Source organism: Homalodisca vitripennis, chromosome 1 (assembly GCF_021130785.1).
Source record: "Homalodisca vitripennis isolate AUS2020 chromosome 1, UT_GWSS_2.1, whole genome shotgun sequence".
NCBI lineage: Eukaryota > Metazoa > Arthropoda > Insecta > Hemiptera > Cicadellidae > Homalodisca > Homalodisca vitripennis.
In genome coordinates this window covers 188,622,058-188,694,146 of record NC_060207.1, presented here as the reverse complement: position 1 = coordinate 188,694,146, position 72,089 = coordinate 188,622,058, and the positions used below count along the sequence as shown (strand labels likewise).

Here is a 72,089-nt window from a genome sequence, read left to right as displayed (position 1 = left end):
TTGCATTGGATTAAAATGGTGTTATTAGCTATAATTTCAACTTAATGAAGATTGAAGATGTTAAGATTTTAATATTAAAACCACTATTGTAATATTTTATGGCTATAACTCCTGCACAAATAAATATATCTGAACACAGTTATCACATTTGTATTTCTGAGAATCGAAGGAGTCAAATCAAGAATATTCTGTCGTCAAACCTACATGACTATTTCATTCGTTTGGCGTATTAATGTCAAAAAAATCTATGTCGTATTTTTACAAGGCAAGAATGATAAAAGTTATGCGGCAAATTGCCTCCCGCTGTTACCCCTTCTCTGAAACTCACGAAGTATCTTTTGTCTTCGCTGCTCTTTAATGTATAAATACTGCAAGTTATGAAACAATCCTGTTCCAATTAATTATTTAACTGCTTCTTTTAACAAACTCTTTGAAAAAAGTATTCGAAAAACATGATTTTCTTTTTTCGCAGTAAGTTATCCGCTACAGGTTAAAATTGACTGTTTAATTATGCAGATATGAACGACAAGTTTTATGTCCTCAAACTGTTGGTTAGCATTTATAACAGGTAATATTGCTATTGAACAGGAATAAATACAAATCTAAATAAATATTGTACTACTTTTAACCTTTGCAATTGTACGTTAAAAGTGACGGACGGATTAGCTTCTCGTTGGCTATATAAAACTGGACTTATATCTGAGGGGTATTTACTCGCGTGGCATGTAGTGTTTGCTAGTAAGTATAACTATTTATGTGTTTAATTACGCCATCTCGAACGATAAACAGAAATTCGCCGAGTAAATTTTTACTGGCACCCTAGATTGAGTACATTTTAACTCACATTACCTATAAGTAGAATTTATTATACCGTGGCCAAATTGTATGCAATACAAGTAGGCTAGTCCAACTGTTATTACCTCTAATTGGATGCCAGAATTGAATGACGATATTGCTATGCTAAAAATGAAATAGTCATGTAGGTCTTGACGACAGGATGTCCTTGATTTGCCCCCTTCGATTCTTAGATCTTTCACCTCACTGTACGTGTCTACTGCTAAGATGATTAAATTAAAAGAGGTTTTCACCATCAATCCCCAGTTGGCAGATTTCATCGTCTTTGGCTCCTAGGCCAGAAAGAATTTTCACTTCCCCCTCCCTAAAAAGATGCTAAAAGAATAGATTCGTAATAAGAAAGATATCAATTTAATTTGAAACATTTAAATAGAAAATATTTAAAAAAATTTCTTAGTAACAGAATGGTTAGAAAACAATAACAACAATATCCACTACACCGAAAACAAAAACCCTCCTAGTGTACGGCCTGTAGGCTCAAGCCTAGTAGACCTATTGGTAAATTCCACCAATAATCACGCCAGAAAGCAATCTGCCTAATCAACGTGTTATTGAAGCTACTTTACACATTTAATTTGTCTTGTAGAAGTGCACCAAGATCTTGCTTGATGTTTACCGTTTCCCATGATAAGTATTAGGAATAAAATCGCATTGTCTACTGTAGACTATTCTTGTGTATACGATTTTAATTTAATTAAATGCATAGAGCAGCTGGTCGAACGGTACTGTGAGCAGGGTTCAAAGCGCGATATTCAGGCCAAACCTACAACCTACACAACAACCTACTGCATATAATGCAACACTAGCGCATTCTGTTTACTGGTCGTAGTAACCTTAGAGGGGCTTCTGTCTTTGGACTGTATTTAGTCCAAAGGGACGGACTTTGAATTTGTGTTAGAGATAGTATGGGGTTTAATTCGTAGTGGACCGATGTAGTTTCTATTATTACTGCCATTTAGTACTGCACCCACCTCCCCCCTCACTCTGTTTATTAAGTTCTCCACGCATATCTATAGTCTTTAGAGACTGCGCAGAGACAATTTTAAAGGATATGTCTTCTCTTAAAAGAAGCAACAAGACAATTGAATTTATCAAAAAAATCAATTTATAAAACAGAATGATATGAATGAATACAACAAAACAAGAAATAACGGCAAAACCTATGGTTGAATTAAAAGTAAAACAAACCTGACATGGGGAAGGTCGAGGCGGTTGTGTTGGGGACTCGGCCAATCAGTACGAAGCTGATCAGTAACTGGGCAACGGGGCTCCACCCTATTTTCTTCCAAATTTCTTCTGGCTCTGCAAAGCGCACGCGTTGTACCATTACCGAATATCGTGGTAAGTTGTGTTTTCTATACGTGGCCGTGCGTCTCTGATGTTAAGAATACAAATTGCAAACGATATGTTTACATATTTTTAGTGGCTATTTTAAATTGTCTTTGCACTTTACTAGTGCTGTACAGTAATTTTTTTATAAAAAAACAGTTTTGAAACGCCTATACCGACTATCGTTTCGGTTTTTTACTCTGTTAGTACATTAAAAACATATGAAATATTTGTTAGGCAGAAAGTAGCCCTACTTTAGCAAATTGAAAGTAAAGCTATTATTCTAGCTACCGTACAAAGTATACAAACGCGACTAAAAATACTTTTAATTATAGAAACGTTATTTTTTTAAAACTTCCGTTAAAAAGTAAAAAAATTTAAAGTTAAAAATACAATCCAAAAATCCTGACAGTTATTTTAGTTATTGAATTGTACCACTCACAATTTTAATGCTGAAGTAAGCAAGAAAGGATAAAAGTACTGTGAAGCTGTTTTGTTGAGAATCACGCATAGTATGGAAAAGTGTGAGATTTAATATTTCGGCAAGCAATAAACTCTGTAGTGAAAGATATTATTTTACTAACTTAAATATCACCCTTATGTTACTAAAACATTACAGCGCATTTCCTATGCTATAACCTAGGTGGATTCAAAGTGACTGAGCTCTAATACGATAAAGCAATTCTGCGACGGGTGCTGAAATAAGGTGAGAACAGATGCAAACGATGTGTTCGATGGGTCTGAGATGTCATAGTGCAGCAACAATTTACTGTTGAACCTAGGGTATTCCACTCCTGCTCAATATTAACCGCCCTAAGCTAAATATTTATTTTAATTTTAATTTTTGTATAATGACACAAATAAAAAATAACTCTTCTGGTTCAGAAGAAAGTGGATTTTATGTGTGACTATTATATTTAAATATGAATTGAACGTGCAATAAACGAATTAGAACAAAACAGGACACCACGAGCAGTGCGATTCAACGTTTAGTCCTAGTGACTACCATTGGTGGCACGGTGTGCCATTATTAGGAATACTGGTAACTGGTTCCAGGCATGACCCCCATGAATACGTTCGGGGTTGAATTGCCTTAAGTTTTTGTTTGTTGTTTTTAAGTGCAGTTATTTGTGTTAATTTTTACAACTTTGATGTTATATCTAATGATTCTTTTATTGCTGACATTTTAATGTGAGTTTTTACTGTGAAACTGTTCACTTATAAGCATCAACTGTAAGCAGACTACCGGTACATGTAGATGTTGTTGTGTCTAAGGTTAAAGGCCATCAACTGTAAGCAGACTACCGGTACGTGTAGATGTTGTTGTGTCTAAGGCTAAAGGCCATCAACTGTAAGCAGACTACCGGTACATGTAGATGTTGTTATGTCTAAGGCTAAAGGCCATCAACTGTAAGCAGACTACCGGTACATGTAGATGTTGTGTCTAAGGCTAAAGGCCGTCAACTGTAAGCAGACTACAGGTACATGTAGATGTTGTTGTGTCTAAGGCTAAAGGCCATCAACTGTAAGCAGACTACCGGTACATATAGATGTTGTTGTGTCTAAGGCTAAAGGCCGTCAACTGTAAGCAGACTACCGGTACATGTAGATGTTGTTGTGTCTAAGACTAAAGGCCATCAACTGTAAGCAGACTACCGGTACATGTAGATGTTGTTGTGTCTAAGGCTAAAAGCCATCAACCGTAAGCAGACTACCGGTACATGTAGATGTTGTTGTGTCTAAGGCTATAGGCCTCTTAAGTATCAAAATTTTCCTGCCGAATCCAAGCGCTCCCAATCTCTTAAACGGGATGCTCTTCTAATTAATAACTATGTTTCAAATTTATATTATTGGGCATTTGTCATTTAACTTAATTTTTAATTTATTCAGACGTGAAATGGTAATACTTGTACGTTTTGTTAACAAGAAAAGTAGATAGTCCTGTTCATCTATTAAAGTAGTTAAACATCGTCACTTACTTTTCCATAGCTACTATTTCATTCATTTCACTGATGATGATGGGAAGAATAAAGCTAAAAACAGTATTTTTATGATCAAACCCGAAAAGAATCAATATTATAAATAAAACTTAAAAAGAAGGTATTAAAGGAGACATTTTTTTTCCTTGAGGTAGAGAGGTTTGTTTAACAGTGTTTAATTAGGGTAGGGTAATATAAGCGGACCCGGTTTTTATATTGAAATTGCCAAACGGTATTACTTAATCGTAACCATCGATATAAACAATCGATGCTGATTAATTATTTTGAACTATTAACTTAAATAATCTATATCAACAGCTGTAAACACGTTCAAATAATACACGTAGAGTAATAATTCAATTTTAAACAAGTAATTTTAATTATTAAAAATAGCAGTCAATTTTATAAAACTACACGATATTGTTTTGAAAGATAATAAGACATGTTTTCGTGGCTTCAACATGTTAGATTCGTACCGAAAAATCCATTATGTGGAATTTGTGGGAAAGAAACAACTGTAACTGTGAGAGGAGCAAATATGGTCGTCTTCAGTTTTCCTAATTTTGGTTATAATAATTTGTTTGACCATTGTAAATATTAAATTCATATTTTAATTTAAAACATATGATTGTTATTGGGGACTATAGATACTTTGATATCGATTGATAGTCCATGATTTGAGATGCGAATATTAGGTATCGATGGTTATATTCTTCGATATAAAAAACCGGGTACGTTTATCGTATCCTACCCTTTAATTTAAAACTCATTTATATTTATTTATTTATATTATAGTATGTCCTTTGCTAAGCATAAAACATATGTATGTACGCTACAAGTAATATGTACGCAAGTCTGAATATTTATAAATGAATGGAGCTTACAGGAACGTTTGTGATAGACAAGTGTGGCCAGCGTGTTAGAGCTGTGCTTGAGGTCATATTTTCTATTTCGACAGCTTTTGTTGCATACATGAGTGGTGTCAGTCACACACATGGCTCATATACAGTGTACTGACAAGTTACCAACTAGACAATGAGTCTAAATCACTGTTAGGTTTATTAAGCCGAAATAATTATATGCAATTCAAATGTTTCTTGTGAAATATTTACCAACAATTAATAAACATTTTATACGATTATTTTTTAATTATTTTTCAGAAATTTACGGAAAAGCTGTTTAGTTTTAAATTCATATGCAAACATTTCAAAAGCAAAATTAGGTTTTTAGGTTTTCCTGATGGCAACTACAGGCCAACAATTTTCTTCGACTGTTAAAATGTTCTTTTCTGAATTATTTTTACCTTATATTATACATTTTTGCAAATGTTTTACAGTTAGAACAACTTAATTCACAAGAAGAAACATTCCATATAGTTTAAATCTTTATTTTCTTTAGCTGAAATGGTTTTTACAAACATTTAAAAATATGAGACCCATCTACAAATACACTTATGAAACTCATCGATAAAGAAGGTAAAACTGTTGGTGGAGTAATCAATATAATACCTACTTGTTTGCGCTATAAAATGTTATAAAATCTAAGATGGTACTTTCGGATATGCTGTTGACGAGAAATTCGGTAAATATTTAGAGTTCGGGTTGAACTTAAAACTTACCAAGTGCTCATTTTTTACTAAAAGAAACAAAAAACGCACCACTTTATTTTAGGCTTATACTAATCTACTTTTTAGCAAACACACGTTGAAAATTACAATTTTCCGTAAAACTCGATACACAACTCTGAAAGTTAGGATATTTACCTCATACATTTAGTGACGAGTCAGAAAATCAGTTAAAGTTATTCCAGATCTTATATTAGTATTATCAAATGATTGGCTAAAACAGATTAAATTGTATATACATTTTAAGCCGAAGAAACAAGTATAAGGAGGTTGGCCCATGAAATGGTTATGTGTCCCTTAGTCCAAATCCTAATCCTAATAATATTATAAATACGAAAGTGCCTTTGTTTGTTTGTTTTTCTCACTTGTCACTCTGATTTACGATAGCAATGGTTATGCATGTAAGGGAGAGAAGAAAATTCAGTGAAAGAAGAGCAAGCAAAGAGCTTAATACGTGCAAGGATCCGATGCGGATTGAATTAGAGAACATCGACTTTTAACACAGAATTTTTCCCACGTAGCGATGAAAATCGGGTAAAAGCACTTTCTTCCAGACACCGTATGGAAATATTACGTTATACTGCAGGTTTCCAGAGTGGAGTGGCAGAAGATTTTGGAGTGGACCGCTGGACAGTGTGTAAAAAACAACAAGTATGTGATGAATTGTAACATGCATAAGACTGAGAACTGAATTCACTTTCCTATTACAGTTCAAGAAATAAACAATGCAAAGTTATGTGGCAAACACGCTTTAATTTTCCAACTGTTATAGGAGCATTGGACTGAAACTATGTTAAAATAAAAAAAAAAAAACCATAGATGTTTGGAGATGAATATACATGCATATATATTTATGCATGCTATTTTTCCACTTTGTTAATGCTGGTGGAAAATGTATTGTCCGTGTTCCAGTGAAGGCTCACAACAATATAACAAATGCAATTCCTCTAAACAGCATGGATTATTTTATGAGAGGAATTTCAGATTTGCAAGTAACGCTGCTCCGTAGTGAAAAAGTATGATGTTCAATCTAGGTTTCTGGATTATGTCATTGTTGGAAATCAAGTGAAAGATTTGTTTTGTTGCAGCGAGGGGGTTGTCAAACAGCACAACAAACATTTCAATCTTGGGATGAAATTGATTATTCAGATTGGTCCATACACTCTTCTGCAGCAAGATATGAAATGGTACAACTGAAATATTGAACCTGGACTATTTCGTAAATAGCTAGTTACTGAAATTGTGCACTGCATAATTCCGGAGGAAACAACAGTTTTCAATTAGTTGCTATAATTATTACTATTTCTATTTAAAATCCAAACGAAATTCGTCATTAGGCTACATATAGCTGCACTATGCTTTATTCTGACTATATTCTGGGCTTAGCAAATTTTAGAAATTCAATCCCATCGTGCTTGAGTGGGACAAAGGATTCAAAATATTGTATAATTTCAAGTGAAACTGTTAACAATCAGAAATCACTGATTAATCAATGATGATCTTATTGTTACATTTTATACACCATATAGTTTACATGGATGACAAATTAATTCATCTGCAGATTGTAATTACTCCAGAAAACAGAGAATCCAATTTAGATGTTGTTTTAATCTAATTATATTATTCCCGAACACAGTGTGTACCTGTATGACGATAACTATCATTACAGTTGAATGGAAAGACAACAAGAGAGCAATTACTGCAACAATAAACACAACTCTGTACTGACTGAGTATCATTAGGCAGTCTGGGTAATCTCTTGGCAATCAATCTGAGCTTATTATACCCATTTGATATCACTGGGTGAGTGCAAATTTAATATTTCAATTTTGAAATTCATTGTCAGTATTAAAATTAAGTTGTTTCTGGAGGTTTTTGTAGTCTCGTGGTGCGGTATTTTTACTTAAGAGTAATCAGAAGTAGTATTTTCAAATTTTCCAGTTCTTTTTTCGTTTTAAACGATTGATCTACAAAGGCAATGTAAGATCTTGGGACAACCTAAACGTTTGATTATTGTCACTGGTAACAAAAGAGGGTGTCATCTTAACTTAACGTTCTAGTGAAAGAAAACAAATCAGAAAGTGGCATCTCCCGCATTCTAACGGCCTTTTAAAAAAACTAAGATCTATAAAAAAAAAAAACTATAAGTTAACACAATATAGAGAATTATTCTAACAACAAAATTCATTCCCAACTTTTGGATAATTTTTATTTTTATTTTTAATTTTACTTACGGAAAGGACAGTTTTGCTATCCGTCATTCCTTCTTTTGACCATTAGTATGCTCGAATTAATGCATAATAGACTAAATAAATTGAGAATTTAACAAATGTAGTTAATATTTCTCGTTTTAAACAATTTTGTAATTCATAATATTATTAAATTAATTATTTCACTTTGTTACATGACAACTAGACCTAATTGTTCATAAACATTTCTTATTCAGTACCGTAAACATTTAGATTTAGACCTGAAGAAGAGATCAGATTGCAGATCTCGAAACGTAGTGTTACTGATTTTTTTGTTTCACTAAACGATGGAAAATGCCCGAAAAAATCCTGTTTCCTTCATTTAGATTTACGTAATCATACGTGTTTAGAAAATTCTGGATACGGGATCAGTTTACATTATTATAAAGATCAAAACTTTACAATTTAAACATAGCACATGAAACTACAACATTACTGGCTATATGATAAAGGATTTTAACTTCCTCTGAGTCTTCCAAGATACTTTAAAGCCATATACAGTGTGTCCTCACCAATTATAGTTGCTCTACAGAGCAACTATAGTGGATCTGTAGTATACTAAAAAGTACTTGTGTTCGTCATTGCTGGTTGGATTACACTACTGATACAATATTATATAGTCTCTTTAAAATCGGGATTTTAAACTATTTTGGTAATAAAAACTCCGATAGTTTTATCTGGTTAAACTCTCTAACCGACATTTGTTAATGGGACCATAGGTAAGGGTTAAATAATGGTAATTTCAGCCTTTCTCACCATTTTGTACTTTTCAATCCATTTAAATTAGATATTTTAATGCCAATTGTACATAAAGAAATGGTAACGCAGTTAATAATGGCAATACAATAACTCTACGTTATTCTCGTGTTTCATAAAAGTTCAAGTTCATAAAAAATCAAACTAAACTGGTTCTTTAGTTTTTGCAAGATGATCGGTCAAACATCCATACATCCAAATGTTTACATTTATTTATAGTGTTATAAAGATTAGGTCCGAAATAGATCTTAAGTAAGCTACGAGTAAATCAAAGACAAGAGTTGATCGAAACTATCATTACAGATAACCTTAAAAGCACCACAATTACATAACGTAAATGAAACTGTATTTAGCTAATGATGAAGGAAACTTGGAGAGCGAGTTCATTGCTCGGTAACCAGCAACCAGACTATTGTTTCCAACTTTGAACAGCTTTGTTCCGTCAAATAGCTCTGCTTTATCTTTTGTTACGTACACCTCGGAATCTCTTTACGTTGAAGATATTAAGAGGATTGTTTGTTAGCAATGGTATTTAAACCACTCTCTCCTAAATGTTAGTCATTAAAGGTAAAACGTATATACATTACCTTATTTCTGAGGGGTTTACATGAAACAGTAGTTAAAGTACACTATAACAAATTTTATTGTAATATAGATATCAAATATCTCTTTTGTATCAAAATAAACAAACCCTATCACATTAATAAATACGTCACCATACCATGCACTCTCTTATGTACTACTATTGGATCCAGATTTTAAATGGACTTAATTGCCATCTAGAAACAAATAAAAAGAATAAAACACACCTGACGCCAAAAAGCGTTGTAGACGAGCTTTACATTGACAACTTGTGAGTGTTTTGAGCACGTCAGAAAGTGGAGCCCTTTATTAGTGCGTATTTGTATTAGTGTGTATTTGTATATAATTTATTCCTAAAGAGGAATGAATGCTGTACGCTAAAATGAAATGTGCGATGTAGTTTCTTGCAATGTGATCCATACTTTTTTGTATTTCATCGGGTTAGTTGACTACTAAGCTATTAAGAAGCAGTACCAACATTCATCACAAGTCAAGTTGATTGTTTTTCAAACAAACAATTCATATAGGCAATTACTTTTTCGGAATTGTATCAAGAGCTTAAAATACTTTAGATACGTACAGCAATGTAGTTGAATAAATAGCGTTGAGTTTGAATTATGGTGAATGAATTCATAGAGTCATTGCGCGCCTGCCACTCCGGCTACTACACTTGTGGGAATAGCACTTGAAGAATTCACGGGCTCTCTCAAAGCCCCGTGGGACTCCAGTTTCATGCCTAGCAGCGGTTATCAGCGAAGGAAACAGGAACATTTGCCATAGTTCACTGATACAAGAAATCATCGATCCTATTTCCTTCAGAATCCTACCATCACTAAAGAAAACTTTAAACAAAGGAGTGGCTGACTTTTTCTTCGGACTTCAGTTCTTAGTTGTTTGTGATGGAACTGTGTAACATGGTGTAGCGTGAATGGCTCAATTTAATTTTTGGTTGATTTCTAAAAATTATTTATCGTATTGGAACTTCAGGCTAACACTAAAACTAAAATTTTCATGGGAATCAGTTGAAATTTGTCTATTTGTGTTTTCATGTTTAATTGAAGTAAATGCACTTTTTACTATTTAAATTTTTTTTATTATATTGCTGTGTTGTTTGTAGTAGATGTATTCAATCGCTACAAATCATTGTTTCGTTTGATGTTGATTGATACTTGAGTAATGTAGCTAATCACCCCATGTACTCGAGTTTGATCCAACCGTGCAGAGAAATTAATTAGTGCGGTACACTTGATGTAATGAACGAGCTTAGTAGACAACTTATTACTCCAATAAGTAACTGTTTATCTCTGAGCTCACATGCACGTATTTAATAGTAAAGATAAAGCTAACATACTGTTTTCCGGTTCCTTATACGCATTTTCCTCATTTTGGTGTTATAGGCTACCTCTTTGTAAATTACAACCCTTTTGGAATGAGACAAGTAATGATTATAAGAAGAAATGAACATTTCGGAACCATTTCCGAATAATTTCATGTTAAAGTGGAGTAGAATCTTTAAATATATAAATCATATTTCACAGGGTTAATTTCGGTTTTTATTTCTGTATTTTATAAGAGTTCAGCAGGCAACAATGTTCACATAATCGGGTAGAACACTAATGTAATAAATAACACTGACGTAAAATATTTTGTTATAATTATCAAATTTATAAAAACCCAGAGAGAAAAACATACGAGTGAGTGAGGTTAAGTGTGGTAGTTACAAAAAAGGAATTAATAAGCAATTGGAAATAAGTGAACGCAATAAAATGAAATATATGTGGATAAATTCAATAAACAGAATATTAAAAATTTTAGATTATCCAGAAACAGCAACATTTGTATAAACACGCGATGTAGCGCAGACAGTAGCAGTTGGGACCGTCCCAGGACGCAGGAGATTGTTGACACACTGTTGTAATATTCTGTACTGACAAATCACAACGTGTTGTGTGGGAGAACAATTATATATCAGCAGCAGTAACATGTTTGCGCTATTGGTGGAGTGCATTCCAGCTATACAGTCACAACCCGTTTTAGATAGGGAATCATCCTGCTTCCTTCTTTGGTAGAAAACGAATTTTATCAGTTTATGTCTGATGGGTCTGGTTTCAAAAAAATTGTAACAAAGCTATACATCGATTGGTACAATCGAAAGAAATAATTGATGATTGGTTGAAACACAAATATCATTATAAATAGTGTGAAAAACAGAGAAAGCAATAGTTAGGGAGAAGAACGAGTTCATAGTTTGGTAACCAGACTATTGTTTCCAACTTTGAAAAACATTGGTCAGTCATCAGTTCATCTTTTATTATTTTGTTAATGTACACTTTGGAATATTTTTACGTTGAAGATATTAAGTGGGTTGTTTGTGAACAATGCAATTTAAACCACTGCCGCAGAAATGCTGGAAATTAAATTTAAAATAAACATAAAGTACTATAGCTTCTGAATGGTTAGCATATTGAAAAATGATTTGGCATATGTGCTAGTACTGGAAAAAATTATATTATAAACCAGTGCTTCGTATTATTGGAATTGAAGGAGTCAATGAATGATGGAAATTATGAAACAGCATTACTAATACTCGAGTGAGAAGCATGTAGACACAAAACAAAAAGTAATGATATAGTATTGTTACCCAATTGTAAGTAACTATCTCGTTACATCTGGTGATCTGTATATTCAAACTTGGTATCAACTTGGTTCAATATTGTGTGTTTGTGTTGGTATCTCCATTATTTAGTTTCTTGATTATAACGTTTTTAATATGATTTGGTTCGTGGTAGAGAACCAATTATGAAATCGGGATTTGGGAAAACCTTCGAGCTTACTACCACAGTCTGACAATGTACCACAACATCCGCTAAAAGATGTTTTTGTCAGTCTTATCAATAGGGTCTTGACGCATACGTATTTTCAGCTAAGTTAAAATCTTGTCTCTAATGTCCATAGCATTTTATTTGACTGATGAGTTCCTGATGAACAGCTAGAGTATATGTGTATGAAAATGTGTGAACGATACTGTTGTGGGACTGTTGCGGAATGAATGTACCGTATGTTATGTGACTATGTGTGTTTACTAGTTGATATGATAATTATTACATTACTATGGTTTGACTATTACTATATAATTTGTGGGAAAATGAAATAAAGCTATTATTATATGATTATTAGTTCAACCACATTTTCAACAATTTTGAGCGTTGATCTGCTTATAACTACATTATCATTATGTTTCTTCTTGCCCGGAACGGTATTTTCCGGTACGAGAGGAATTTGACGTAGATCGATTGTGCTTCTTTCTAAGATTGATTTGACTTACAAGTCTATGCTGAATAAAATTCCATGTGCGATTTGTTTGGTGACCGATTCTCACTATCAGTTTGTTTTAGTTAGACTTCATGTTTTACCCTTTCAGCACTGCCTCCAATAGTAGGTTGCATAGTAATATCAAGATAGTACAGACCAGATGTAACAATGTACCGCTTAATGTGTCCTGCTTGCTCTGGAAGTTGTTAGGAACAAAAGTGAAAGGATTGGTGGAACCCATAATGAAAAATTATAATTAAACCTGCTGCCAAAATAAATAAATTTCGTTTGTAATCTCTGCACCATAAACATTTTTATAACTCATACATGTAAATATTTGTAAATTGAATAATTTTAATTTACGTAAGCATTTTTGTCAGACTAAGGATAAATATATTAGTAACGTAACATGGAGTGGTGTATTTCTTCGTTACCAGCAAATATTATAGATACATTTCAAGGAAGTAATTATTATACATTGTCCATGATAATCAAGAAAGTTTACAATAAAACCTACGAGATTTAATTATGTAATTGGTTAATGTATCACTCCGTTGCTAGATAAGGCTTGATGGATTTCTGTCAACAATTATCTTATCAAGTTGCACCTAAATGCGTTGAAAATATAAGAATTTTGAAATTTCCTTGGCATTAAGTTATAGTATATTTTCTGGTTATCGCTTCCGCATCCCGCGCTGCAAAACACTGATAAGATAACATGGACAAATCTGTTGTTATAAAATAATCATTATCTCGTCGCTCAATTGTACTTGAATTTGTTATCTGGTACAGACTGATTTGTCTTTGTGTTTAAGATGAATTACATGCGTATCTAAGTACACTTCAATTTCCAGTAATGTAATTTTTGTATAAAAATTGACATTCTGGAACCTAAGTATAGACCACATGCGTTCTACAATCTAAATTGCATAACAATAATTAATTATAAACCTGTTTTCCTCAATATATTTGATCTTGATCACCCAGTTTATAGCTTTAGAACTTCGCAAATTTAAAATATGTTTTGCACAATCGTTATCTCAACGTTGTCTATGCACTTGAGAAGTGTTGAGATATAATCAGTGCCGTAGTTTAACAGTGATGCTTTCATACTATTAACTACAAAATTTTTAACATATTTGGCTAAAAACTATTTACTATAATCTATGCTTTTTATTTTTAGCTATTATCTATTTCTATTAGATGGTAATAAATGATTTAACTCACTTCAACAGATTTTGCCCAGCTTCATCACTGAGACTCTTCAGGTTGAAGCCGAACGAGTCAGTGAAGGACTTTCAGATTCCCTTCAATCGTTGGTGAGTGCAACTTGTGTTTATCATGATTTTTATTCTATCGTCTGAAATAATGAATTTAATTCTATAGTTGTAACGTATACTATATTTTACAGTGTCCGTTAATTAACGCATTGGTTAAATTCCATTATCTTTCCTCCAAACAGTTTTCTATGATATCTTACAATTTATAATAAAATTATAGACAATAAAATTCAGACTTAGAAAATGAGTTTTATTATTGTTTGAACAATACTAGTATAGGAATTATTTATAATGTTCAAATTGTTATACGAGATCGTGTCATAGTTTGATCTGTGCCGACACTAATGTCCTCAGCTGGTAGTGCAAGTTATTCCAACACCTTCGGCGTTTCTGACACTAACGGTGACACAAACACATACCTCGAGATCAGGGACGTACCCAGCAAGGGGTCCAAGGGGTCCGGAGCCCTCCCAAATTTTAATTTGTTTCAAATAATTGTATATTAAACGATTATTAATCAATTAAATTAATAATCAATATTATGAATTAATAAATGATTCAGTATTACTGATATATACTCTGAAAGATTGTTTTCAACAAAGATACGGGTGAAGAACTTTTTAAGGAGCAAAATGGGGCTTTACTTTCTGTCCACTCTTGCTTTAATACCTGCTCCGTAGCTATGCTGCCTGAGACAGTCACCACTACAGCTGGCCTCTGTGATTCTATTGTCTAGCACTATAATACCGCGTATTGATCATGAAAATCTCGTTTTTTACCGTCGGACCCCTAAAACAATCATAATTTTCCCCTACCGTTGTGCAATTTCAAACTGAATTAACCACAACAAATGTATTTAAATAGTAAATTCTAATTTTATCTACCTATATATGTATAATTTTAAAAGTATGCAAATAGTAATTTTTATCTTGTAAATAATAAAATAATTTAAATTTAGAAACTAGGTGTAGATAACGCGGATCAAAGAAAAAAAAACGAAGGAATTATAGTAAATTACACTATTATCACCGAATGTTATGAACTACATAATACTCGCACTTAAACGGGTTCTTTAGCTCTTCAGGTTCCTACTTAACCTTCTGATTTGTGATAACCCTCGAACCACTTGACATTTACAATCAACTTTACTATAAGATATACTGATATTCACCATAATACTTAAATATTAATACTGTATATCAGTAACGTACGAATATTAAAAACATGAGAAATAAAATACACTAGTTTTAAGAGGTAAAATTACGTAAAAATAGCTCAAATGTAGGTCATTATTAGTTGGTATGCATTGCATATTTGAGTTGTTACTATAAAATTATTAAGGGTGGAGAAACACTTAGTAGGCAAACAATATCTATTTTGTCTGCCGGAGGCATGTAAACAATTATTTTCTGTATGACTGTCTACTGATCTGTACGCAGAATATGTTGAGAATGAAATGAAACCTCAGCGTTAATAATAATTTTCAGCCTGTTATCACTTATAAAACAATAATATTTAGAAGATAAGTAATTATTTTGTTAGTAAAACTGTTGTTTTTTTATGTTGAAGTTTATGTTTCTTGATATCTATTGTTAATATTTATTAATGTTGTTTCTTTGATTAATGCTCATTAACTCTGTCGCTAAAGAGAAATTTATTGTTTTTAAAAAATAGTTCTGTTTATCGGTTATTTCAGGCCATTCAGTTACTTATATAAAATATAGGTAAATTTGAATCATCTAATGTGCTTTATGTTATCTATTATAACGTAGTAAATTAGCAGTATACACTTAGGTTATATGTAGTAAACGCAAACTTGTTACTGAAACATGAAACTAGACGATTGGCATTTGGCATAATACATAGTAATGTATGGTACACTATGGATGAAACAGTAGTGTGTAGATGTAATCATTACTAGCAAATATATAAGCTACTAAGTTTACAACTTCAAAGTATAAATTAATATCGTCGGTCAACTAAATTTAATACTTGTTTCTTTTTAAGTACGAGAAAGGTACAAGTAAACACTGGTAAAGTACTCCCTTGTAAACGAAATTTCACTACACGACTTACTAGTTTTCTAGTGCTAAAAGACTAGTCAACCGACTAGTCGATTATATTGGGTAATAATCGAATAAAGAAATAATCGAATATTCGAATGCATCAAACCACACCCACCAGCCAAGTTAGGAAAGACAAGTTATTTTGCATTCATATTATTCTGACGCTAAAATTAACCATTTAAGGATTTTCCATTTTAATTGAGCTGGACACACACCTGCTCTAATTAAAATTCTGACTGTATGGCGGAGATAGTGTAAACTAGTGTACACCCCACACACCTACTCTCTTACCTTATCATACCCCTCCTACCACTCCTACCTACCCTTCCTTACCTTTCCTTACTAGTCTAAGGAATGAAGAAATCCAGTATGAAGAGAATTGATAACAGTTCTTAAATCTTGTCAAACGTATAAATAAAGTAGAGAGTTATTCCTGGTATATCGCACTGTAAAAATAACAATTAATTTCTTCTGTAAAATCTTGCCGAGCTGCTTTTTAGCCTTATTCTGTCCGTCTTCATTGGCCACTGGTCTGTGTGAGAGTTTTATCACAAAGAATACAGAGAAAGATCGGTACAGTAAGAGGTCGACGTGAATGATAAAAAGTACTCAAGTCACAGACGGGATTTGAACCTGCGCTACCTCAATCTCAGACCCAAAGCCCCATTCCTTAGACCGATTGGCAACCCAGCATTTTGATAAAACAATTAAATAAGATGTTAGGGTTCTTCCTACGTTTTGACATTTTCTTAACAAATAATAATGACAGTGGCTACAATTGGTTAGGAACTTTGAAATATACGCACTTTAATATACTAGGAATCGAAAAATCCAATGAACTTAGATACATTTTACTAACGCTTTAATTCTGTATTCTGTAATATATGAGCGGGTTATAATGAATAATGTTTTGTTTTAAATTTTTGTGTTTATTTATTTCAGAAACGAAAGGAATTTGACTGGGTGTATGGTGTATGGAAAAAACAATAGAGATTACGGTAAATAATTAAAAATCTTTAAAACGGTTTTTGGTGATAGATCTGCGTAATCGTCTCGATAAATATTTATAGATTTTCAATGACTAGACATTTCCATAATTGCAATGCTTGACTTCTTCTACCTGTACTTAATAAATTTTAAAGGGGTAAACAAAAAATTAATTTTACTATTACAACTTTTAGTCAGTTGTGTGGGAGAACAATCTACAAGACAAGAGCCATAGTAACAGGTTTGCGTTTATTGGTGGATTGTATTCCTAGAACATTGTTCACTGAAAACCCTGCGGTACAGTCAAAATCTTAGTTGTGTAGAAGAAAAATCATACAAGAGCAATAGCGAGAGGTTTGCCATCATTAGTGATTGTAATCCTGTAACATTGCTGACTGACAATCCTGCCGTACAGTCAAAATCTGTGTTGTGTAGGAGAACAATCATACAGGAGCAATAGTGAGAGGTTTGCCATCATTAGTGATTGTAATCCTGTAAAATTGCTCACTGAAAATCCTGCGATACAGTCACAAACTGTGTTGTGTAGGAGAACAATCATACAGGAGCAATAGTGAGAGGTTTGCCATCATTAGTGATTGTAATCCTGTAAAATTGCTCACTGAAAATCCTGCGGTACAGTCACAATCTGTGTTGTGTAGGAGAACAATCATACAGGAGCAATAGTGAGAGGTTTGCCATCATTAGTGATTGTAATCCTGTAAAACTGCTCACTGAAAATCCTGCGGTACAGTCACAATCTGTGTTGTGTAGGAGAACAATCATACAGGAGCAATAGTGAGAGGTTTGCCATCATTAGTGATTGTAATCGTGTAACATTGCTGACTGACAATCCTGCGATACAGTCACAATTTGTGTTGAAGGAGCACAATGACACAAGGACAATACTGAGAGGTTTGCGATCATTAGCGATTGTACTACTCCTGTAACATTGCTGACTGACAATCCCGCGATACAGTCACAATCTGTGTTGTGTAGGATCACGATACAAGGACAATACAGAGAGGTTTGCGATCATTAGCGTTTGTAATATTGTAACATTGCTCACTGACATTCCTGCGATACAGTCACAATCTGTGTTGTGTAGGAGCACAATGATACAAGAACAATACAGAGAGGTTTGCGATCATTAGCGATTGTACTCCTGTAACATTGCTCACTGACATTCCTGCGATACAGTCACAATCTGTGTTGTGTAGGAGCACAATGATACAAGAACAATATAGAGATGTTTACGATCATTAGCGATTGTACTCCTGTAACATTGCTCACTGACAATTCTGTGATACAGTCACAATCTGTGTTGTGTAGGAGCACAATGATACAAGAACAATGCAAAGAGGTTTACGATCATTAGCGATTGTACTCCTGTAACATTGCTCACTGACAATTCTGTGATACAGTCACAATCTGTGTTGGGTATGAGAACAATCATACAAGAGCAACAATTATAGATTTGCGCAACTGTCGATTGTGACTCCAGTAACTTTCTTTCTAATTCTGCATCATCATTTTTCCTGTTTTCTTGATTATAAGTATATACATGATCAGTAACTCATTACTACAACACTATAATCACTCTTTTTTATTCTATGGTTTCCATGCCTCTCAAAATTTGCACTTTGAATCTCATTATACTTTCAATTATTGGCCTTTACAATTCCTTGGATTATTGTTTTGGAAGAAATTGTTATATTTATCGTATATCCCATCCCTCTGTCTTTGTTTCATCCGAAATTATGCCGTCCCAATGTTATTAAAAGAACTTACAAACACAACACACTTGAATGCTTAAAAAACATTCAAACAAACAAAAATGTAGAAAAACTTGTTAATAATGAAAACGGACGTATTGAAAATTCAATTCTACTCTCATCATAGTTCATAAGAAAATTAAAATGTACTTAGATTTAAATACTGCCTCAAAATTTTTCAAAAAAAATTTAACATCATTTGTAAAGTTGTTTGAAGATGGAATGCTTGATTTTGAAAGATTTCGCAAATTTATTAGTATTGAAAAATGTGCTGTAATTCTCTAGTAGTATCTTAATTTACTATATGATTTAATTGATCCTGGTATTGACTAATTGACTATGGTATTTTTGACAGTATTTATATTTAATATACATATGCGTAGATTTAACGGATATACGAAGAGGAACAACGTATGGCGAATAATTCAATTACAAGTTATCGGTCTTAGTAAAATTTGTATTATTTAAAAAAATATCTACCACCATACAATTGTATTTAAAGATCCAGCTAATACAGTTATGTTCATTGCTTTGTCCTTGACGATGTCGTACACCCAGAAACTCAAGTCACTCATTGTTCTGCAACAAAAAGATATCAGTGTTAAATGAGGTCTGCCCACACATCATTCCCTCCCCACTGTTGTATGAAATTTAACTTGGTTTTAGTTTTTGCTTTGTTTCAATTACTCAGAAGATTAAATGAAAATTTAGTTAATGAAACGTTGTTATTTTCTTCGTTCAAAGCTGTGAAATTGGAAGACAGGAAGAATATTTTGTAAAGTAAAGATATATTATTTTACTTGGCGAAGTTAGGGCTAAGTAGCTCTCCCTAACACACCCTGGGGACCAACGGCTTAAAGGTGACTTCCGAACCACCACCAATGGCTGGGCAGGAGGGCTGCTGCAAGGACAGGATACCTCAGCGGTCACCCAAGCATCCAAGCAACGGCCACGCTTGACGTTGTACGCGATACACTGCGCCATTGGCTTATGGTTATGATTATTCAAATTTAATTTCCATTTTACCGAAAAATCAGAACAGTTTTGAGCAGGCAGTCAATCACACAGTAAAGACATGTTTACATAGCCTACTCCGGGAGAAAAACATAAATTGTGTCATCCTACTGGGTGGTTGGAGAGTTCAAATGACTATCAACCAAATTAATGTTTGACCTACACCAAATATAACTCATTCTTGTCTGTGTAGAAGTGATATCACAACTTAAAGGTCACAGGTAAAACATTTCTCGAGATATCTTCCCACTTGATACATTCCCATCTTTTTCAGTAAATTAGGTTTTAACGCGATTTTAAAATAATAAAAAATCCGGTGATCAATGAACGTTACTAAAATGCAATAGTGTACCGAAATAAAACCTTGTCGTCGAGTTTTAACATTGAATCTCAACTACATTATTATTAACTTGTTTATAATACATAAACACCGGAGGAGTCAAAATAGTTTAAATAAATGTTAATAATAGTGGGCATTTTCAAAACTTTACGTCACTGTTTTTGATCTAATTAAATTTAATATTTTTGTATTTTCAATATAAATTAGGCATATTTCAAATTTTGAAATTTTCCTTTGTCATTTAAAATGACAAATGTTTTATAAACACTTGTATTATAAACACTTGTATTTTGTATCATGCAGAACAACTACTTTGTATTCAGTGTGTCTTATGATGTGTTATTATTTTCATTTTGTTTTGTATCTTATTTTATTTTCTGATTAATTTCAAATTAATTTCGTTAAAACTTAAAATACCACAGGAGTACCACAGGAGACATAGCTGCACACTTCAAAAAACGAACTGCAGTTTTTAGTTAGCCTTCAGAATTTTAAAGACTAAAGACACATCAAGACTAGTAGGCAATTTTCATTTTAAGTTACATATACAATATATGCCACACTTTAAGGTGATTTTTTTCAATCCACAAGACTCCAGAATTTCTACATATTAGTTATTAGAAAAGAATATAGATAAACAACCGAAAAGATTACTTTAAGGCACGTTTAATTTCATAACATATTTTTAAATCGGTTTCGAGGATTGGTTTCATTAGTTATTCTTTAATGGTTTAGTCTAAATAGACATTTTCATCCAAATACTGAAATTTTTCTAGTCTCAAAATAGTGTAAATACTTACGGATTGTATAGGAAAAGAGATGTGCTGCCATCAGGATTAGTGGTGGCTAGGTGACTGATGCTGGACAGGGGTTCAGAAGTGGAGTCTACACGGTAGGACCCTTCATCGATAAATTTGGAGAATTGTCCCAAAACGTAGAACATTGGGTTCTTGTAGAACTCGTCTGCCGAGGCGTTCACTATGACTGGGGCGTCCATAGGGCCTGATGCGGGAAACACCGGGTCTCCTTCCGTGTTCAGGGCCATGTTCCAGTCGATGAATCCGATCGACATATGGTTAAAAACCTGTTAAATATTTACCATAGTAAGTTGATACAACAAAGTTTAAATTTCATTACAATTTGGATTTTAATTTGCAATATTGTAATATTGGTTTACGGAGAACAATTTTGATTCATTTAGTTATTCAGATTCATTCATTTAGATTCATAGTTGAAGAAAAAGAGTTTTCTTATTTTATATTGCTTTAGTTGTGTTTACTGAAAAAGTATGTTGAGTATTTATTAGGGTTTTGAAAAATTTATTCTTAAGAATAAGATAAAGTTATGTGCATTACTCACGTCTATTATATCTTCAGCATACAATCCACCCCGCTTCCATGACCCCAGATCAACTACTTTGGTAGCTGAAAGAGAAGAACATTCCATTAGCCTTATTTATTTATTTTTAAACTTTAAAGTTTTCTGGGGAATGGGATTTGAATAAAATTTTTGGTTATCGCTTTCGCATCCCATACTATAATACTTATAAGGTGCCTAGCTGATAAGGTAACACGGGGATCAATCTATTGTTATCAAACCAACATTTATTTCAACTCTCGAGAACATTTGTACTTAACCTTATTGTTGAGTACAGATTTTTTTTAAATGGCAGATAAACAGATTAATAAGCACGGATTTATAAAAAATGGCTTTAACTTTTACATTTCCCAGCGTCCGTTTAGAACGAAGAGATTGTAGTTTCTACAGAAAGTTACGTAATCACGGTTCGATTCTCTTCATGAGAGATGTAGGAAGATTAATATTGTTTGTAACCTTGAAATACAATATATTTTCAAACTATAAGTAAAACATTCAAACGGGAAAGATTATAGTGAATAAAACAAAGTTGCATAAGTTTGTATGCTTAACCCTAGAGGATTTTATGAATAAATGTGAAATCTTATTGTACAAATGTATTGGTGATTTTTGCTCAAGGTACATTTTAGCAACAAAGTTAGCTATCTTGAGTAAGACTTTTTTTAAATAATAATTTATAAATGTATATATATATATATATATATATTCTTATTTTTAATAAATATTGAATCACCAAAGTTCCGCCGGGACTCCGACCCGGATCTCTCACTTGCCTAGTGAATGCGCCTAAACTTACAACATAGAACACTGTTTACGATTAAATTTGTAAATTTTGTAAACTAACATATGATCGGAAGACCAAATACCTGTGATACTACTTTTATTTATATTAATTAAGTGGTAATAGCTTAATTATATTTTAACAAACATTGCATATGAAAAAGTATATGACGGAGCAAGTATACATATACTTACGGTCCATTGACAAGGGGATGCACGCTTCTGTATAAATAATGAACTTATTGTACTTCTTGACGATCTCGTCCAATATTTCCGGAGACGTTTCACTGTCCTCGTACCAATGCACGGAGACTCCATCTATGTACTCAGCCACATATGGGTCTGCCATCACCTGCGCAGAGCACATACATACATTGACAAGAGGATGCACGCTTCTGTATAAATAATGAACTTATTGTACTTCTTGACGATCTCGTCCAATATTTCCGGAGACGTTTCACTATACTCGTACCAATGCACGGAGACTCCGTCTATGTACTCAGCCACATCTGGGTCTGCCATCACCTGCGAAGAGCATATACATACATTGACAAGAGGATGCACGCTTCTGTATAAATAATGAACTTATTGTACTTCTTGACGATCTCGTCCAATATTTCCGGAGACGTTTCACTGTCCTCTTACCAATGCACGGAGACTCCATCTATGTACTCAGCCATATCTGGGTTTGCCATCACCTGCGCAGAGCACATACACAAAATCTTATATCAATATTCATCTCGGAATTTCCAATTGAAAAAAATCCATAACAAATAAATAAATAAAAAAGCCATAAATTGTAAGTTTGTACAATGAGGATTGTTCACTAGAGGCCATGTTTAAGAAACGTAGAAATTTTACAATAGACAATAGACAATATTCTTTTAATGACATATTCGTAGAGAACAGTACATTGTGTCAATACAAAGTGTTTTAAAAACAGGTTCAGGTGTTAAAAAATTCTTTTTCTGTGTAGTAAGGATTTTCTTGCAGCCATATGGTTAGTTGATTCTTGAGCCTCTTGATTGGTTCTTTCTTGAGATGTTCTGGCAGATGGTTGAAATAGACTGCACCTTTATATGATGGCTTCTTCCCATATAGACTGAGGTGGTGAGGTGGTAGTGTGAAGTTCGCAGCATGTCTAGTGTTGTGGCAGTGTATGTCTCTGTGTCTGGTCTGTGCTGTGGTGACTGCATGTAGGACAACTTCTCGAATATGGAGTGACACAACTGTGAGGATCTTGAGCTCCTTAAAGGCATCTCGACAGCTTTCTTGTGGGGCAATGTCTGCAAGGCACCTTATTGCTCTTTTTTGTTGTATTAAGAGCCTTTCCATGTTGGCATTACTTGTTCCCCCCCAGGTTGCTATGCCATACCTGAGGTGGGATTCAAATAAAGAAAAATATGCTGTTTTTGCTGTTTCCAGGCTACTTATTTGTTTTAACCTCCTTATGACATAGGTGCTGGAGGCGAGCTTCTTGCAGAGGTGATCTATGTGGGCTGTCCAGGCCAGGTTGGAGTCTATAGTTACCCCAAGGTGTTTGGTGTTATTTTTGGATTCTATGCCCGGTAATGCTATGTTGGTGTTGTTCTTATTTTTTGTGGTAAAATTTAGCTGGACTGTTTTCTTTTCGTTCAGGGCCAGTTCGTTTGTGGTGCAATATAGTCTAGTAGTGTTGAGGGTGGTGTGTATGTTTCTGGTAAGTGTTTCTGCTGATCTATTGGCCAGTGTGAACACTGTGTCGTCGGCGTACATTACTGTATGGCAGTTGTCCTCCAAACAGCCAGGAAGGTCGTTAGTGAAGAGGAGGTACAGCACAGGGCCCAGGACTGAACCTTGTGGGACTCCTCGTTGCGCAGTGGTGGGTTCAGATTTGATTTTTTGTTTGATGCCATTTTCTGTGTATTGTATCTCCACAAGCTGTTTCCTGTCATATAAGTAGCTGTAGAACCACTTAGCCTCTGTCCCAGTCACTCCAAGGGTGTTTAACTTTGTGAGTAGTCTGTTATGACTGAGACAATCAAAGGCTTTACTGAAATCTAAGAAAAAACTTGTTACAGTGTTTCCCTCTTCTAGTTCGTCGATTACATGTTCTACAAGTTGTATCAGGGCAGTAGCGGTTGACCTCCCCTTTAGGAAACCGTGTTGTTGGCCTGTGAGGAGATTATTCTCTTCTAGGTGGAGGAGTAGCCTGTCGAGGACTACCTTTTCTATTATTTTAGAGAAAGTCGGGATAAGTGAGATGGGTCTGTAGCTACTAGTGTTGGTAGTTTTCGCCATTTTTGTATTTTGGATAGACTTTAGCGGTTTTTAGTAGATCTGGGAAGATTCCTTGTTGGAGGGATTTGTTTGTGATATCTGCCAGAGGGATGGTTCACAAACAAATCCCTCCAACATCCAAACATCCAAATCCCTCCAACATTCTTTACAATCTTCAAATTTAAATTAATACAGACTTATCAGGAGCTGAGACATTGCAATCATTTGAGGAAGCATGGTATGAAGAATATGGTGCTTTTAGGGTGTGATAGGATGGGTCAATAATAATATATCATTTGCTGATATATATTAACGTTCAGATATTATGATTGGACAAAATATTATATATTATGATTCATTAGCAGAGAAGAGCAGAGACGAAAACAAGTTGAAGTAGAAGAATTACCTACTCATATCATCAAGTAAGTGTTTAGATACATTGAGGATGAAGGGTTGGTACAAGTGCTATGACTGCGATTTATGGGGGATATGGGAGCACAAGAGATAATCATTTATTTAATGAGTGAATATTGTGTTTTATTTGTTTTTTTTATATTAAATTTGGATTGTAAATTAAGTCAAGTTTGAAATAAAATCTCTTATATAATATTTAATGATTGAAATAAAGTTTAAATGTTAAAAAAATATTGATTAGGCTACTTTAGTTCACATATACTATACTGAAGTATGATTTGCTACTTTTCCCAAAACTGAAGACGTAGGAATCATTTCAACATTAATACACAACAGTTTGTATCCTGTGAGGTGACATTAAAGAAGAAATATGCCAAATATAGCTGAAAAGAACTTGTAATAAAACATACTTCTATTTTAACTATAATATACTTCATGATATGATTCCACGGTTGTGCCTTATTTGTGCGATCATTTTAGTGCTGGTAACCATAAGTCGAATGTAAGGGAAAACTGTTCTAATTAACACAGTGACGAAAATAATGGCGATTGTCATGAAACACACATTTCTGTACGTTAGCTGAAATACACACTACTGACTAATCTTGATTTATCAGTCAAATACTAAAAGTATATATAAGTACTAAAATTTTTCATAGAATTGTTAAAGATAAGTAAGTACCCTGTCTATCCAGTACTTCAAAAACTTGCGGCTATCTTCAAAAGTAAAGATCTTGGTTTTATTAAAGGGCGAAGCGCGCAGGAGTGGCCCCAGGTGCTGTTTTACAAATACTCGATGATCCATGGGCATAAACATTACATTGTTGATTAAGTAAGTCAGGCCCATATATATTGAGTTTGAGGGTTCATTGGAGATTGAAAACCCCCAAAAGTCTATTCCTTCTTTCTTGTATTCTTCCAGGAATCTGGAAAAAATATTTTAGTTAAACATTTAGGATAATATATTTTAAATTACTTTAGATAGTATGTGCTTGAAATAAAACATAACCTTAAATAGAAATTAAAACTAATTACGATCAAATTATAAACAATGATAAGTAATTTACAAACCGTAATAAGTAATTAGCCCAATAGGGCCAGTATTCTTTCTTCAAGTACCCTGGTGGATAGTTATTGTTGGTTTTTGTCCAATTAGGACTGGTCCATGGAGTTGAGACCAAGTACAAACTGTGTCGACTGATCCCCTTTGCTGCGTTGATAATTGGAATCTAAAACATTGTAAATGTGGCGTAAGTGAGAGTAAATATTATATTTTATTCAGTAATATTAGTTATCAGCAATGCATTGGTTACGTATGTTGGTTAGGGTTTCATTGGAGCAGAACGAACCATTGTAATATTGGAATCACTTAGTTAACTAACATAACTCTCGAATTTTGTAAACTTTGATAGAAAAGTATTTAAGCCCATATAATAAACCTATTTGGAAATAAATAAATACCTAGAGTACACGTCGATTCATCAATAGACTTCCATTGTTAGATTTATCTCGTCTAATTGTGATTCTGCATAAGTAATTTAACAATGAAACCTTATTAACTAAACTAAACAGAAAATATGAAAAGGAAAAAATATCCCACTTTCTTATATCAGATCATAACACTGATAAGAAGGCTTAAGATCATATTACTACAAAACAGCTTAAATTTAAAATTCATAATACAAGATCATATAAGACGGGTTAAAATTTACAAAACGGCCGAAAAATAGTCTGAAATATTCGGAAAGATTAAAAAAGTTAAAAGTACTTTTCTTAGAAACTAAAAACACATTTAGTATTGAAAATTGTAGTATCCAGGGATTAAAAGTAATTGAGTAAATTAACTTATTTTCTAACATTTTGTACTATATAATACATTTTTCCTTAAATCTTATCACTTAATTTATAGTCTCTGGTATGAAGTGTACCAACCATAATGTAAAATCAATCTAAATATTCTCTTTCCTCAATTCGAATAAAAATGTTTATTTGTAATGAAGACAAAATTTATTTGCAATAATAAACATTGGAATCAATAGAGCTTACTGACTAAGGCAAATGTACGTATAGCTTATTATGACACGGAAATGTTTAAAAACAGTTAAGAGTTATACGAAATTTAATGTAAACTTTTATTTATTCTCAAAACACACAAAGACATATTTTTATAAGATCGAGTCTAAATGTATCATAACTAGGGACAAAAATGCACAATCTGTACGTCGTAGTGTTAAAAAATATTTTATAATATAACTTGAAACTAGTTTGTTTGGTAGAAAAGCAACTACATTTTTACTCTAAAGGTTCTTTAAGAGTTAATAAATAAAACAGCTGTGGTTATTTGAGCGAAAAGTAAACACATTACGCCCAATACTTATGAAAAATTCATTTTTTATACACACAGTATTGAATTTTACAGACAAGTGGTGCAATTTTAGATAATGGCTTGCTTTTAGTGATATTCCATGTATGAAAATACTAGTAGTTACCCACGGCTTTGCACGCCATTTAATTTTGAAAAAACAGGGACACCATGAGGATATTCTTTTTAAATGGCATTCCAAACAATCCTGAGATACATGATATTCAGTAAAATATATTCCAATCTCTTTATCCATTTTATACTTAAGTGTGAAAAAGATGCCCTATAAGTATATTGAAATTTCTTGAAAATTTCTGCAATATTTCACGATATTTTATAAATTATGACTATCTTTAAGTTGATTAAAATTCCACTAAAAACCAAACCAGGCAAAGAAAAGTGTTAATGACAGATGAAAAACAGCAAAATTTACTATCACCTATTTTATAGTGGTAATTTATGGTGTATAAATTGCTATACTTATTATACTTGACTGTGGCAAGTGATTAAAGCACATTTACTATCCACTGATTTATACAAGTCCATAAATACAAATGAATAATTTTATTTGTGTGTAAGTGGGTCATGATCAATAGGGCCTAGTTCGGAGGGATTTTAGAAATAGTAATAAGTCTATATGTTACCCAGGGGCATTAAGAATGTCCATGTAAAATTTCAGTAAAAACTTACTTTGTTTGGAACTGATTATAAAATTTTCTTAAATTCTGTTAAAACACCTACATCTCCTCATTGAATAATGAATAATACTATTTGTTATCTTTTATGACTACAGGAAAAGATATTTTTTAAGGTTAACTAGAATTTTGCTTTAAAAATTAAAAAATAACTATTCTAAGAAACATCTTGTTCAGTCGATCCTTTATTCAACCGATAAGTATAAGATATTTTGTGTAAATGGAATATAACTGTAGCTAAATAGTAGCTCCGCAGTTCAATTGACTTAAAACAATTTAGACATAGAGAGGGTTTGGTAAACGAGCATTTTCCTCTAAATAGTTTTAACGCTCTGATGGATAGAAGGTATTATGTAGTGTAGTTCATATGTAATGTAATATAACACTGATCGAATTATTACATATTATGTAACCAATAATTATTAATCCTTATTTGCCATCGTGTCCGGAAATAAGTCTATCGTATGGCATTTATATGTTATAAAATTCGCCTAAGACTTCTATAAATGTGTAGAAAATCCATAACTACTCCAGTAAGTTTCTTCTGCGCTTTTTAAATGTGCAGTAAATTCTCAATGCGTAAGTAAAAAATTTATAAGTAGTAATATTTATACATTTTCTGATGCAGGTGACAATAAATTGTGACCCTATTTATTTTGACCGTTATAAGAAATGTCCAACCAATAGAAATACGGCTCTGCCTCCTTGAACTCGTATAAATTTTAATATATTACTAGATTTTAATACAGTATATTACTGGCAGATTCGGTTAACATTTGGAGACTCTCTTTAAAGATGCCTTCCAAAACGAGTCCAACATATTTAAACCTTTTAATTATATCAACAATATTTGGACTTAATGAAAACCGTAAAAGTTATACTATAGTTATGAACATCCACGTATTAAGCCTAAGAAAAGCGATTTACATTTTTGTTTTGCACTGTTTTGCATATTCCATTATCACTAGACAAAATAACTGATAACAGAGTAATGCATGAGGGTAATTCAAGCGACATTTAAATTATTACCATAGTACATTATCTTCTGAGCAAATAAATGCAACTTAATAATTATTAATTATTTGGTTAAAACTTCACTTTATTAGTATTCTGAAAATTTGATTGTGATTGCTTTTAATAATGCTGAAATATGTAATCCTTGTTTCATAGCACTAATGTAAGATGAAAGAGACTGATCTTATTCTAGTTACAAATGTATTAAGTGTTTCTTAAATGAGATTTAAAGACATTTTTGTAATTATTAATGAAAACTTCAACCTTGTATTCGTAATCCTCTTTAGCCAACTGGAAATGCTCCAAGGTGACGTCACCAGGAGTATCATCGTACGTGTAGGTTCTGGTGCAGAAGTCAGATGCTGCTATCGGACTCACTATCGGAAGATGGCCAACTTGTACTCACTCCCATTTGGTGCGAAAAAGGAGCTATAAATATATGTATATATTTATTATTTATTAACTTAGTTAAATTATTGTTGATGATTATACATTAATTATACATGATTATAAAACTCTATAAGTATGACCGCAGAAATCCGCATAGCGTAATCCGTAAAGCGCAACCATTCTAACTACTTGCTACCATTTGGAAATGGGCCTTAAAATAACAACGAATTAATAAAGTACTATATAACTTACAATTTTATATTACCTCGTCACTGTCCTCATTGTCCACGACAGTGAATTTGTACCGCTTTCAAAGGATAAGATTAAAAAAAAATTTTACTCCATTTTAACTTGACCGTTATAGTTGCCTTGTATAACATATTGAATAAAAAACTAATAGAGTATGGTGTTTACTAAAACAATGAAAACTGCTAAATTCTGGATCAACCAAATTTAATTTGAAATATCTTATCAGGAAAGTCCTTGTAGGATGAAATAGTGTTACGCATGCGTCGCCGTACCTTTTAAAATCCCAGACAAAATGTTGTGTGGAAAATAATTAGTTTTAAAAATATCCTAAAGTGTTTTTTAAATACAATTATCATTTAAATTCAATGATAACTATAGATATGTTTTACCTCAGTGTAAGGTTCTCGAATTTACATTTAATTACGTTATTTTTATGTTTTTCGTTTTAAGTTCACAATAAAAAAATTTTTTTCATCCCTTTATGTGATATAATAAATCCCAACTAATCTTTCTCACTATAGACGTAAATATATTCATTATGGACATGTACGAGTACCAATTAATTTAGTGTCAGTTGTTATACAGTGACTATTCTATGCCATTTAATAATATAAGTTGCTATAACATTACAAAAAAATCCCAATGCTTGTTTACTTTTGTTAATTATGTTCTATTTAGTCATTACTAACATTTGAACTTACTGAACTTACTTCAAGAGATTCTGTCCAGCGCTGTGACTGAGATTCTTCAGGTTGATGCAGAACGAGTCAGTGAAGGAACTCCCGATTCCCTTCAACCGTTGGTAAGCGTGACTTGTGTTTATTGTAATTTTAATCAAATCTTCTGAAAATAATTACATTTAAACTCTTCATTTGAAGTAATGCTTTAGCCATTGAGGTACATAATATAAAATATGTTTGGAAATTACCTGTAATCCTGTCACCGTTATTTACGCAAAATAAACTATGTTATCCTACTTTACAATAAAAATAATCACAATAAAATATGTAAAACAGATTATACATAACTATAAACCTGGTTGTGACGTATAACATTACATAAAGAATACCATGTACCATGTAACTACTTTGTTTTAAAATAAAATTTACTCCTTTCGTGAATAAAAACGAGGTATTCAAATAAATTCGGGTACACGTTAGCATGGAAAGCATTGTGGTAATTATTCAACCAAATGTAATATCCTTTCTAATACTGACAGAAAAATATAATACGATACATTAGAAGAGAAGAAAGTCACTGAGAAAATAAATGGGTCTTAAAAAGAAATAAAAGTAGTTTTTGGCAGTATACAATACCAGACAAGCTGATGGGAAGTGTGGACGCGTTCTGTACAGTGCCCCAGCGAAAGTTGTAGCCCGGCGTGTGGTTGCTGGTGAAGATGTGAGTGAAGTTCTCAGTGGAACGAGAAGGGTAGGTGAAGGTGTCACAGTAGGTGGCATTACAGACGCACACAAACCCGCTGTCTCCGAATCGTGCTGCGCATGGCACGTCGACATCTAGTTAAAAAGCAATACAAAATATATTGCACTTTCCATTGATTAGTTTTAAACACATTTCAACTAATTGTTTAAACTTGGTTAATTAATAAATAATTAAATCATTAGTCACAAGGAAAACCTGAAAAAACTATTATATTATAATGAGACGTTATTTAGTTATTTTTCAAAAGTGATTATAATAGGTTCTTTTCACTCATATTGAAGGTGTTACGGCTATCTAAAATACATCTAAATAGAACAGTATTGATAGCAATGTTTAGAAACTTGAGAATTAAACTCACTCATGTTATAAGATGTACATTCAAAGAAATTTATCAAATTGCTAAGTATTAATGCATATTGAGAAAATTGCACAAGGGCATATAAAGCCAGAAATAAAGTCTTCGCTTGGCAATAATTGCTCAACGAAGAATTTAGAATGAAGATTAACAAAGGAGTTTACCTGTATGTTATAATCATAATGGTATGATTGGTGATGTAATCTATCAATCTCTAAAAGCTCTCCTATGATTGATACATTTAAGAAAACTATATGGTACATATAAAAATAATTGGAATGTTTGAATGTAGAGGTAAAAGATAAAAGAAATAATAACCATCCGAAGTTAGGGCCTCTCTCTGAAACTTAACCTGGTGACTTAATAAATGACTTCCGAACCTCTACCATTGGCAGCCGGAATACTGGCAAGGAAAGGATCGCTCAGCGCTCAGACATCCAAGCAGCAGTTACGCTCGACGTCACTTGCAGCCACAATGGCACGAAAGGCTGCTTTGTAATAAGGGTATGTCAAATATTGATGACGTAGATGCAGACATAAATAACAAAGCTCCTACGCCAAATAGTGCATTTAAAAAAATATTAACTGTGTAATAATAGATCTACACAGTAGTTCCTGATGTAATTATATATCATTAATTATTTAAGATACTAAAATTGCCTATATTACATTTGCCAAGTTTTTCTCCTCAGTAAAAAAGGCACATTAACGGGAAATTTATTACATTATTGGTGTCTTATTTTTGTCAATTTTAAGGCGTTTGCCACACTGCGATGCGCAACGATAGCCAGGGGTATAACAACCTCTTTCCATTGGACATTTATTACATAAAATAACCACATTTAGTAGGTGGAAATTAATTATCTATTGCCAATCCACCGTCTCAAATATATTTAAAATGTAAGTAAATAAATGTACTCTAACAAGTTACATAATTTTAACTTGAATTATAGTTATGTGTATAGCTTGACTATTTATGTATAAATATTGAAATAATTCATATTGAAAAAAACTTTAGTTTTTCACTCTTACATGAAATACTAAAACTAAAACTGTATATACTAAAATAAATACTAAAATACTAAAACTAAAACTGCATACCCCTTTTTAAAAATACGATTCCCTAATGATAAAAACACTATTATCAATTTAGTTAAATTTTATAACTGATATAAAAATTATAAACCTTAAAAAAATTAACTTTAAACAAAAAATTACTATAAATTAGATTAACACCTTACATAACTGAATTATTTGTTGTCGTGTCCTATGAACGCTTTGTGTTTATATACACGATGTTTCCGAAAGTGATTAAAGCAACGTAATTGATAAATAAATATAACAAAATATGTATGTAACTGGAAAAATACTTTACGTTATAACTAATTATTTATCCTAACCTGTTGTCGAAGGCGTAATAAAGTCGAAACATACAATGAAGAATAATAAAACACTGATTTTGGTTTTAGTATTCATGTTTATGTCACTGAGTGATATGAACTGCATAGTCCTTCCGCGTTTTGTTAAGCACTTCAATGTCTCACTTAACCTTCGTTCTACTTTTGATAACCTTCGAACTACTTCAGATTCACCTGTTTATTTATCATTTATTGAGTACCTTTTAAATAATGGAGGTTGTTATCAACGACTAGAAATTTTAAAGAAATATTACACCACACATTTGGGTGGTGAATCTGGAAATTCTAACAATATTAAAATTACTATAAATAAATAATAAGTTTTATTGTGAATGTAAATTATTGTTTTTAACCCCTTTTGCCATTAAACCCGAATTTAACCAATGTCATCGATGTGCACCGTGTAGGGAGGGGATGGCGGGAGAAGAACATATCCTAAGTTCGAGATTGGGTTTAAAATGTTTACATTGTTTTAAAGCCTTACTTTGGAGAGAGGAGGTGAATATTCTTAGGAGATTTTCTCTGAAGGTATACACGAGTTAATGTTGAATTTTGGAGTTCACGTTGTTGTACAATGGCACATTATTATTTAATAGATTGCCTCCTAATATAAAATAAACATCCACCGCAGCGGGTTTCAAGAGATGGCTAAGAGAATACCTTGTCGACAATGTGTTTTAAACGGCCGGAGATTTTTTTGAGTCAGTAATGATCTTAATGTATGTAAAACAGTTTATAATGTATATACTTATATGATTCCTATACTGATAATTAGGAAAACAGGAATATGCAGAACTGAAAAGAAAGTTATAAGAGTAACAATAGACAAATTAGCGCAAAAAGCTATCACTATTGCACTTCTATGATTGTTCTGCCACACACCATAGACTGTGATTGTTTCGCAGGATTGTCAGTGAGCGACGTTACAGGAGTAGAATCAAATGGTTTTAACCTGTTGCTATTGCTGTTGTATGCTTGGTCTCACATAAAACACATACTGTGACTGTATCGCAGGATTGTCAGTGAGTAATTTTTACAAGAGTACAACCACTAATGTGCTGTAACCTGTTGCTATTGCTCTTGTATGCTTGGTCTTCTATAAAACACAGATTGTGACTGTATCGCGGGATTGACAGTGAGTAATGTTACAAGAGTACAACCGCTAATAACCTTTAACCTGTTGCTATTGCTCTTGTATGATTGGTCGCTTATACAACACAGTTGGTGACTGTATCGCAGGATTGTCAGTGAGTAATGTTACAAGAGTCCAATCACTAATGATCTTTAACCTGTTGCTATTGCTCTTGTATGATTGGTCTCCTATACAACACAGTTTGTGACTGTATCGCAGAATTGACAGTGAGTAATGTTACAAGAGTACAACCACTAATGAGCTTTAACCTGTTGCTATTGCTCTTGTATGATTGGTCTCCTATACAAAACAGTTTGTGACTGTATCGCAGGATTGTCAGTGAGTAATGTTACAAGAGTCCAATCACTAATGAGCTTTAACCTGTTGCTATTGCTCTTGTATGATTGGTCTCCTATACAACACAGTTTGTGACTGTATCGCAGAATTGACAGTGAGTAATGTTACAAGAGTACAACCACTAATGAGCTTTAACCTGTTGCTATTGCTCTTGTATGATTGGTCTCCTATACCAAACAGTTTGTGACTGTATCGCAGGATGGTCAGTGAGTAATGTTACAGGAGTCGAATCACTAATGAGCTTTAACCTGTTCCTACTGCTCTTGTATGATTGGTCTCCCATAAAACATATACTGTGACTGTATCGCAGGATTGTCAGTGAGTAATGTTACAAGAGTCCAATCACTAATGAGCTTTAACCTGTCGCTATTGCTCTTCTATGCTTGGTCTCCTATACAACACATATTGTGACTGTATCGCAGGATTGTCAGTGAGTAATGTTACAGGAGTCCAATCACTAATGAGCTTTAACCTGTTGCTATTGCTCTTCTCTGCTTGGTCTCCTATACAACACATACTGTGACTGTATCACAGGATTGTCAGTGAGTAATGTTACAAGAGTCCAATTACTAATGAGCTTTAAACCTGATGCTATTGCTCTTGTATGTTTGGTCTAATATACAACACAGATTGTGACTGTATCGCAGGATTGACAGTGAGTAATGTTACAAGAGTACAATCTAGTTTATATCTGGTATACTGTTATAAATGTCCTTTAAAATTCTTTTGATTTCATTTTAGGCAGAAATGGTGTTAGTTATTCTATATCTCGTCCCTCTGCTTTCGTTTCATCCGAAAATATCTTGGAATACGTACAAACGCATTTACAGTTAAAAAAAAAATAAAGTTGGGGATCTAAGATTGGGGTTTAAATAATATCTACAATTCCATTAAATAGTATAAATGCCAATGGTCCCTAATGAAGGAAATACTCTTGTCGCTGACATATACAGTATCCTACTGATCAACAACAATAGATTTGTTATTTTATATAATCTGCATTTACAAGTACATTTCTACTAAATTTCAAACGTCAAACCTTCAATAAATAATAAGAACAGAATGCATTTTCCAATTTTTCCAATTTAATACGCTTAAATGAGGCATTTATTACCATTTGGTTAGAGCCGTAATGCAGTAACATAGTCTGTACCTAATTCCAGTGTTTGAAGTAAATTCATTCCCGTATTCAGCTCTATCGATCCAGTAATTTTTGTGAAATAGTTGGACAGGTATCCAATAAACCATTCAACCTATCTTTATAAAATGTGTCATATTACAATATAAAGTACGACACAAATCTTAGGTAAATTATATTTAATTTAACGGTTAAAATAATTTCTCATAATAAATTTATCATAAGCTATATAAAAATCACACACACACACACACACACACACACACACATACACACACACACACACACACACACACACACACACACACACACACACACACACACACACACACACACACACAGAGAGAGAGAGAGAGTTGTTTTGCCATTTAAATTGTTATTAGTATGTGGGAATGTGGTGTATGAACGGAAGAGGCATAAGGAAGAAGCATCGCTGTAAACGATGACGGAATATAAAAAATTACAAAACATTCAACAATTATATTTTCCGATTTAATATAATGTATTATTTATGATGCATATGACAATATTACTAATTACAACATCAATATCTTAACGCAATGGATTCTACAATATTTTTTGCTAGCCAACCTTTGGCTAACACAGACAAACTGAATTGGTTTTCCCACTCGAGAGCATGCCACATATATTTGCCCGTGTGAAAAGCAATAATTCTACATGGATGCTTTTCTACAACCTACGGTGGAAACCTATATGAGGCCTTCTGGTTCGTGTAAATTATATTTCCGACCCTAACGCTGAGTTTCCCTTCTTCCCAAGATCAAGAAAGGCATTTTTTTTTATTTATGGTCATTGTAATTTACTTCGATATTATTGTTTTTTTCCATTGCTGATTTTGCCTCCTTTCTTATAACCAAACTTTTGTAAAAAGACAAATAATTTAGATTTAATAGCAGTGTTTAAATGTTAAGTAAATGTCAGACTACATTGTCTCTTATATCTGCACTTCTAGCAGCTACCCGCTCCTTTGTACGCAATTTAGTCGACGTTGCACGAGTATGACCACTACTTGTTTAAGTGAATTTTATTTCCGACGCCAATCTTGATTTTGCCTTGTTGCAAAAATCAAGAAAATACGTTAAAAGTTTATATTTATGGCTATTCTAATTTACCTTGTTAGATAGTAACATTATCTTTTAGATCTAATACTTAATATGTGATTAAAATACACAGCTAAAAGTACGGTAACAATGACACTACGCGTTTGTTTCCTTTTTAACTGGAAAAATTGTTAATATTTTAGAACATTTAGAGCCGGAATTAGTACATTAGTTCAAAAGCACAGTCCAATGAATTTTCATCTAGCATAGCTCTTGCCGACTACTTCAGCGGGAGTCTTCGATGTCAAATTCTGACCATCTTATGTTTTTGGGTATTTTGCAAAATATATAAGTACTTCTTAATCGCTGAAATCTAAAACGACATTAAAAATATTTTACTTTATAAATGTAAACAAATTTAAAATAATAAACAATGTTTACACAGAACAGTCGATAACATTAGAAATGCTCTTTTACTTAATATTTCAGAACTTTACACAGATTATGTTGCTACTTTAAAGACTAGTGGGGCGTAGGGGGTTTTTGAAATAAGAATGTGCATATATTTATCTATGTCAAATTTCAGAGCAGTCGTTTGAATAGTTCAAGGTTAAATAAAAAAATCAATTTAATTGTACAGACACATAATAATTCAAATAACGTTTAATAAATAATTAAAATTACTTAATGATGGTAATTACTGCTCATATTAAATAATTGAATGATAAAAAATTTAATTTTTTAGGCTGACGTGTCCTGCGGAAAAAACAACAAAATTTAAAAAAGACGCAAGGTACACGTACATGTACTTTATTATAAAGTGGTATAAAATTCAATTTGTTCAACCATAGATAATTTATTTTAAGCACAAATATACATCTTAACTTAGCGCCTTCAATTAGTGTTGAGCAATATGATAAACATAACTGTCTCGTATTTGCAGTTTCCAATATGCAGGCTCTTTAAAAACTGTGATCTTCAAAATTTAATTAGAGGACTAATGTTTTATACTTCTGAACATTTCGGGGTATGAAAAATTGATAGTACCGATTCTCAGACCTACTGAATATGCATATAAAATTTGGTAAAAATTGGTAAAGCCGATTCGGAGGCGTAAGTAACTAACATTGTGACACGAGAATTTATATATAAGGTATATATATATATATAATTATAAAACACATGTGCAAAACAAAATATGCAAAGTTGTTCTTTGTATAAGTTTCACGATATTTAAATTTATGATGAATGGTGATGGGAAGGCCCTAGACCAGATTTAAAAGTGAGAGCACCACAAAATAGTGTAATTACTATGCGTAGCACTACGTCCATATGGCTACACCGATCTGTTACGGGTTAAACAAAACATATTTTCTATTGTATCTTCAAAACCGCATGGAATATTCAAAATATAAAAATGTGTACGTGTGTTTTTAATTGAAAATCAAGATCTTTCTGATCTCATTATTATGTTTTTGTTTAACTATTTATGTACAAAGAGTCATAATGAGTTCATAGGTTGTGATAAATTCGTTTCTCTTAGTTTAGTCATGACGCTTAATAATTGTATAAAAGGTTTTCTGATTGCTTTTCTATAATTAGTTTAAAATACCTTTCAAATAAAATTTATGTATGTCCCGTACAATTTATGTGCTACAGTCATTTAATGGTTTGAAAAATTCTATGATTTATTTTCACTTAAAACTTATAACGAAGAATATATAAAAACATGTTCTGAAATTTTTCAGTTTTTTTAAGAATGGTAATAAATTTGAATTTTTAAATTTTTATTACTATTTACAAAGGTTTTTGATAGTTTTATTTTAGGAAAGAGATATTCTGTAAAGTTAAGTTTTTTGTGCTTTAACATTTAACAATACATTTTATATAAGTTTTTGATTGATCCACAAACTTTAACCATTCGATTTAAAATTAATTTTTGGTACATTATATCTAGATTATAATTAATAATTATGACAGATAAAAAGTCGTAGGATATTTACTATATAATTTAATTGATCTCTTTATGGTATTTTGGACAGTATCTATATATATATATATTTTTAATATAAATATGCGTAGATTGAACGGATATATGAAGAGGAACAGCCTATGGCAAATAATACAGTTACAAATTATCGGTTATAGTAATATTTATTTTAGTTAAAAGAATATCTACCACCATAAAATTGTATTTAAAGATCCAGGTAATACAGTTATGTTCATTGCTTTGTCCTTGACGATGTCACACACCCAGAAAGTCAAGTCACTCATGGTTCTGTAACAAATAAATATCAGTGTTAAATAAGGTCTGCCCACACATGATTCCCTCCCCACTGTTGTATGAGATGTTAACTTAGTTTTAATTTTTGCTTTGTTTCAATTACTCAGGATATTAAATGGAAATTTTGTTAATGAAACGTTGTTGTTGTCTTCGATAAAAGTTGTGAAATCGGAAGACAAAAAAAGTAATTTCCATGTATGGTTTTAGCGCAAAATCATAACAGTTTTGAACAGATTGTATGCATTAATTCTGTCTTATTGATAAAGTAGAAATTGTTATGACTAGATATAATAAGAATTAGTTTTATTTGTGTTACTTGAAACCTTTAAGTAAATTTAATTTAATTGCAGGTTGATTCAAAATAATTTTTTTTCTCAGTGATGATTTGGTTTACATTTATTAGCAAACAGCCTCCTGGCCCGGATAGATTCCAATGAGCGATTTTTAAAATTTTCCCTAGGTATATAAAGCTACCAGACTTTAAATTTACACTAAATTTGAACCCAAATGAACGTTACTAAAATGCAACAAGAGTGCACTGAAATAAAATCTTGTCACCAAACTGTAACGTTGATTCTCAACTGCATTATTATTACATAAAGAACAGGGGAAATCAAAATAGTTTAAATAAATATTAATAATCGTAGGATTTTTCAAAATTTACCTTGATTCTTTTTGACCTAATTACATATAAATTTTAGTATTTTGATTATATATTTGGCATACTATCCTAATTTTGAAAATTTCAAATTGTCCTCTGTCATTTCAAATGAGAAGTGTTTTATAGAAACTGCTATTTTATTAGGCATAACGACCACTTTGTATTCCGTTTTCATTCAGTGTGTCTTTTGTTATTTATAATTTTGTTATTTATGCTATTTCATTTTTGTGATAAATTTAAAGTAATTTCATTAAATTTATAAAAACGATTATTACAGGAAGCATACCTGCGCACTACAATAAAAGAACTACAGCTTGTTACTAGCATTCGGAATTGTAAATGTGTTCATATAAAGACTGGTAGACAATTATTATTTTAAGTGCCATCTGGATTCGATATATGCCACACTTTAAGGTGATTTTAGTTCAATCCACAAGTTTCCAGAACTACTACATATTAGTTATATTATAACTGTAAGGCATGTTTAATATCATAAAATATTTCAAAAACGTTTTCAAGGATTTCTCTTTTTTTTAATTGTTTGGACCAAATACACAATTAGTCCAAATAGCTCAAATTATCTATTTTGCGATCAAAACTCCCAGTACATGTATGAGGTAATACACTTAATTACACGAAATTAGTGCTATTTAAACGAAAAAGGAATTAAAAATGCCAGTTGTAGCTAAATACTGAAATTTGACTAGTCACAAATAGTGTAAATATTTACGGATTGTATAAAAAAAGGGATGTGCTGCCATCAGGGTTTAAGGTGGCTAGGTGACTGATGCTGGACAGGGGTTCAGAAGTGGAGTCTACACGGTACAATCCTTCATCGATAAACTTGGAGAAGTGGCCGAGAACGTAGAACATTGGGTTCTTGTAGAACTCGTCGGCCGAGGCGTTCATTATGACGGGGGCGTCCTCAGGGCCTGTGGCCGGAAACACCGGGCCTCCTTCCGTGTTCAGGGCCATGTTCCAATCGATGAATCCGATAGACATATGGTTAAAAACCTGTTCAAATAATTAATTACTATAGAAGTTGATACAAAAAAGTTTAAATTACATTAAAATTGGATTTTAACTTGCAATGTTGTACTTTTTACTAGTTATTTGGTTTACGGTGAACAATTTTATATTCCTTTAGTTGTGTTGACTGAAAAAGTATGTTGAGTATTTATTAGGGTTTTAAAATATTTATTCTTATGAGTAAGATAAAGTTATGTGCATTGCTCACGTCTATTATGTCTTCAGCATACAATCCACCCCGCGTCCATGACCCGAGATCAACTACTTTGGTAGATGAAAGAGTTGAACATTATATTAGCCACAAATAATATGCTAATTTAAAGGAAACATAATATTTTGTTATGACTGAGCTGGAATCTTAAATTTTTTGGTGAGACATACTAGAGCTTGGTCTACAAGGTAACCAAAACTGGTTGCCACTTCTTTCCTCCTATATGTTCATTTCAAGGAGAAGCTGGTGTTCTTTTGTCAAATAGCTGTTCTATAATCACCAGTAGATTTATTTCTAGCCTTAACCATTTGCTTCTCAGGTTTCTCACCATAGGAAACAGTAATTACGGATTAAGTTCAGTGATTTGTCAAGCACCAAGTCTTGGTTGGTGAAAGGTAGGAGACTGCTTGTCCACCGCACTGTACGTAAGGGTTTGTTCTTGGGCAGCCACAGCCTTTGCCGCAGTTGCAGCAACCCAATCCAGCAGGTAATTTCCTACTGAGAATCATGGTTTACGTGCTTAGCAATTTGAGCCCCAGGCGTCCACGTTACACTAAAGTAAGTGTCAAATCATTACCCCTAATTTTCACGTGAAGCTGATTTTGTAAACATCGCTAAATAAGCTAAACATGTAGTATTGATATTTAATGTTCTTTATCGCTACGTCCAACTGACTCAAATCTTTGTTTAACTTTAACATTTTCTTGGAAATGGGATTTGAGTAAATTTTGCGTTTATCGCTTCCGTATCCCGTGCTCTAATACTTGTAAGATACTTAACTGATAAGGTAACACGGGTATTAATAATATGTTGTTATCACACCAACAAGTATCTCAACTCTAGAGAATAGTACTTAACCTCATTGTCGAGTACAGATTTGTTTTAAGTGACAAATAAAGAGATTAGTTAGCATGGATTTATAAAGAAATACCTTTTAACTTTTACATTTTCTTTTGTCCATTTAGAACAAAGAGATTGGATTTTCTTCATAAAGTTAAGTTATTATTAGATAAACACGATTAGATTCTCTTCATGAAAGATGTAGACGGATTACTTTTGTTTGTATGCTCGAAATAAAATCAAGTTTCAAACCATAAGTAAAAAAAATCAAACAGGAAAGTGTATACTGAATAAAACAGAGATGCATAAGTTTATACTATTAACACTAGAAACTTTTATAAGCAAATGTGAAATCTTATGCGTAATATTTCATAATTACGCATAAAAATGGAGAGCGAAAGTGTAGCTGTCTACAAACAGAGGGTGAGTCGATGGTTGTACCGCATTGGCTGGGAGGCTGCTGAGAGGCTGTTGCGTTCTCCTTATTTTTAACACAATTTTCTTTTCTTTTAGTACAATTACTAGTAACATGTCAGCATCGCATATTCTGATGGCTACTCCAAACTTGGTAATCTAATTATTCTAAATAGTACAAAGTTATTATATACTTTAGAATATATTTATATTACTTAACTTTTTTTAAATTATAAACCTACAATGTATATTTAATTAAGTACCATGTGTAAGAAGTTTTTTTATTTTTGTATTTTTAGATTAATGTGTGCAACTGTTCCGTTGAACTCTCCCCGCTCACAGACCTACAGTCTTTGCGGGAATTATTCCTGTATTTTAATTTGTATTTCTAAAGTGTGCATTTGTTTTAAGGAATAAATGTTGATTTGATTTGATTTTGAATTTTTTGGTGGTTTTTTACTCAAGACACATTTTAGCAAGACTAGGGGTAATTTTAATTGGACTTTAATAATAATTTATAAATGTATATTGCCATTTCTACAACTTTTTAATTTTTATAAACATTGAATCACAAAATTACTTGCTCCACCGGCACTTCGACCCGGATCTCTCATTTTTTTGAGTGAATGCGCTAGCACTAACACCACAGAACCCTTATTTTTTACGTCTCAATTATATTTTATTTTGTAAACTAACATATGATCCGAAGGCCAAATACTTGTGGTAGTACTTTAATTAATTAAATTTCAACAAACATTGAATATAAAAACGTACATGACGGAGCAAGTATATATATATATATATATATATACATACGGTCCATTGACAAGAGGATGCACGCTTCTGTATAAATAATGAACTTATTGTACTTCTTTAGGCCTACGATCTCGTCCAATATTTCCGGAGACGTTTCACTATCCTCGTACCAATGCACGGAGACTCCATCTATGTACTCAGCCACATCTGGGTCTGCCATCACCTGCGCAGAGCACATACATACATTGACAAGAGGATGCACGCTTCTGTATAAATAATGAACTTATTGTACTTCTTTAGGCCTACGATCTCGTCCAATATTTCCGGAGACGTTTCACTATCCTCGTACCAATGCACGGAGACTCCATCTATGTACTCAGCCATATCTGGGTCTGCCATCACCTGCGCAGAGCACATACATCAAATCTTATATCAATATTAATCTCGGAGTTTCCAATTGAATATGAAAGCCATAAATTGGAAGTTTGTACAATGATGATTGTTCTTTAAGAGGCCATTTTTAAGACAATCAGCCATTTTACAATCTGAAAGTTTAAATTATTATAGACTTAACAGTAGCTGAGACATTGCAATCATTTGAGGAAGCATGGTTTAGAGAATATGATACTTTTAGAGTGCGACTGGAGGGGAAAAAATAATCTGTCATTGACTGATAGAATATGATTCATTTGCAGAGAAGAGCAGAGGAGAAAGCAAGTTGAAGAAGAAGAATTACCCACATTACATCAAGTAAGTGTTTGAGTTTGATGCAGAGGTGACAGGGATGGTAGAAATGTTATGAATGCGATTTTTCATAGTAATGTATTGGAACACAAGAGACCATCATTTATTTAATGAGTGAATATTGTATTTTATTAGTTTTTTGAATAAAATTTGTATTATAAATTACATTTAGGTGAAAATAAAATCTCTTATAACATATTAATGATTGAAATAAAGTTCAAATGTTGAAAATATGTATTAGGCTACTCCAATATATATATATATATATATATATATTCTATGATTGGTCCCTTTCCAAAAACTGAGGATGTAGGAATCATATCACCATTTTTACACAATAGTTAGCATCCTCTGAGATCAGTTTTAAGAAGAGATATGCCAACTAAAAAGAACTTTTATTAAAACATATATCTATTTATGTGACAACAATATACTTCATGTTATGTTTCCACGGTTGTGCCTTACTTATACGATAATCATGATGATTGTAATTATTTGACATCTCCCTAAGAAGAGTTTCTACTAGTAAACGTACATTGAATTTGAGGAAAATTATATTGTCTAAATCACACACTGACGATCATTATGGCGATTGTCATGAAACAAATAATATTTCTGTCCGTCAGCTGAAATAATACATCCTCCTGACTAACCCTGATTTATCAATCTAATACTACAAATATTCAATACTATTAAACATTTTTATAGAATAATAGTGTTGTAAAATGTAAGTAAGTACCCTGTCTATCCAGTACTTCAAAAACTTGCGGCTATCCTCAAAAGTGAAGATCTTGGTCTTATTAAAGGGCGAAGCGCGCAGGAGAGGCTCCAGGTGCTCTTTTACTAACACCCGATGATCCACGGGCATAAACATTAGACCATTGATTTTGTAATTTGGGCCTATATATATTGGGTTTGAGGGTTCATTGGAGATTGAAAAACCCCAGAAGTCTATCCCTTCTTACTTGTATTCCTCCAGGAATCTGGAAAAATATTTACGTTAAACAGTCACGATAATATGTTTTAAATTACTTTAGATAGTATATGCTTGAAAAAACACATAACAATAAATACAAATTTATTAAAACTAATTACGATCGAATTATAAACAATGATAAGATATTTACAAACCGTAAAAAGTAATTAGCCCAGTAGGCCCAGTACTCTTTCTTCAAGTACCCTGGTAGATAGTTATCGTTGGTTTTTGTCCAATTAGGACTGGTCCATGGACTTGCGACCAAGTACAAACTGCGTCGACTGACCCCCTTTGCTGCGTTGATAATTGGAATCTAAAACATTGTAAATGTGACGTAAGTGAGAGTAAATATTATATTTTATTCAGTAATATTAGTTATCAGCAATGCATTGGTTACGTATATTGGTTAGGGTTTCATTGGAGCAGAACGAACCACGAATCACTTAGTTAACTAACATAACTCTTGAATTTTGTAAACTTTGATAGAAAAGTATTTAAGCCCATATAATAAACCTATTTGGAAATAAATAAATACCTAGAGTACACGTCGATTCATCAATATACGGTGAGAAATAGTCTGAAATATTCGGAAAGATTAAAAAAGTTAAAAGTACTTTTCTCAGAAACTAAAAACACATTTAGTATTGAAAATTGTAGTATCCAGGGATTAAAAGTAATTGAGTAAATTAACTTATTTTCTAACATTTTGTACTATATAATACATTTTTCCTTAAATGTTATCACTTAATTTATAATCTCTGGTATGAAGTGTACCAACCATAATATAAAATCAATCTAAATAATCTCTTTCCTCAATTCGAATAAAAATGTTTATTTGTAATGAAGACAAAATTTATTTGCAATAATAAACATTGGAATCAATAGAGCTTACTGACTAAGGCAAATGTACGTAATTGCGTTGATAATTGGAGTCTAAAACATTGTACATATGGGGTAAATGAGGATAAATATCATATTTTTTCGGTAATATTAGTTATTAATAATAAACTCCTGTCTAAAACAAAGAACTGAATGTGATAAATGACTGAATACGTAATGTAGCAATCAAACATATATTTTTATGTCACGACGAGGAATGGGACTTTACGATGAATATACCTACAACACCGAGCAAAATTTCATTCCTTGTAACCATTATCCATGAAATTGGTCACGCTGTAGGCCTGCAGAACTCATCTGTTAGAAATTCAGTAATGATTCCGACCATCTAGATGCCGTCAGGTGACAAAAACTTGGACAATTAATATTATTTTGATAGAGACGACCAGCTTGCTATCCAGATTTTGTACGGACAACCGATTTTGTTGTCCTTTTTACCGTCACACTTTACTAATGTCTCGGCCGTTCACCAGTGACCGAATGGGGTTGTGGCAATGATTGTGGGCAGATTTAAATGTACTTCCCGGTGATCTAGGCGTTATAAAGGGATGTGTAAGGTATATACATTGTCGTATTTATTTTATAAGAAACAGTTACGTGCTTAACAGTTTCACGAGTTTACCAGTACTGTTACTAAAGCGGAGGTTGACATCTTTGATGTACTGCAAATTATCTGTGTGAGTGATCGCTTCTCAAACAGTTGTATACCGTGATACGCTACATAAATGGCGAAATATCAGCCTAAATTAAACAGATTGAAACGAAACTTCAAGCAAGGATAAGGTATCATATCGATTGCTCTGAAAAACGTAGGATCGGCTGTAGGATCTGTATTCAATAGGGCAATTGATGTATTCCCTGTCGAGCTCCATCTACCCGGGAATTTCCAATACTGTGGTCCAGGGACATTTTTGGAAAGCTGATTAGCTAGGGGATAAGGGTATCAACCCTCTGGACCAACCCTGTCCAGTTCACGATATAGCGTATTCAAGAGAAACGTATGGAAGCCGACACGGAATTGGGCAAGAGAGACTGGGAAAAGAGTCAAATCAGCAGACGCGAATGTCGGGGAAAGAGCAGCAGCCCTAGCGGTAACCGGATCCATGAAGGCTATAACCACTCTCGGTGGTGGAAAGAGACGGAAGAGCAAGCGAGGTTCAAACGCAAAGGTCACGGAATGTACCTCAAAGTGTATTCGAAGAGAGGTGGTGGATTAAGAAAGAAGAGGATGCGTTGCTATAAAAAGCCGATACCAATAAAGCCATTAACAAATTACGAAGTAGTACGTTACGCAAAACTACTAAACATTCCAAATTTCCGAGGAGTATATATGAGAGACGCTCTACCAAAAGACCAGCGGTCGGATGAATCAGCTATTATAAATCTCGATAGTTCGACCGGTGAAGTACACATTGGGTATGTTACAGGAAACGAGATAACAGAGTTTACTACTTTGACAGCTTTAGCAATCTAAGACCACCCCAGGAGTTCATATCCTACTTAGGACGAGGTGTAAACGTACAGTATAATTACGAGAGAAGACAGTGTGAGGGACTCAGTAGTCCTGCGGGCACTCGTGTTTTAAAGTTTCTCATAATTATTTTTTTTCACTTAGTGGAGCTGGTATCCTGCGAAGACTTCTCTCCAATGAATGTGAACCCTTCAGGCCAAAGACAATCCACAGAAGACCTCTCGGATTTCTACAGGCGACATAGGCATACCCCACCGATGGTCTCTCCCCATCAGTAGCGGCTCCTTCCACTCAGGCCTGCCACCCTTCCCTCATCCTGGGGGTCACAATTCTCTATAGAAGTCGAAGTCACCTCGCCGCCAGCCCTACGTATAGTAGGTTTCACTACCTACATTTCCCTCGTCCCTCCATAGCACGTCATTTATTTATATCTTTACTTATGTTTCAGGAAATAGATCTGCTCTAGGTGTCCTACATGTCGCGAGCTAATTGTGGGTACGATTACCATATAACCCCTGGTAGTGCAGTCATTGAAGCGAAAAATACGGTCTTACCTCCGAATTTTTTTACTGTGAACCGATTTGCATGAAATATTTGGGAATTAGGCTCATCTTACCCTTAACTTCAAAAGTGAAAATGATCTGAACTCCGCCTATTTATTTTTAAGGGGTGTAAACAACCCCTTAATGGAAAAATCGACATTGAGCCATTTATCGCTACAAAACATGTTTAATAGAAAGTGGTGAAATTGTAAAGTGTTTTCTAACACAATTACCTCATATTAAAATTATTTTCAACCCCTTGAAAATCTTACAAACCCTTGCAAACAACCCCTAAAATTGAAAAAATCACAAAAAAATACTTTGGTATGACATAAAAAAGATGTAAGTATAGAGTAAGTAATATGTTATATTCTCTATAATAATTATCAAATTTTTAACCCCCTTTCAACCCTTGAAATCTACCTCTTGATAAAAATATTGTTAAAAAATTGTTTTTGATAAAATGAAAAGGATTTATATATTATTCCACACTCTCGAAAATGATTATCATATTCTTAAGCTTTTCTACCCTTAAAACTACCCCTAAATTAAAACAGTAAATATATATGATTACATATTTTAAAAATAATTTAATTTAGAGTAAAAAATTGCCATTTATTGAATAATATATTTACAAATTTTATAAAATTTCACTCAAATGTGTTATATATATACATATAAGAACGTTGGTATGTATTCATGCCTACGTTTCCAAAATATATGAGCCATATTATGTATATATATAAATATATATACACATTACAATAGTTTTGGATCTCTATTATACTGCGTACTTTCACATGGCTCCAAATATTCACAGTCCGAAATTTTCAGTTACTAAGCAGAAAAAAAAATATGATAAGTTTTTTTGACCATAAACTCCTTTAATTTTTCATGCTATCACAATTTAAAAAAAAACCATTTTAAAGGTAATTAAAAGAGCTACAACATCCTTCATTGCAATATATAGTAAAAAACTTTTTCTCAAACGGTGAAGGGTTAAAGGGCTTAAGAGAGGCTGTGATTGCGCTGCTACGCGCTCTTTAAACAATCATATTTCCGTCAATTTTTGTTTGACAGAAAAATCTAAAAATCCAAATTGTTTGTCAGAAATATACCTACATTTTTCATCCCTACACTTTTATACGTATATGTCGTCATTTTTTAGATATTATGAAAAAAGGTGTTTTTTTAAAAAAATTTGAATCTTTTTTTAATCGTGACTTTTTTGAAAAAATATGTGTCCTGAAGCAGCCAAACTGATAAAAATCTATCAAAATCTTCATAATAAAGTAGATTCTAGCGGAATACGATTAATTTTAATTTTTGGTGGAAATGGCATTATGAAACCCATGATTTAAAAGAAAAAAACATTAGATGCTCCTCTTATTTGCAATACAGTCTCACTTATTTTACGTGCAAAAGACTTTTAATAGTGCTCATTTTAAAGCTTATTTCAAGCACTATAAAAAACCTCTTTTTAATTAGAATGCCTAAAATGCATCTGCTCGCCGCTAGATGGCATTGACCACATCGATTAAATTTCAGACAAAATAAAAAACGGCTTTGATTTTTAATATTAGCTTAATATGCACTCTTAGAAGTACTTTATAAAAAACCAAAATATGGTTCATTGTTGTACCTGCTACAATTGTGTTCTTTATACAATTTTCGATTGAAAACGTATATTTTTGGAGATATTTGGAAAAAAAACCGATGAAAAACGTAAAAAAATTGCGAAATTTTCAATTGCCACTAACTTGAAAAGTACTGGATTTTTTTCGAAAAACGTTATAGATGATTTTTTGCTTACAATTAGGCCTTCTATTGATATCCGAGGTTATTTGAAAAAAAAAAATATTCACCCCCGAGAAAGGGGTGGAAACCACCCCCAGGGTGGTTGCGGAGTTCAAATCATTTCAACTTTTGAATTTTAAGGGTAAGATGAACCTAATTCCAAAATTTTATGCAATTCGGTTCACAGTAAAAAAATTCGGAGCAATAATGCTTCAATGACTGCTATGGGATAGATCTATCTCTATCATAATTTTTAAACATTCTTCAATTGGTTCGAATATTCAGTCAAAAGTTATCTTCCCATATTTACTTTCCAAGTGACGGGACCATTGCCCAGACGTAGGGTGTCTACCAGCGCTCTGGCCCGATTCTTATACTGGACAATACTTAACCTATACGTAATACGAGTGTACCGAAACCACACTCAGACCAATAGATGAGTTTAATATTTACAATACTTTAGAACATCGTGATAGTTGAATGACCGCCGTTAACACTGTTGCAAACCAACGCTCGCACATAGGCATCGCCATATTGGTTCGCACCTAGAAAAGTAAGGTTATGGTTCTGCCAACCAACATTCCTTTTAATAGCATTAGAGCGTGAGAATCCACCAAACCTCTTAATTTACCAATAATCCCAGGAATATGGAATATTTTGATATGATAAGAGTGTGAGGAGGGATATTCTCCTTCACGAATGAGGGGTTTTCTCATGCATCCTGTGACGTCATATGGCGGGGCTTAGCCGCCCATTTTAGATCACGCGAACCCTTTACCTCGGCCAATCAGAGGCCAGTCCGCAAGGGGGGTACAACTACTACACAATCTGAAAATTTTAATGTAAGATGAAAGAGACTGTACTTGTTCTAATATATATTATGCTTCTGGAATATTAAGTGTTTCTTGAGCGAATTTTAAGAATATTTTTAGAAATTAATGAAAACTTCAACCTTGTATTCGAAATCCTCCTCAGCCAGCTGGAAATGCTCCAAGGTGACGTCACCAGGAGTATCATCGTACGTGTAAGTTCTGGTGCAGAAGTCAGATGCTGCTATCGGAACTCTGGCCAACCTTGTACTCGCTCCCGTTTGTTGCAAAGAAGGAGCTGCAAATATATGTGTGTATTTATTCATTTGTTACAATACTTGATGCTATGATAACGTGAACTCATATAACTTATCTCAAATATCTCACAAATCGTCATACGAATTTAGATAATTGTCTTTACGCAGGGCGAGTTGAAAACCTTATAATTCCGACCGTAGAAATCAGTGACAATCACTTTATGTGACATAATAGAATCCCAACTAATCTCTTTCACTATAGACATGTACGAGTACCAATTCACAACTAGGTGATTGATTAATTTTAGTGCCAGTTGTTTTACAGTGACTCTGTTATGCCATTAAATAACATACGTCGCTAAAATCATTACACAAATTCTAAAATTTGTTTATTTTTTGTAATAATGTTTCTATTTAGTCATTACTAATATTTGAACTTACTTCAAGAGATTTCTGTCCAGCGCTGTGACTGAGATTCTTCAGGTTGATGCAGAACGAGTCAGTGAAAGAACTCCCGATTCCCCTCAACCGTTGGTAAGTGTGACTTGTGTTTATCGTGATTTTAATTAAATCTTCTGAAAATAATTACATTTTAACTCTACATTTGAAGTACTGCCTAGCCAGTTTATTACTTAATATAACATATGTTTGGAAAGTATCTCCAATCCTTTCACTGTTATGTAAGTAGAATAAACTAACGTTATTCTAGTTTATAAGAAAAACAAGTACTGTACAGTGTGTAAAGCAGATTATACATAACTATAAATCTGGTTGTGACATATAACATTACATAAGGAATACAATGCACTCACTATGTAACAACTTTGTATTCAAGACAAAATTTTTACTCATTTCTCGAATAAAAAACGAGGGATTCAAACAAATTCAGGTACCCTATCGAAAACATTATGGCAATTATTTAACCACATGTAATAGCCTTTCCAATCTTGATAGAGAAAGGATAAGGATCAGATAAAAGACACGAATGTCACTGAGAAGAAATAGGCCTAAAAATATTAAATAATTTGATCAAAAACTAAGTTATTATTACAAATCACTCTTTCAAATGAACATATTTTAATAATTTTCTTTGATACTTAAAAGAAATAAAAGTAGTTCTTGGCAGTATACAATACCAGACAAGCTGATGGGAAGTGTGGACGCGTTCTGTACAGTGCCCCAGCGAAAGTTGTAGCCCGGCGTGTGGTTGCTGGTGAAGATGTGAGAGAAGTTCTCAGTGGAACGAGAAGGGTAGGTGAAGGTGTCACAGTAGGTGGCGTTACAGACGCACACAAACCCGCTGTCTCCGAATCGTGCTGCGCATGGCACGTCGGCATCTAGTTAAAAAAAAAAATACTTTGAAAATGGTAAAAAAAATTATAGTCAAAGGGGAAATGAAATTTTTCTAGAGTGATTATGTATGGTTCTTTTAAACCCACATCGAAAGTGTTAAGGCTATCTAGGAAACATCTAATTAGAACAGTATTGGTAGCAATGTTCGTCACTGAAAAGACTTTTCAAAACATTATTAATTTACTTATAAATTAACGATTTCGTACTTTACAGATATTATCCTAAAATATTGTCCAATCATCTTACTCCAATATGAAGGAAAAAAGTTTTCAGCTTAATCGCCATATTATTACATAACAACTGAATAAACCCGAAGTCTATACTTTGCTGGAGCGACCTTCACAACATTTGTCAGAACAGAATGAAAACGTTAGGCATAGCATTACTACCAAAGCTTCTCGTTGGAAACTCTGTGCGGGCTTGACAAGTGCAACTTTCAAAACTTTTCTGATACATCTGTTTGTTTTATAAGATAAGAAAATTAGAATTATTTTTTTAAATATACTTTTAACTATTGTATTTTGCAATGATTAAGTATGCAGTGCTTGATCAATTGTGTGATGCAAATATCGAAGACAATATTATTATCTGTCCTTTAATACGGATTTAATTTTAACTGTATATCTTAATAAGTATGCAGTGCTTAATCAGTAGTTCAATGCAGTTATTAAAGATAAAGTTACTATCTCGCTTTTGCTACATTTTTAATAACTTTTATAATAAAACCATCATATTTTTGATTTTTGACAATAGTTATCTCAGACCTGCATATATAAGTATATTCTTCAACAAGGCATCCAAGCAAACTCAACTGCAGCACCATAAATATGTTAGATTGGAAGTAGATTACAATGACTGTAAGTAGACGCTTTGTGACCGTGGTAGGATTCTCAGAACTTTGCATGTATATATATATATATATATATATATATATATATATATATATATATATATATATATATATATATATATTCTTGTACGGAGATACAAAGAAACCATAACGTTGGCATCGTAAATGTATTTATTTCAAACCAGAAGTGATCATACACGTGGAAAACTAAACAGAGCCATGAAGTTAACAGTTTGAAAATAAGAAACTTTGAATCACTCATGTTATAAGGTGTTAATTTAAAGATAAGTGGCAAAAACATTTATCCGAATTGCTAAGTATTAATGCAAATTGAGAAAATAACAAAAGACATAAACATATGAAGTCTTCGCTTGACAATAAAGACGCGTATTCCTCCAAGAAGGATTTAGAATGAAGTTTAACATGAAGGGTTATAATATAATCATAATTGTATGATTGGTGATGTAAGCTCTTAAACTCTAAAAGCTCTCTTATGATTGGTACATGTTATAAAACTATATGTTTCATTTAAAAAGTAATAGAATGTTTGAATGTAAAGTCGTTTATTTTTGTTTGTTTATTTTTACCACAGGCGTTTACCACATTGCGGGTCACTATGACAGAGGTATAAGAACCTTTTTGCATGGAATATTTATTATATAATACAACCACATTCAGATGGTAGTTAATTATTTATTGTGAATCCACCACCTCAAATATTGTTAAAATGTTATTATTTTTAGAAACGCTTTTGGCCATAATATTGAGATAAACATTTATTATATTAACATTTTACGTTATAATAAACATATTTTACATAGATTGAATTGAGAGATTAATTTATATTTTGACTTTATTGCACGTGTTCGTGTTTTGGTACCACCTGACACACTAATCGGTACAATAGTGGCGTAGGTAAATACATGTACTATAAAAATTACAGTTGTGAATTAAAGTTATGTGTATATCTTGACTATTTGTGTATAAATATTGAAATTTTCACGTGAATAAATAAAACCTTTGGTTCTGCATTCCTGCATAAATTTTAAATACGAATTCTTAATCAAAATAAGTGTTATAACTATTATCAGTATAGTTAATGTTTATCACTATCAACTAGTTGTATAAAGTTTATAAAATCATAAACTTAAATGATAAACTCGAAACAAAGAATTAAATTAGGTTAACACGTTTCATAAACTGAATTATTTGTTGTCAATTCCTATGATTGCTTTGTGTTTATATCACACGATGTTATCGAAAGTGATTGAAACAATTAAATTGTTAAATATAACAAATGTATGAAGTTGGAAAAAATACATTACGTTATAACTATTTATTCATCCTAACCTGTTGTCAAAGGCGTAATAAAGTTGTAACATACAACGAAGAATAATAAAACACTGATTTTGGTTTTAGTATTCATGTTTATGTCACTGAGTGATAAGAACTACATAGTAATTCCGCGTTTTGTTAAACACTTCAATGTCCCACTCAACCTTTGTTCTACTTTTGATAACCTTCGAACTACTTCAGATTCACCTGTTTATTTATCACTTATTGAGCACCTTTTAAATAATGGAGTTTGTTATAAATCACTAGAAGTTTTAAAGAAATGTTACAACACGCATTTGGGTCGTGAATCTGGAAATTATAACAATATTAAAATTACTGTAAATAGCGCTTGTGTAGATTATTTACTGGTGTGTATGATATCTTATCTTAAATCTATAAGAAAAAACAAATCTATGTTTTTACCCTCTGTTTTGCCCTTAAACCCGAATCTAAACAATGTCATCGAGAGGGGGTTTAACATTTTTACGCCATTTTAAATTCTTACTTTGCAGGAAGGATGTTAATATTCTGTGAGAGTTTACCTGAAGGTATACACGAGTAATTGTCAAATTCCGGTTGACACGTTGTTGTAAAAGGGCGCATTATTATTTAACAGACTTTCTCGTGCCATAAAACAAATTTTCACCTAGGCTGCTTTGAAGAGACGGCTGAAGGAATACATTGGTGACTAAATGTCTTATAAAGTTGGAGAAGTTTTGAGTCAGTAATTTTCTTAATGTATGTAAAATGGTTTATAATGTATATAGTAAAATCTTGCTATTTGTGCTAAGCTTGTCTTGAAAGACAATAAGTATTATAAAATATTAACTCAAAACTACAGTTGTACAATTTGGACTAAAATTTCAGATATGCAATGTGTCATTTAATATTATTAACGTGATGTAATCTAATTAATTAATTATAATACGATTGAATAAGTACCAATTCCTTGAAAAGGTAGGTTCGCGGGGCTCAGTGCACAATTATAAGCTATAAGTAATTTTATTACTGACATATAGATCGACAGACAATCATACCACAAACATAATTTTCAACCCCCCCCCCCCTCTCATAGAACTCATGCTATGTTTATGTAGAAATAAAGTTTCATGCCAAATTTAAAGATGAAATCTTTCTCGAGATATCTTACAACATGATACATTCTCATTTTTGGTCATGAAAGTGGGATTCATAATAATTAAATAATAAAAGTCTAACACCAAATAATCATAAATTTATGGTCTATTTGTTGAAATCGTTGTGTGTTATATGTCACACGTTTACCAATAAGACCAATGTAAAGATATTCGCCAACGCTCAGCCAAATCCCATGTAATGACATGAATTATCATCAAACTCGATGTTCCTCCAGCGTATAGAAATGACGCTGTATACACAATTCAAAGTCCTGAGGTTCTTTCGTTTTAGAGATGTCGTACGGACAGACAGACAGAAATTAAATTGGTCCAGCCCCTCGAGTAATAGGCTTCGCTAACGGTCAGCCAATACCTAACGCCTTTATAAACAAGATTTTACATTGCTTTAAAGCTTTTTCCCATTTTTGCCGGGATATATTTTTTTTGGCTTTGGTTGACTACATAAAATTACGTTTCTCATACAAACAAAGATAACTCGTAATCTAACATTATATTGCGTTAAAGATTACAGATTAGTATTGTTTTCTACTACTATAAATCTCAGATTTAGTAACGAGACAACGCTCGTTAAAGTAAGCTATCTCTCAGCGATATCTTCTTCTGTTTACCTTTGGTATCATACAGATTAGGGATATACAAATTCTGCTGTTAATCAACAACATTCGTAGTTTGTAACATAAAGTTCATTATAAACTTAGCAAACTTCGAGTATCAAAATCATCTCTAACAATCATTAGAACACTACTATAGTTATTATTACAAGATAAAAGTTTATCTATTTATAGACCATATGCCAGGAAAAATGTTCTGTACTCATAATTGATTGAATACCACTCAAATACTTTCAAATATAATTACACCGAACTTCAATTAGGTAAAGCTGTTGCTATTAAGATTCCTTTTATATTTATCAAAAAATACATAAAACCAAAGTTACATACACGCAACAACCAAACACGCATTTGTTTGGTTTTGTAGGTGTTTTTTTTTAGTTTCTAATTGTACTGTAGATACTAGTTGTAATACGCTTATAGTATACTTATGTTAATATTGAAGTGTAAGGCAGATAAAAAGGCTGCAAATTTAAGACTGTGGAATCAAAATCGATTCTCTAACTAACCCATGGTTTCAATAGAAATAGATTTGATAATTTAGAACCTATCAAATATATTTGTAAATAAAATTGTATTGAAATTCAAACATTACCTATGGGTTATATATAATTTTAACCAACTAAAAAGGATAAAATTAAGAGTTACAATTTAAGCTGTTTCTATGATTTTTGTTTCGTCTGTATCTGGTTTATTGCCTGAGAACACCGACCAATTTTAATTAATGGGTCACACTATTCTTTTCACATTTGGACCAGAATATAACCAGGAAACCCTTTTGTAAGCAACGCATATACCTTAAGGAAAGCCAGACAACGTAAATACCATATTTTGGTGGGTTTTCTTAAAATTACTAAAACTCAATTAATTACAGGAAAAAATACTTTTCGTTTTTCCAGATTTACGATGACATTCCTATTGGATGGAATATGTATACTGTCCTAGTGCAATGTGACAGTGTTGAGTGAGGAGATTGAAATTGTTTAGATAACCATATGTTACATCAGAGGTACTGTGGCAAGCTCTCCGTTTTACATTACGGTTACAGATGACTTTGTTATAGTAGTATTTTGATACACAACATGGAAGATCGAGGTAAGTAAGTTACCCAGATGTTTTTTCTTCCATTGTCTCTCACTTGTCTAACGAGTGCTATGGAAAATCTCGTTGTGTGTGAGTGTTCCGAGTAACGCCGCTGTTGGAGATAACATGGTATCTAACCTAAAACAGCGAGACAGGAGAGAGTGCAGAGATTAAATGTTTGCAAATAAATACACATAATCTCAAAAATATCTATGTACCTAGACCTGAAAAACGAATTTTATTGAAAGCTTGTACCAAATCAGCTTTTTTTTCATTTTTCATTTTCAAATCATTTTCTAAAGTGGCGCCGAATTTTATCTCGACTAAAAGTATCGAAGTGAAAAATTGGATACAGTTTGAAGGTTAAATAAATGTGTAAAAATATATTTTACTTGGAACGTGGTCTTATGTATTTAACGCTGCCATTGACTTACTTCACTGGTAAGATAGATCAAATAGTTGTATTTAATTTATGAATCATACACTAATAGAGATTGAACACTCTTATAAAGCATAAAGATATTCTCTATGTATCGTTCAATACGGTATAACTATCGATATCAAACTACCGTTTTTCTATTGTTATAATTTTAAATACTAAATCCCGTAACTGCTTCATTTGGCTACTTAATAAATATTTAACATTGTATTATTTTGAGGATTTGCAATAGAGGAAAATTGTCTCTATAACGGATAAGCTTTAAGATTAATAATTTTATATTGTATACTTTTCTTAAAATTTGGCGTCGTCTTAAACATATTGATATCGTCTTTCAATAAACTTTATATTATCAAACTAAAACTATTTGTGAGTTTTAATTTCATTCCATTTATTAATAACATTTTATCAAGGTTCTTAATTCTCTTTATTTTTTTTTTTAAGTTTGCATTATTCATTATTATAAATAGTTTAGGATTACCGTGGTGTACATAGTTTGTGTAGTTACTAGTTCACCCTAAAGTAATATTTATTTTATAAATGTTGATCACATCTTTTTCTTACGAGCATTTTTTGTCAGGTGAGATGTAACAAACATTAAATTGGAACCATTGAACTTTTTTCAATGTTAACTTTTATTATCAGCAACATGGATTTTCATAATTAATTATCAAACAAAGAATACTTTTTTTTAAATAGCAATCTAAATATGTATACAAAATTTTAACCTCTTACGATGAAACAAATCAAGAAATCTAATCAAATTCAAATAAAATAATTGAATTAATTATATAATTTAATTTAAAGGTTTTTATAGTAACCAATTAATCAATCATCGGAAATAGCACAACAAAACCGTTTACTTTTCTCTTATGTTGAAGAGACGATAATATTCCGAGATTCATTGTTATGTACAAGTACAAAGCATTCCACAGCAGTAGTAAACGTCAAAATGGTTCATGTAATTGGTTTGGCTAAAATAACTTAAATGGCCTATTTAACTCTCCTTTAAAATAACCCCTGTTAAACGAGTCCTCGGCTTAGCATATACTCCTTTTAGCTCAACTCCCTGGCAATCTAAACCTCCGGCTATAACTAACAACCTGATTTGGCTTAGTCCCAAATTTATCAATTCGATGGATCAGGGAAAACAGTGGTTTAAATTGTACACTATGTAGCCTTGGCTACAATAAAAAATTAGGCATTTTTAACTTCTCTGTAAGTTAAAAATAGCACACGTACAACGTTCTTTTACTCCATGCTTGATTGCGGCCCTACTAGAAGTCCTAGCTCAAATCTAACGACGAAATCGTAGGAAGAGAATTTAACTCTCTGCTAAAATCAGTCTGCCTGTCAGTCTTTGTCGTATCTCCAACGGTTGAGTCACAAACGCTCTATAAGTCAAAAAGTGTCTTAATCCCAGAAACGTTAACTATTCACTTAGTCTCTGACTCGAATTCAAATAACGAATTTGATTTAATCTCAAATTCATGAAACACCTCAATGAGAGCCGAAAGCGAGTTTAATTCCAGATTGATAATACCTAATTAATCGCTCAGAGGAAATTGCCCAAGACAAATAAAACCTGTTACCCGTGTTACTAAATTGACTGGGTACAGTATTGCGAGATTCATTGTTCTGAAGTAAGTTTCTGAAGTACAAAGCATTCCACAGCGGAAGTAAACCACAGACCAAACCGTGTAGTAGGTCTGGCCAAAATAACGTCAGAAGCGTCTCACCGCTCCTTCCCATTGTTTGTTTGAGCAGACTGCTAGCAAACTATGTTAAAGTTAAATGCTAATAATTATAAACGGAACCACTCTGGACTGAAAGTCAAAGTGACTTATTATTAAAGAATACTACAAAATACGTATATACCGTGTTTACCGTGGAGTGCATTTAGAAAAATGGCTTTACAGTTACTTCGATTTAACTATGATAATATGGTACGACACTCTCTGTGATATTCTATCACTACAAAATATGTATGATGTATTCTTGATTAAAAATACTGTTATACATGCAGTTCCTATATTTTTATTTTTTAATTTTCACCAATGATTACTGATCAAAACCATGATATCATAAAACAATATATTTATTTTTCAATATTTTATAAAGGATAAACGATATTCTTAGTTGGACGTGAGATTTAAAGGTACCTGTAGAGTAGTGTTAGTAGTTTACCAACCTCTGTATACTCATCCTGCACCACCGGATATAGTGTGATATCATGTCTTCACATTTTGAGATATCATAGGTTTTGAGAAGATGGTGTCCGGTGATGACACCGTTGGAGGTCCTGAAGATTTGTGCTCGATCCTGCGAAATGGGATGGGATGCAATCGATGTTAGGGATTTATCTTACGAACAATAGTTAACTCACGTTTCCCTAGAATAGAATCTTCTCAGACATCCACGGTGAAACCCTTCGTCGAGTCCGTTTGGTTTCTAGTCTGATACAACGAAAAGATTTGTGCTTGTTATGGAAAGTAACATACGTAAAGTTACTATTAATAGTATGTGTCTATTATTACAATAGACCGTTTGAGCGGAGACTTCAAAAGCATCTTCATTCTGGGAGTATAATTAATGAATCATATAAAATGACCAACACATTAATGACCCCAAGAAGGACATCTCAACATCGCATCGTTGTCTGTCCGTCAGTTCGTCTGTGCAATAGTTTATTCTTGCTAGGCAGGTCTTAGAGACTTAATACTTGGTACATAGTACCACTTTGGTGCATAGTACAACTTTGGTGCATAGTACCACTTTGGTCACAGTACCACTTTCATGCATAGTTTTGGTGCATAACACCACTTTGGTGCATAGTACCACTTTAGTAGATCGTTTTTAGACACAACTGCTCTTGGTCAAAGGACGAACTTTAATTCCAATTTTCAGGTCAAAATTTCAAATGCCCGTCCATTTGCCTGTCCCTTTAAGCGATAAAGCTTTCGTTACGCTCTGTCAGGTTCTTCTATACTTCGTTGTACCGGTTTATTGTCTGGAATTTCACATGCATATTCTGCCACCTAACACATAATAACAATGCAAATGTTTCTGTGTAGAATTCAAACCCATCCCTGCATCTGTGTTTGACGATTCGATAAAAAACTATAAAATATCAAATGGAGAACCCAATAATATGAGTTTTGGAACAACGAGTATTACCTCTGTGGTCATTTAGAAATGACTGCGCTCTCGGATTCAGAGCCTTTGCCTCTGGAGTTTAACTCTTTTATTGGTAGCATACATGTAATGAGTAAGTCACAGTAATGATCGCAGGTACAGACGTTGGTGTATCTAAATGAATAAATGATTTGTAAAAGTTAAATATTAATTACTCATGCAATACTGGAATTATTAAATTACGAGATGATTCAGATTTGTTCATACTACCTATCATTTCCTCAGTATTATTAAATGCCAATGATTCTCGATATCACGTTCACTCACATTCATATATAACTAATCAAATAAAATCCAGTGAAATATGTGATTACTAAACTATTTTAGTATAAGCTCACTCCCCTGGAAACTTATGCTTTCCATTTCATTCTTCCCAACCTACCGGTTGTTTAAAAAGATTCTATAAGGCTTTAGGCTGGTGGAGTATATTCCAATTATCAACTGTTATCTCAAGAATGTGTGGAACGGCGGAGGGAAAAGGTTGTATATCGTGCTCTTGTTTATACTGCGAGGAAACGCGTGCACACCTTCAAGAAACAGGAAATAACTGGTTTGTTTAGGAATTCTCACTGTTCTGTAAGATGAATTCCTGAAATTTTACAGGAGATTTTGCACGAAATTTGCAATATGGTGTGATACACGTCAACCTCTCTTAACTTGTTTACTAATGAAAATGGGTGAGGTTTATTAGACGTTTGTAGAGATATTGAAACAATTTATTTTTTTCTTGTCTTTATTAAAAGCCAAAATCGAAAAAGTAAAACACCAGCTCGGCGTCCATTAAATAAAATAAAGGATGTAAAAATTACTAAATGTAAATGTGTATATGTACCTAATTATATCACTACTATTAGATATATATGTCTGAATTTCCTATGTCGGAGCATATTCTTTCACTTAATATTTAAAAAAACAGACATAGCTATTTAAATATGTTTATTATCCTAAATCCTTTCGTTTTATGAGAAGAGTTCAAATACAACAAACTTCCCGAGGCTTTATGAACAACTTGCAAGTCATTTTGCTTAATTTCCATTAGTAAAGGAAACTACAAGAGGTAGGCTATTTCATATTCACATTGTGTAATCTACACTAGAAATACAACAGTAGTTTTTATTTATCCAAAACCTCAACAAAATACGGATTTGGAAAGTTGTAATCATACTAAGTAAGCCAATAAGTAAATAGTACACAATGCCTTCCTCCACTAACCGTCACCCCCACACAGCTGGTAACATTAAGGCAATTAGTCCGCAGATTGTGGTCTGGTAAATTAACTCTACCACCGTTTCCCCTACCACCCCGCTACCCCTAAAGTTATTGAGTGAGAGTTGGTTGTATCATTGCAAATTTAAAGTGCAATAGTGGTATACAAATCCCGCTGTTTTTCTTTCTAAACTGTATCCTAGTTATTTATTTGCATGTTGACTGTCTAAATAGAACGTTAAAGATTCTTACCCAAAAGGTTATTAAATAATAAAAACGTCACTACTTTGAATCAATAATTTTGTATGCTGTGTGATATATGTGTAAGTGAGGCTAAAAGTTTAAAACTTAACGATTTTGAAACAAATGTACAATTAACAATAAAATCCAAACACATCGCTCGTTTATTTTTATTCTATTCTCACTTTTTAATTCCATGACAAAATAAATATACTTAATTTGCTATGTTTTTAAATAGAGGACACAAGACCATGTAATTATAACAGTCATGAGCCGCAACACTGTAGAATTCACGCAGTACATATTATCTACCATAAGTTTTAGTCGCATTCCCGAGAGCTACCTCTATTTCCAAAGATGCCATTGTCACCTTTATTTTTTTTAATACAAGAACAATCACTAAATTGAACATCCTATCCCAGAGGAGTTGAAAAGAAACAAAATTATTTTAATACATATTAAATACATGGCTTTTGGTCTTTTAATCAACTAATATGACAAAACTGTTTTTTTTACAAGTGTTATACATAGTATTTTTATCACAGTTGTTTAAAATAACTAATATCGTTGTTAATGTTGTACTAACCCTGCTGTTAGTATTTTTTATTTCGATTTTAGTAGCTACATACTTTTATAAAACAATAACAGGAGCCCATAAATAAGTCACGTGGAAAGGTTTATTTACCTGTTTTTATTTCCTTGAAATTTATTTTTATTCACATCAATCAGTAAAAAATATCAGAATAACTTGAGTCAGGAGTTCTGTTTCTGATGTTATTATTATGAATCAAATTCCACTACTGACTTGTAGTGTTAACGGATGTTGTATAAACTTATAAAATAAGAACAGCTTACGGGCGAATGTAATAGAGTTATTACATTTATTAAGTTTAAACCTATATAAATTAAACACACAAATTTTAATCAGTGAAAAATCGTAACGATTATTTCTCATAGACATGCCTCACAGGTTGTGGGTGTTACCTATTAATAAGTTATGATTTAAAATGTCACAATTGAATAATCAATAAATCTTCCTCTTCTCGCTTTATATTTTAAAATTTAATTTTAAGCCATTCGGAAAAGAAAGTTAAATAATAAATGTATCGTTAACAACATTTAAAAAGGCAGTGGTTTAAGTTCCATTGTTGAAACAAACAACCCACTTAAGCTTTTCAAGGTAAAGAGATACCGTACTCTGCTTTTAACAAAAGGATGAAGGAAAAGCTACTCTTATTTGACAGAACAAAGCATTGTGAAGCTGGAAACAATGATCTGGTCGCTATAAACTTCGTCTGCTGCCTAACTGCGCGTCTTCCTCCATTTTACACAATAATTTGCTTAAACAATTAAACTATGTAATTCCTCAGAAATAAAAATTCCTCTTCCAGAGTACGGTATGTGTACTCCTACTAATTCTTAGCAGTTTTCACAATATTAAGTTATATATTTTTAAACGTAGATAAAATTTATCCCGTATAAAATATCGTATATGGCTTTCTTTCATAGTACATAATCTTTTAGCTGTCGTGGAATAAGTAGTAAAAGATTATATATCTCTAATTAAAAATTTCTCCCAAGTTACATTAGAAAAGACAGGGCACCATCCTGAGTACGCCCTTTAAAGGCCATGTCACACTGCCGTGGCGTCGCGTCCGTCCATCTGCGGATGGATTTTTAAAATAATCGCTAACCATGTTGTCAAATAGGACAAGTCACACTGACATAACCGACGTGGCGCAACGATCGTCGCGTCGGCCGCCGTCTGCTGGTTTATGCGGCTGGAGCGATTCTTGGCCGACGTCGGCGAAACTACGATAGCTCGCGTATGCGCATAAGGCACCATGGTCAATTAAATCTAAAACTTCGTCAAACTTTTCCTTGTTTAGCCTAAAATAAGTACGAAATTTGTCATCATCGGTTTCAAGGTCATGCATTAAATGATGGTACTCGCCAAACATCCTTCGTTTTTTATTGATAGGATGTACCCAGTGATCTTTTTGTGCCACTGAATATACGAGGAGGAATTGGTTATGACACGTAAAACGACTCGTAATAACACCAAATCGTCATCACTGCTGCTATTATCGCTGCTGGAATCACCCAGCCAAGGAACTGCTGAACGTTAAGTAGGGTCTCCTGGTTCCCTACAAAATACCGGCACAGACGACATTTTATTGTGTACTGAGCTTCCACCCTCCTAGAGAGACGTGGCGTTGGCCGCGGACGCGGATGCGTGTCTGGTAGTTTGAAGGGATTCGAGACCGTCGCGGCATACGCGGACGTTCATACTATGGATGGACGGACGCGACGCCACGGCAGTGTGACAAGGCCTTTAGCTGTTATCGCAGTGACCACTGGCCTAAGGTGAAGAAGGATCAGCCACCTACTACACTACTCCTTGTACGTGAAGAAAGGCGAGCCAGTCACGAATTTGACCGTCGTCGTCGTCACGTCCCACAAGTACATCAGCGACAGGGTTTTAAAACCCCTTCAATATTCTAGAAGATTAATTTATTCAGCCGTTTTCTTTTGTCAGTAATTGACTTTCCATGCATTTAATATAGAATTCGGGATGGTTAAACTTGATTAAAATGTTACATAGATAAGTATCGTAGTGCTATAAAAATATTTCAGCATATAAACAATAATTAGATTATGCCAATCAATTGAGGAATTCGGATATAAAGGCAAATCCGTGATATACTTAATAAACAATAAGGGGCCTAGCACAGACCCTAGAGGGACACCAGGTCAGACACTAGTAGAAACGCAGACCTGTAGAGCGCGTTTTTATACCTGAACATTTCTGGCGATTTCTGAAATAAAACTAAAACGATTCTAGCGATATATCTTGAATGCCGTATTGATACATTTATTTACTAGAATTTGACGATTAAAACTTTAAAGGCTTAATTCTACCAAAAAATGATCCAGAGAACACTTACTGGATTTAAAGGGAAACAGAATTTATTTGAGGATGTGCAACAATGCATCGGTTTCAGTAGTCAAGTCTCATATCAAACAGACTTTCGAAATTAAAGTTACACTTTTGTAAATCACCACATAGCCGATTAAAGACTTTGCAACAACATATTACAAAAGTATAACGAGCTTAGAAATAGTAGAATTTCTGTTGTATGATTCTTGTTCCAGTCAAATCAGATTAGGATTATACGCTTTACACCAAATAATTCCACAAAAATATAGTTCACTGATGAACGCACAACTGCCACGATTGCTCTTGTATTATTCCTCTTGCAGATATCACAGATTGTCATTGTGTACAGATTGGTAAAGGAGGTACAGAATATCACAGCTGTGTCAACAATCACCGAGTCCCATGACGCTACGAACTGATGTTGGCAACAAATCATGTGTTTACAGTATGTATGTTGGTTTTGCTGCAGCTGAACTGATCAATATAATCTCTGTTTCGAAAATCAACAAATTCATAAAACTTTTTCATTTTGCATTCTAATTTTATTATTTTCAATATAGGTGGAATTATATATTAGGTGGAAGACCTTAATTTCTTAATATCTTTATGAGCGGTCAATTGCCAAGCACTAGGGTTTCATGCACCCACTTCGCTCTCCGTATGTATGAAATGAAATCCTTGTAATTGAATATTTTGGCATTCTTACAAACGGATGTAATCAATTGAAAATATGCTTTACCAAAATAACAAAGATGATAATCGGTCTTAGCTAGTATTGATAGGCAAAAAGCTATTGAGTTTCGCAGTGTCGTCTTGCTCATTACATAACCTCCAGAGAGAATTTTGTAAGAACCACTTTCCGTAAGGTCCATTTCATTATTGAGATGCCCCTTCTGTGGAGACTTTTTTTATATATCCGTACCCGATGGATATGAACAAGAATTTCAGCTCATGGAGAGAAGACGCAACTGTATGCATGGGATGATAATTGTAGAACAAGCTTACTCACCCGTGAAATTGGCAACCCAAAAGTGTGTTCACTATGTGCGTTCGAGATAGCTAGTAATTGTATTATCTGTTTCGACATGGTATAGATCGGAAAATATATGTTAATTATTGTACAAACTGCATAAGCTTAAATATTAAGGTAGTATTATAATAATAGATTTATATATCAAGAGCTGTTAAATTTACGTCTTACGGTTGTTTCTACTTTGAAAATAAATGGTAGTTAAGGTGGTAGTGTGAAGTAAATATATTCTAGTTATTAAGATACTAAGTTTTAAATGCAGTAAGGTAGAATATATCAACAACTGAGAAAAACAAATCGATTACGATAACCACTTAAATAATTTAATGAAAACCAGTTAATATTGAATTGAATGTTTTACTTTGCAAAGATCTGGTAGTTTTTAGTAAAACAAAGACGGGTCTAAAGCAATTTGATGGACAACAGTAGTTCGTGCAAAACAACAACCAGACTGTTGAGTTTAGCTCTATGTCTGAAATCTGACAATATCATACACTTGACTCGTAGATTCTGAAATCCTCGTCCGACTGAAGATCCAACATAAGTCGGCGACCAAGACGTTCAAAATATATGTACTCAGTTGTGCACCTGATGAAACAATGAAAACCCCCTTCATCTGGATTACACTGGATTGCTGGTGGGTAAACCAGACAGAGATCTTCTATTCATTGGATATTTGTGAGGTTCATTGCAGAAATCTCAGTATCACGAGTCAGAAGAGTCACTATGATTGCGTTGCCGCGTTTGACATCTAGAAGCAACAACTATAGTCTATGCATCTCTGATGTCAAAACGATAGAAGGGTTTATTTTAAATGCCTTCGTCACTGACGTTTTTATCTCATGAGTGTCAGAACTCCTTTTAAATTACAGAATACACTATAACTAACACATTAAAGAGTTGTCAATGAAATGTAATGAGAATACTAATGAGGAATATAATTAAAAATCCTTATGACGTAATTAATAAATTTAGAACGTTGACTACGGTAGACGGACTATAACGTCAGCCTCAGTACAGGAAGATAGCGTCGCTCAGTATAGAGCCAGTGAAGGTAAGAAGACTAGTATCTAATATCTCTTCGCCGAAGATTTGTTTTGCAATATTCGCAAGAATATTGAATATTTTATTAAATACAATTCAACTTTCTCACATCCCTTTGTTCCTATTTTCAAATATTTCGTAAAGCAATTAATTGGTAATAATAGCAATCTAATAAAGCACAAACTGTTTAAGTCACTATTTCATAGTTCTCAACTGTACACAAATCTTGGCTATGATTTGCGTCTTCTCTACTTGCGCATCCATTTATGTAATAAAATGTCTGCAATTTCTAGCTCGAAACATTGAATGGCCGGTCAAACGTGGTTTCATGATTTAAATAGCCATTTAAAAAGATAATGGCTATTCAAATCGTAACCTGCTTAGGCATCTTAGCTAAATATTAGTTGATAGTTTGTAACTAACTGAAACACATTTTTTAGTTCGTAATACTCTGTTCTAATTGATTTGTTCTCGTCGCTTCAAATCCAATAAAAGCAAACAATTCTGTGTTGGAAGTACAAAGACCGTTATTTTACAACTGCCTACAAAACAAATGACAACAAACACTGATATATAGATCAGTTTGGTATGTTAACGTTTTAAAATATATCTGGGTAAATATTGAAAATATAAAAATCTACAATGTGATTAATATCCTTACCGAATTCGCGGCTTACCCTGTATATTTTCGAGTATTATTTAAAACATTAGATGAATATTTAGCTCAGTATTCCTATCCTGGGTGGAAATAATGAACATTTTATCGCTTTTAATATTGGCAGTACTGCTTTCGCCTCCTATGTTAATTGTCTTGTCTAGTAGGAATGAAACTGGCCAGACTCTGATTCTACATTGGAAATTAACATTAGCAAGGCAATGTCTTGAATTCAGGCATTGCACATAAAATTTGAACAAATATTTAAAATATTTATTTTATTTGAATCCCTCAGTTTAACCAGAGAGGTTTGGTTCTAAAGAAGTAAATAAAGCCTTCGTACCTTATACCTGTTGGATTTGCGAAAGTAGAAACATGTAGGGAGCTAATTGTCATTACAAATCTTAGGTTGTATTCCAAACAAAGGACGCGTTATCGGAACTGTGAAAATCTTTGTCTGCAGCGTAGAAGCATTAGTAAAATAATATTGCGATTTAATGTTTTAGAAAACTAGCTAAACCAATTGACAGAAGAGTTTTTTAAAACCCCACTTAACTCCAATAGCTTATAAAAGACCAACCACTCCAAAGTTTCTTACAATGGATATTTTGTATATTGGAAAGCTTACGACATTTCCAAAACAATCGTTGTTTAGAGAAATGAGACAATGATCTTTTATCGGCCATAAATCAAACTGAAAATGCAGTTTATTAACATGTATGAAGTAGGTCTTTATGGAACAACGCGCGAAAGGAAAAGTATCTCGCCTTTGAAATTTTGGAAGAAAACCATTGAAACTAATCAACAGGAAATGTTGTTAACCTAACGACTTTACACTTCAGAGGAGACACCGTGCACAATTACTACTTCGTAGACATTTTTATTTTATTAGCCATACAATGAGTGGTACATAACTCTTACATAAATATATAACATTATTTTAACGTAGCCACCGATGTAGAAGGAAGCGTAAGGGATAAATAACGATGGCAACACGATAAAAAACAAATTGTACTAAAGGTACATGTGCCCACAATGACGAACATAGGTCGTTAAAAGCAGTCACTGATGTTTTTATGTCGGGTAGTAGCGAGCGAGCGGAGGTGAGAGAGGCAAACATTTCACGAGGTTCCCACTTAATTGACTCAGGCTGCAGCATTGCGACGAGAACTCTTAATTGCCTGTTTAATCCTGCTACCCCTCCTCCAGGTTTCAGTCACTGTTTTACAATTCATATCTCTTCTATGTCTTCTTTTAAACAAGATCCGCGTTGTAAAATGTTCACACTAATAAAGCTACTCTTCTCGTTTGATATATTTACGTAATATGGTTTTGCAAACTCTTTTCAAACTTCGTTTTTACTTTCTATTAATCTCGCATAGCAAATTTTTATATACGTATCTTTATATTTCTTAAAACTATAAAATGACCACTGTAACGTAAGGGTTTAGTCTCTAACTGAGAGGTAATGCGTTCGATTCTCAGGAAGGTAATTCAAAAATTAAAAAATGGTTTGAACCGCTTTTCCTAAAAAAAAACGTTTAACAATCAATTAAAATGTTACTGGAGTACAAAGCACTCCTTAAAAACAACAAAAACTATAACTTATTACCAAAATATTTCATTAGTAATGTTGTTCTTGTTCTTTCCACAGCACATATGGTACCACGGATAATCCAGACTCGTATGTAGGTTTTTATAGCTTCCATGTATTGAAAGTATTCATATGATTAGATGTGTTAGTATAAGCGCCATTAAATTACTTTCCACTCTAGATATCATATTAATATAACTAGCTTACTCACATTACTTTCTGCTTACTTACTCATATATCAACCATCACTAATATAACCGTTATCACTAATATTTATTTCTTGCTATACTTTTAGTGAAATTTGGAAAATTAAGTGATAGGAAAGTTACTTCAAAAGTAGTTAGAATTATTTCCAAGGAGAACTCTGAAACAATCTTTATGTTTTATTTTGGAAGTATCATATAACTATGGACCAAGAAGAGGCGGCTGACTTCAACCGAAAGGTAAGAAACTTTTCTCATAATTCTGCGATCGAATATAAGTGTGCAAATGTGTTTAAAGGCTTAACGTTGATTTTAAGATGGCTCTTTTTACGTAGCTCATGTGCTTTATAAAAATCGACCAGAGCACATCTTTGAGACTGGAGGTTTAAGTTTGGGTGAATAATGGGTTTGTTCTCTGAGCGCTGTTACTGATGAGGTTTGGGTTTCACCTTGTAAATTATTTTTGAAATGAAGAAACTTGGTTTTGTGATAAATAAGAACTTGATTTGGACTGATAATGTGATAGATACATGCAATAGAGTTTATAGAGCAATCCACAAACTACCGGTTTTCATACTACCTGCATACATATATTAAAATAAGGTTGTAAAGACTCTGATACAAACTTTGACTATTGTGGTTGTCATTGAATACTTGAATGTGCGGCTCAACACACAGCGTAAAAGTTATTTTTAGTATTAGGCACCAAGATCATGTGACTCCTCTTTTCAGACAAATGGATATTCTCAATGTGATACTAGGGACCTGTTGGGACTTGGCAGTGGCTTTGGCGTTGGGCTCAGTCCTGAGCGTGTGAGCGAGTAAGTGGGTATAAGTTTCGGTATAACATTCCTGAATACCATTACCTGAATTTTTGTTCTACGTTTATAAGGAAGTTTATTATTCTATGCTATTTAACATTTCATGAATTTGAATTTTATACATAAATTATACTACAATACCGATGTCATAAGTTGGTTTTAAGTAATGAAAGGGGATTTAGTTATGTTTCTGTAACCTTTGTAAGGTTTATATTTTGGGAGATAAATGGGAGAGAGGGTGTAACAACAGCAGTAACTTCGTCTCGGAAGTAAAGACTATTTTAATTTCATTCCCTCTTGGTACCTTTGACTGATAAAACCCTCCCAATTGAATAAACGTTTACAAATGTCCTTAATTATTCCGGAAAATTGGTTGCTTGGTCAGAGTTTATTCACTTGTAGGACAGTATATAAGCCATGACTTAATCAAAAGTTATAACAGTTCTCTTTAATGTATATTATGTACACTCTTCCATAAGTGTATTGCACTTTTATAGGCTGAGCTTTAGTGAAGCCTGCCATTCTGGGACTAGTAAAATTCCCCTTCTGTCTGTTAGTCTGGCCTCATTTCTGTCTTATTGTTTATATTTATATTCAAAGTAGAGTAATCCTATGGGAACATTTATACTGAAACTATCAGTAACAATAATAATAACAATCAGTATTGCCAGAAAATCACACTTTAAACAAAACAACCCAAAAGCATTTTGGATTTCAGACGTATTCCTGTTTATAACACAGTTTTAATATTGGTCTCATTTTAAAAGCTGAGCCTCATTCGTTCGGCCGGGAGCTGGCTAGCGTTTCCTCCTAATAACCTACTTATTATGGTCAAGTAGATTTTCGTATTTGAGAACAATTTTTACAGAATTAAATGCAGATACATTCTACACAAGCGTATCTTCTTGATTTAAATTAATATCCTTTGTATAAATACACTATATACTACAAAAACTAGTAGAACTTTGCAATAATGTCATATTCCATTTATTACTTCTTCCTTTTAACGGGAAAAAACAAACATTAGTTCATGTAATTAATGTAGATGAGCGTTATTTTCACAAGATTCTCTACTCTTAAAACACGTAATGGCCAGGTGAATGTTTTCAATTTATTAGATGCATTATGCTACTGTTAATTCCAAAGGAAATGTAATTTTGAACTAAAAATAACTTTTGGAATAATTTGACGCTTATATAAGTAAAACAATATTTAAATTCAGATAAAACTTATTAAACGATTTGGCAGTGTAGTTGGAAGCAATTAACTGGAGAAAAGCATGAAATGCAAACGCTGCAGGGAATCACTAATTACTGCGAGATCAAGGGAGCTGGGAGGGGCTCGTTAGAGAGGGGGTTGTTATGACAACAGAACGGTGTTAAACGATCAACCAAGGACAGTCGCATCAAAAGATGTTTAATGGCATTGGAGATTTCTTCTATAATCCATCGTATTCTCTCTATAACTAAGTATGGCTGAGTATAATAAGAGGCACTACCACAATCGAATCATCAATATTTATGATTATCTAAACCACCGAAACCAACATGTTGAACCATATTACGTTATAGATATAGTTAAAATTGTATTAGTACCTCAGTTTCTTCTGTTAAAGACTAATAAAATAACAATTTGAGGTGCTGTTAAATTGAATTCGCATCCTACTACCAATTGTTTAACTTTCAAAACCACTCATCCAATATCTTTAGAGCTACAAATCTTATGGTTCGAAATTTCCCGGACGTTCTCTCCATTTTAGTATACTAGTACCCACGTCTTCAGTAATTTCTCTGCAAGCTTCCATCTATTGGATTGAATAGCTTCAATGATAACAGTAACACTTTAAATAACTAAACAGTTAACGTTCCCATTGGCTAGAAACCCCAAAGTCGAAGCTGTTCGTAGCTTTCTTAATGAAAACACCTCATGGTATATGATAGATCCTATGATAGTTTAAAAACATAAATAGGAATAAAGGCAAAATAGGCGATTTTTAAATTATTTTAAAATTATAAATTTATTCGATATTCCTTAAATATATTAGACTTAAGT

General features: G+C 33.0%; 1 protein-coding gene across 1 annotated transcript; it reads right to left on the bottom strand.

Moving 5' to 3' along the window:
- Positions 1–19,233: 19,233 nt before the first annotated feature.
- Positions 19,234–44,402, bottom strand: LOC124354298 (lysosomal acid glucosylceramidase-like). Its single transcript, XM_046804644.1, has 12 exons — positions 44,268–44,402; positions 43,091–43,186; positions 42,912–43,007; positions 40,320–40,548; positions 31,002–31,181; positions 29,311–29,423; positions 26,047–26,204; positions 25,658–25,901; positions 22,498–22,654; positions 21,505–21,569; positions 20,946–21,229; positions 19,234–19,370 (listed from the first exon to the last, which is right to left on the bottom strand). Exons 1-12 carry the CDS (start codon positions 44,400–44,402, stop codon positions 19,268–19,270), a joined length of 1,860 nt encoding a protein of 619 aa, XP_046660600.1. The 3' UTR covers positions 19,234–19,267.
- Positions 44,403–72,089: the final 27,687 nt, after the last annotated feature.

Coding starts and splice junctions, on each gene's coding strand:
- LOC124354298 (XM_046804644.1), bottom strand. CDS start 44,402: ATGTTTATGCCCGTGGATCATCGGGTGTTAGTAAAAGAGCACCTGGAG. Junction 43,187..44,267: donor TGAAGTACTGGATAGACAGG/GTACTTACTTAC, acceptor TGCTCTGCGCAG/GTGATGGCAGACCCAGATAT. Junction 31,182..40,319: donor TGAACCCCTGTCCAGCATCA/GTCACCTAGCCA, acceptor TGCCATGCGCAG/CACGATTCGGAGACAGCGGG.